This window comes from Sorex fumeus, unplaced genomic scaffold (genome assembly GCF_029834395.1).
Source record: "Sorex fumeus unplaced genomic scaffold, SorFum_2.1 ptg000080l, whole genome shotgun sequence".
Classification (NCBI taxonomy): Eukaryota; Metazoa; Chordata; class Mammalia; order Eulipotyphla; family Soricidae; genus Sorex; species Sorex fumeus.
The window spans coordinates 2,689,973-2,762,061 of NW_026606137.1; positions in this window are offsets into that span (position 1 = coordinate 2,689,973).

Here is a 72,089-nt window from a genome sequence, read left to right on the forward strand (position 1 = left end):
TTTTTATGATATACACCACCCATGTATCTTATTTTCCTTTTCATTACTTTTCACTATCTCCCATATTCTGGAGGATCGCTTTGACCTATCCTCTGGTTCTCTAATTCTCTCTTCAATTCTGTCTGATATCTGATCAAATGCATTTTGAGTTTTAAATAATTTTTTAAATTTTTTTATTCTTTTACATATTTATATTTTTTTCGAAAGCTGTTTCTTCCAGCAGCTATGATTAGCTATGATAAACTTAAAATAAGCTTAAAATCTTAAACATCAATAACTGGACAAAAAATGCAGGGTATTAAACGGGGACAACTCCATCACCCTTGATAACAAAATATTGAATGGGCAGAGAGGGAAAGAAATCGAGGAAGATAGCAAGAAGAATCAGATGAAATATTGAGGGACAGAAATCAAGAGTCTCAAGTACATTGGTGGTGGAGAAGGGTGGAGTAACTATATATCCACACGGCAGAATCAGCAACACTAAAAACATGAGATCCAAACTACAAAGGAAACTCAAAATTGCAAAACACAGTACTCAAAAGAAGAGAGAGAGAACAAGGGGGAATACCCTGCCACAGAGGCAGGATGGGACGGGGGGATGGGCGGTGGGGGGGGATGCTGCGACCCGTGGTGATGGATGACGGGCACTGGTGGAGGGATGGGCACTTGATCATTGTATAACTAAAACCCAAGCACAAAATTTGTAAGCCTAAAACTGTACCTCATGGTGTTTCACTAATAAAATAAATAAATAAATAAATAAAATTTAAAAAAAATTGCAACTGCTGAGTCTAGCTGGGACGGTCATTTTCTGGGGATAGGAGGGAACATGGGGGTGCTATTGGGGGAAAGTTGGCACTGTAGGTGGCACTGGTGCTGGGGCATAGTGGGCCGAAAACTCAGCTATGAATAACTTTGTAAGTCACGGTCACTGTCACTGTCACTGTCCTCCCGTTGTTCATCGATTTGCTGGGGCGGGCCCAGTAATGTCTCCTCTGTGAGACTTGTTGTTCTGTGTTTGGCAGATCGAATACGTCACAGGTAGCTTTCCAGGCTTTGCCGTGCTTGCGAGATACCCTTGCTGGGTTCTCTGAGAGAGGCGGAGGAATCGAACCTGGGTCGACCCCCTTGGCCACATGCAAGGCAAACGCCCTACCTGCTGTGCTATCGCTCCAGCCCAAGTCACAGTACCTTAAAAAAAATGAATATATATTTAAAAATTACAGCTGTTTATCATGTCTTCTGATCCCAATAATTCATTCCAATCATTGAATTTTAAGATCTTTGGTGATTTTTTAAATGATTATTTTTTATTTTTATGATTCTTTTAATGATCTTTATGGGATTTTGTTTCTATTTCCTCTTACTGCTGTATCCCTGTTCTTGCTGTTTTACTAGTGCTTTGAAATGTATACTATGCATGTTTCATTTAAAAATATTATTCATAAGATATTTTTGTGCTAAAGTTAAGAGATATTATACCAGGGAGGGGTTCTATTAACAATTGTATGGTTCCTAATAAACTAATTTTAGGACATGAGATGTTCCTTAAAAATTATTGTGGGGTATGCATGAGTTTTGAATGGAAACTTGTTCTACCATTCTGTGTCTTTCCCTCTCTTTCTAACTTGACTGATTATAATGCATGCCAGATCCATCCAGATCATTGATTTTGCCTTTTCTTGTAGCCAAGTAGTATTACTTTGTGTGTGTACCATATCCAGTCATCTGTTCTTGGACATTTGGGTTGTTCCCAGATTTTGGCTATTGTGAATAGTGCTGCAGTGAACATAGGAAAATAAATAATTTTTTTTCACCAAAAAGTTTTTGAATCCTTAATAATATTAAACCCTATGATTTAACCTGAACACCTAAGTTATTTATTTATTTATTTATTTAGCTTTTATAATCAATTTAGGTAGCAGTTAATGGATAAACACCAAAATATGCAGAACAAATGGACACCTATTGGTTGCATAAGCTAAGTAACTTATTTATTGTCAGTCACTGATTGGTGAGATTGGAGAGATTCAGATGGTCTTGAAAAAAGTGTATGAGAACGTCTTCCTAAACTCATTTTTTTCCTCTGGAGTGTGTGGTTTTCCAGTTGGTTCTTCATAAATTCTGTTAAGAAATAAAATGTATCTATTTGTGGGTTGGAAAGCTTCAGGATGATATTTACAAATTGTCAACTGATTAATAAGAAATGTGGAGGCCGATGGCCACTCAATACCTCTTTTGCAAACCACACTGCGCCAAAGGAGAGAGAGAACAAAAGGGAATGTCCTGCCATAGAGGTAGGATGGGATGGGGGGATGGGGGTGGGGGGGATACTCGGACCCGTGGTGATGAAAAATGGGCACTGGTGGAGGGATGGGTACTTGGAGCATTGTATGATTGAAATGCAAGCATGAAAGTTTATAATTTTGTAACTGTACCTAACGGTGATTCACTAATAAAAAATTAAAAAGAAAAAGAAAAGAAATGTGGAGGTAACAACAAGGGATGTGAGAGGCTCCCTCTTCTGAAACTTTAAGGGTGTTTACTTCAGTGTTGTTTCAAATAGAAGATGCATTTATGCATGGACTATGCTTAGACCTTACTGAATACAAAGCAAAGTTGAAAGAAAATGGATCTTTTCAGCACATAATGAAGTTGAGTCCAAGTACTGATACTCCTGGAGGTGGTAACCCATTGGCATATGAGCAGAGAACAGTTTCAGGGATGGAGGGCATTGAATGCCTGAGGGGTGGGAGTGTGAGAAAGGAGTTTAGGACAAATTGACTGAGGTGCTGCTTTTAGCCTAATTCAAATTTAGCCCAGGGCTATTGCTTTTTTTTTTCTTTTTCCACTGCTCTGCCCCTCAGCTGCTCAGACCTACTTCTCTTTTTAGAGGCCAATGAGTATACAGACTGATTTTTCTGTCAACCAAGGAATATATTAAGTAAAGCTGAACAAGAGTTGTTATTGTGTCACAAAGGGTGGGGGGGACTGATTGAATCCGATTCTCAAGCATATTCCTACATTGCATAAGAATGACATTATCATTTAATTATTTAGACATTAGCTGCATTCGCATATGTAGTTTGGGACCATTTAGAAAAAAAAATACCTGGAAAGAACAATATTCTGTTTTTATTGTAGAGAACCCCACTGTTAAATATCTCATAGGCTAATGTTTAATCGCATTCTTCGTCTTGCACAGTTCTTGATAATAATTAACCTGAAGTAACTACTTCCATGCGTGAGTTGGGGACACATTTGCTTTTGCTGGTTCAATTTCCTTTCGCAGGAAGTTAAATGGTTAAAACTTGAAGATCTAATTTGTCTGTGACTAGCTCTAGGAGAAGAAACACCCAGAAATACGGAGATGAAGAAGCAGGTATATATTTGCTAATAGAAATCCTAGAAATCCTAACATTTATTATGCACTTAAAGATAATATTTAAATGACTGTTCCCCCCCACCTCGCCCGATATTGAGTGACTAGAATGTTAGCAAGTTAAAATGTCTCAGATTCCACTCCGGAGAGGTTTTTTTTCACTTTATTTCTCTTTTGGTGGCTGATATTGGGGGAATCTAATTACCAAGCCTCTGATTAAATGTAACCCAGGACAGCTTGTACCTCTCATAAAACCAAGGCTAGGTATTTGTTTCTTATAATCTTTTATTTATTCTCTTTTGTTACCTTTATCATACTATAAGCACAGTTTGTTCTCTTATCTATGAGCTGATCTATTGATTTTTCAATGGACTGTGACAAAAAATGAGCATGTTTGAGAATCTAAAAAAAAAAGGATGGAAAAGTATTGACATGTTTATTGGGGTCGACTGCATTTGCATTATTTCTCTCCCTTATTTTTTAAAATTTTTATTAGTGAAACACCATGAGGTAGAGTTATAGACTTACAAATCTTTGTGCTTGGGTTTCAATTATACAATGATCAAACACCCATCCCTCCACCAGTGCCCATTTTCCACCACCAAGGATCCCAGTATCCCTCCCACCCCCCATGCCCCCCATCCCACCCTGCCTCTGTGGCAGGGCATTCCCTTTTGTTCTCTCTCTCTTATTGGGTGTTGTGGTTTGCAAAAGAAGCAATGGGTGACAATCATGTTTGGTCTATAATCTACTTTCAGCATACTTTTCCCATCCTGGGAGGATCCTCCCAACACCTTTATTTTGTGTTCCCTTCTCTATCTGAGCTCCCTTTTCCCCTAGCATGTGTGGTTGGCCTCCAAGCCATGGAGTAAAGTTCCTGGTACTAATCTCGGCCATTCTTGGGTGTTAGTCTCCTATTTTGTTATTTTGTGTTTCCCTTAACTTTTGGAGAGCTAAATTCATTCCCATAAAATGTTTTATTGTCAGAGTTGAGCATCCTTAATCATTGTTGCTTGGGCAGATAATTTGCTGAGTCAATGGAATATGAGAGAGGTAGAGTACAAATACAAGAAGTTTTATGATCCATCTCTATGTTTCTGCCACCTAGAGTGTTTTCTTAACTTTTTACACTCCTGTGTGGCATATCCTCCCAAGTCATACTTTTTTAACCAGAAGGTGAAAACAGGTGACGTAAAGCCGTCATAGGCCAGCATCAATACTCTGACAAAAGTCTAAGTCACTGAAATTAGACTTTGTTTCTTAATGCAACAAAGCTTAGATATGTATTATAATGAATTTTGGTGTTTACAATTCTGAAGTCACATTATATTACTGTGATACATGGCACTACCTACCAGTAATACATATAATTATAATTTGAAATACTGGCCTTGGCATAAATAAGATAAAATTAAAATAAAAAGAAATACTGGCCTTGGGGGCTAGAGCGATAGCACAGCGGTAGGGCGTTTGCCTTGCACGCAGCCAGCCCAGCGAAGCCGAGTTCGATTCCTTCCCCCCTCTCGGAGAGCCCAGCAAGTTACAGAGAGTATCTCACCCGCGGAAAAGCCTGGCAAGCTCCCCGTGACATATTCGATATGCCAAACACAGTAACAAGAAGTCTCACAATGGAGACGTTACTGGGCCCACTCGAGTGAATCGATGAACAACGGGAGGACTGTGACCATGTGACCGTGACTGGCCTTGGAAAGCAGACTAATAAAAATTAGGTCATTTTTTTAATAATACCTAGATTAAAATGAAATTAATGATCCTCGGGTATTTCAAGGCAAATTTTATCAGTTCATTAAGCCAAAATCACACAGACTGGGTACAGAATGCAAAAATTTATGTTGTATGTGATTTTGTATACATACATATATATACAAAATATATAAAATATATAAATACAAAATATATGCATAAAATAGATATACTATATATATAAGTATATAGTATATATATTTGAGGCCACACCTGACAATGCTCAGAGCTTACTCCTGGCTCTTCACTCAGGAATTTCTATTGGCAGTACTTGGGGACCATATTGGTGCCCAGGATCTTAACCAGCTTGACCTCATGCAAGGCAAACATCCTATCTGTTCTATGACTCTCACCTCAATTTTATATATAAGTATATTCTCATTTGTACATTTGCCATTTCCTCAAATGGTATGAAAGAGTATGCATACTTTTTAAGTTAGGGTTTATTATTATTATTATTATTGTGCTTTTTATTTTAATTTTTCCTCCCATTGAAACTCTGTCTCTGTGATACTATTTTTAGATGGTTTTCTCAGAAAAAAATATACAATGATGTCTGTATAGATACCTGTAACTCAAAGCAAGGTAGTGGTTTATTATTGATGCTTGAATGCAATCTCTGCAGATTCTGTTCCCAAATATTTCTTAGTAAACAATTTTGATTTCTCCTGTAATTAAAATACTGTCAACTTTACCACCTCAAAACCTTTCTGATGGTAAATCAGCACCAGATCCTTCCTGAATCACATGTCTGTGTTGTCCACTGGCACCCATTAAATTGAGAGTCCTTTAAATGGGGGGACCCTCACAACACTTGCATTTTTAGGGCTGTCACAGAAGAACATGTACACTGATGAATAAGCTAGATCTTGTGAGATTCCGTATTTATTAGCAAGATTTTCTTTACTCCCTTTACGTCTTATCCTAATTGTAATAAACTTCTTGAGAGTGGCCATTATGTAATGCCATTGCATTTACTACAACAATCAGCATATATAGCAATCCAGTCAACTCTCATTGAATGTAACTGAATTGATTTAGATGCATAAGAAATAGAAAACTTGTTTAAATCTGACTTAATACATGTAATATTGGCTGAAGCCATTGAAATTTTGGTTGAAGGCCACATCTGGCTGGACTCAGGGTTTACTACTGGCTAAATGCTCAGGGGTCACTTCAGAAGACTTCAGGGGCCATACTGAATACCAGAGATTGAACCCAAGTCAGCTGTATGCAAGACAAGCACCCTACCTGCTGTACTATGTTTCTGGTCCCTGAAACCATTTTTTTTTTTTTGCTTTGTGAATAAGCTTTAAAAAAGTTGAAAACACAGAGGAAATCCAGATATTTTTGTTATTTTTTCATGGCAACACCGTGAAATGACTAAACCTGCCTGTTGGTGTTGGGCACTGGTGATCATTACTACTCCATATAGATGTAGCAGAGATGTTTTCTGTCTTTACTCATGATACCTGAATAGCACTGTGGCACTGTCCTTCTGTTTTTCATCGATTTGCTCAAGTGGGCACCATTAATGTCTCACAACAAATTGTGAGACTTTTTACTATTTTGGGCATATCGAATACATCACGGGTAGCTTGCCAGGCTTTGCTGTGAGGGCAAGATACTCTCGGTAGCTTGCCGGGCTCTCTGAGAGGGGCAGAAGAATCGAACCCAGGTCAGCAATGTGCAAGGCAAATGCCCTACCTGCTGTGCTATCGCTCCAGCCTGAGGTGTTTTTATGTGTATTTCCAGCAACTACTGAATACTAACTGTTTTTTTTAATTGAATCACCTTGAGATACACAGTTACAAAGTTATTCATGGTTGGGTTTCAGTCATATCATGTTCCAATACCCATCCCTTCATCAGTCTACGTTTCCTATAACCTAGGTTCCAAGTCTCCCTCCCGCCATCTCCATAGTGCCTGCCTCTATGGGAGGTCTCTCTCTCTCTCTCTCTCTCTCTCTCTCTCTCTCTCTCATACTCTCTCTCCCTCTCTCTCTCTCTCTCTTTCTCTCTCTCTCTCTCTCTCTCTCCTTTTGGGCATTAGGGTTTACAATATACAGGTACGGAGAGGTTATCATGTTTGTCCCATTACTTAGTTTCAGCACTCAGTTCTTGTTCAGAGTGGTCATTTCGACATAGTGGTCCCTTCTCTATCCTGCCTGCCCTTCCCCTTACACCGCCACAACCTGTGGCAAGCTTCCAACCATGGACCAGTCCTCCTGACCTTTGTTTCCATAGTCCTTGAGTATTAATCTCATGCTATGTATTTTTTTATATCCCACAAATAAGACCAATCACTCTATGTCTGCCCCTCTTCCACTGACTCATTTCACTCAGAATGATACTCTCCCTGTCCATCCATTTATAAGTAAGTGTCATGTTATCATTTTTCCTAACAGTTGTTTAGTATTCCAGAAACTTCTTTTTTTTTTTTAATTTTTATTAGTGAGACACCATGAGGTACAGTTGTAGACTTACAAATCTTTGTGCTTGGGTTTCAATTATACAATGATCAAATACCCATCCCTCCACCAGTGCCCATTTCCCACCACCACGGATCCAGTATCCCTCCCACCCCCCAGCCCCCCCATCCCACCCCATCCCTGTGGCAGGGCATTCCCTTTTGTTCTCTCTCTCCTTTTGGGTATTGTGGTTTGCAAAAGAGGCATTGAGTGGCAATCATGTTTGGTCTATAGTCTACTTTCAGCATGCTTCTCCCATCCTGGGAGGATTCTCCCAATCCAGAAACTTCTTAGTTTAATATAGTTTCATTTCTTTGTATTTGCTTCTACTTGTTTGGTCAGTGGTATTTCATCTTTGAAGATGCCTTTAGCCTCAATGTCATGGAGGATTTTGCCTGAATTTCCCTCCATGGACCTTATGGATTCAGGTCTGATGTTGAGGTCTATAATCCATTTCGATCTGACTTCTGTGCAGGATGACTAACTGGTTTTCGATGTGATTGGGGCAGAGCGTGGTAATTTTTTCCCATTTAGACATTCATTTGCATCGCTATAATAATTATACCATTAGTCGAGTATCTTTTATAAATATTCCAACTTTTGGAATCTCCATTCCTTATATCTCATATGGGAGTAATTTTCTACTGTATGTGCTTCTGGGAGTATTAGAGATAACATGTGGAGTGTTAGAGATAAAGTGACTAAACTTTAGGGGCCATATTGTATAGTATACATTGGTCTCTGTTAAAATTATGTCTTCAGTGTGGGAGGAAGTAAATCTAGCACAATATCTGGTATGTGCTATGTAAAATTTAAATTAAGTTTGTAGTGAATTAAGCTTGTTAACAAATTTCTGTTCCTAAGACGGAAAAGCAAGCACGATTAAACCAAGGAGATATTTATTGTGAGTTTTTATTGATTTCATGAGGTAGAAAATTTAGAATGAAGCAATAAAATGAATTTGTCAATAATTTATCTATGATATTAGTACTGAGAGCATTTTTAACATACCACAGAGGTTTTAAAACACATTAGAGAGAAAAACGTCACTGGCTGTAGACAAAGAATTTACTTTTTCTAGTGTGGCATTAGATAGTTAACCAGCTTCAAGATGTGAAGTATCTTTGTATCTGCCGTACTATCTCTCAAAATTTATTTTATAAATTTTTGTTAGCTCCTAGAAGTATTCCATGCAAATATTTTCTCCAATTCTGTAGGTTATTTTTTATTTTACTTAGAGTTTATTTTTCCCTGCAAAAACTCCAAAGTGTTATGAATCCCATTTGTTTGATTTTGCTTTTGTTGTACTTGCCTCTGGAGTCAAATCATTGACGATCCCTTTAAGATCTGCTTCCTAGAGAGTTTTACTTGTGTATTCTTTAATACATTTTATGGGCTCTGATCTAATATCAAGGTCTTTTTTGCTTTTGAGGTCATATCCAGCAGTACTCAGGGCTTACTCCTGATTCTGAGCTCAGGGATCACTCCTGGCAGGGCTCTAGGGGACATTATGGGGTGTCAGTGAGAGAACTTTGTATCTGCTGTACTATCTCTCAAGGCCCTAATCTCAATGTTTTTAATCAACTTTGAGTTAACTTTTGCGAATGGTGTGAAATATGATTTCAGCAGCTGCTCCTCCTCCTCTTCCTCCATCTCTTCCTCCCTCTCCTCCTCTTCTTTCTCATCTCCCTTATTTTTTCTTTCCTTTTTTAACATGTGGCTATGCAGTTTTCCCATCACTATTTCTTGAAAAGATTTTTCCTATCTCTGTTTCATGTACTTAGATTAACTGCCCATAAATTTTAGAGAGTGTTTCAGAACACTTGATTCTGTTCCATTGGTCTGCATTGCTGGTATCCAAGATTTAAAAAACAATTTCAAAGATCAACAACAAAAAACTTCAGTGACTTCATCCAAACGTGGGGAGTGGAGTTGAACAAACACTTCCTCAAAAAAGACACACACACAGGGCTAATAAGCACATGGAAAAAGTGCTCATCATCACCCGTGATTAATGAAACTCAAATCAAAACAATAATTACACATAACCTCACACCAATGAATATGAGATGTATCAAAAACGTTGAAAGCAACCAGTGATGAAGGGGATGTGGTGAGAAAGAACCCTCATGTTTGTGGGAACATCATAGAGTTCCAAGTAGTATGGAGATTTCTCAAAAACATAAGAATAGACTAACTCACATATGATGCAGCAATTCTGCTTCTCAGCATCTATTCCCCAAACACAAAAGCATTGGTTTTTAAGGACATATGTACAACCTGTTCATGCAGTGCTAAGTATACAGTAACTATGGCATGAAAAGAACCCAGATATTCAACTATAGATCAATGAATCAAGAATTAGTGGTACATAAACACAGTGGAATACTATGCAGCTGAAAGATAATATATACTCATGTCAGTGCTGACACAAGGATGGAATTGGGGGGTTAAGCATTGAGTTAAGCAAAATTAGAGGGATGACAACTACAGGGTGTTCTCATTCAACCGTAGAATATAGAGTGTAAAAATGAGAACGTAGGCAATACTGAATAATGACAAACCTTTGATATTGGAATATAGAACCAATCATCAAATAGAAGAAGGGGGATGGTGAACAAAAACAGACTAGGACAGACTAAAGACAGAGGTAGAGGGTTGTGGACACTTTGGCAAACTTACTGATAAGTTCGCTTATCAGTACCACAATCTTAACACTATTATACATTCCTAAATTATGAGAAATTAAATTAAAATAATAAAATATATAAAAGTGAAGTATCTGTGATCATGGGTTCTGAAATTCTACTATTACAAAACGTCTATTTTTATTGTTAATTAAATATTTATCATGAAACTATCAAGTGTTTATAGCTTTAGAGTTAATAAAATACTGTCCTATTTTATTATATTTATACCAACCCAATGAAAAGAAATTATTATCCTTATAACAGAGTTGATGATAAAGTTTGAATTTTTAAAGTAAGTAAGCCTCACTACTACTTTAGAGCTCTTTCCTCTTTGGGTTTTCTGTTTCCTTCTTACTGGAAAGATCTAGAAAGATGTAACTTCTTATTGTGAGAACTAAGAGTCAAGGCCAGTCACTTCATAAGGTCATAGATTCTGGGAAAGGAAAAGAATATCTAAGGCAGGCTATTTAACCTTTGAACATTATGGTTTTGACCGAATATAGATATTAACTATATATATTTAACTATATACAGTTATCTATTTAATTTGGTGATAGGAACTGTCTTGTTTACTATGAGATATTTAGCAATATTCTTTGTCCTTACCCGTTAGGTAGTAATGACACCCCCTCTGTTGAGAAAGCTGAAAATATCACAAGACACTTTAAAATATGCTTTGCAGAGAGAAGGCAAAATCACCCTAATTGGGAGACAGTGCTGCAGAGAAAAGATGAACAACAGACCACTTATTTTTTTTAGTTTTCATCAGGGCCAGATATGAACAGAAGTCAAAGTCCCCGATCCATTGCACTTATATTTTTCTCCAATGCAGATACATACCTACTTCTTAGAAATAGTTTACTTTGTAGTAAAAGCTACAGATAACAGTGACAGTGAAAAGACTTGTTCTCTAGGAAGAGATATTAATTGGTTTCACACTCAGAAATGTGCTAGCTGCTAAAAGTAGTCGATAGACCAAACATGATTGCCACTCAAAGCCTCTCTTGCAAAACACAGTACCCAAAAGAAGAGAGAGAGAACAAGGGGGAATGCCCTGCCACAGAGGCAAGGTGGGATGGGGGGGATGGGGGGTGGGAGGGATGCTGGGACCCGTTGTGGGGGAGGATGGTCACTGGTGGAGGGATGAGTACTTGATCATTGTATAACTGAAACCCAAGCACAAAACTTTATAAGTCTATAACTGTACCTCATGGTGTTTCACTAATTAAAAAAATCTTAAAAAAAAAAGAAATGTGCTAGCATTGTACAGCAAAGTAAGGTTGTTCATTGAATTGTAAAAATGAAGTAGAAAGGAGAATGGTCTATATGAAATGTATATGGTATGTACTGACATTTTTTTCTTTCATACAATGTTATATAAAACCTATGGTTGGTAGTAGTCTCAGTTTTGAATAGAAAATAACTTGGAGCCTTTCTTGCCATAAAAACCACTCTGCTTTAAACTCAAAAGAATGAAGTAGGGGAGCATATGAGGTTTTGAGTCTAGTCCAGACTAGTACTTAACCCGTCTAATTTTTCATACTTGTCAGGCAGTAGTCACTACCATGCAACCTTAGGCAAAGTTTTTAGACTCCCTGGAGTAGGTTTCTATATTTGAAAATGGTATTAATTCAATGACTCCAGGCTTTAAAAATTGTCGGGGTTTCCTACTTTTACAATCAAAACGAAATCACTACTGTTACTGCCAGTACTAAGAATGCGCGATTATACTGCCTTTCATAGCACCAGAATATGGTAATATTGGTGGTATCATTCTTGTAAAGTGAAAAAAAAAAGTTCTAATGAAGCAGATTAAGGCTACTTACAATATATGCATCCTTGGGCTCAGGAAGACTAGGGAGAAAATGATCTACTTGGATACGAGAAATGAAGTACCCAGGGCATTGAAATCCATAACTCACCATGGTTAATGAATCTTCCTCTCCCTAGCCCAATACCCCAGGCAAAAGATAGGCATTGGTACCTATTAAATAAGAGCTAGGATAAAAGGAATTACAGTCAAAACCCTCTTAAGACATTTTCAAAGGAGCAGCCATTAAAACTTCTAAACCAGGAAATCATCCTTGGAGAGAAATGGAAAAGCACAGGTAAGGTGTCATGCAAATGTGGCCATTTATTAAATACTATTGGATGAGGGATATGATAAGAATAAATGCATGCTGGAGGGTAAAATGTGAAGCAGGAACCTTTTAAGGGGAAGCTAAACTTTTTTTTTTTTTTGCAAACTATGAGTTTGTACTGGTAGAAATGTCATAGGACCTGAATATGGCAACCCCGTATGGACTTATTTCTCTCACTACAAATTTGGACTTTGATGTTCATTGTAGGTATAGAGATCTAAGTGGCACAGTGTGGAGGCAAACATGGATTTCATAGTCAGATGCAGTTCCTGAAATGGAAAGGCCTGAACGTCTCTTTCCTCATCTATCGCAGTCAGTTTCCTTGACACTTAAAGAGTGGCCTTAAATGTACCTCTACTTCCCTCTTTGACAAGAGCAAGGAAGGTATACAGATATGAAACGAATTATTGATTTTCTAATAAGATGTCAGTACAGATGGGGCTATAGGGAGAGAAATAGTTCTAAACGATTGAACTAACTGGTAGAGGGATGGGTATTCGATCATTGTATAACTGAAACCCAAGCACAAAAATTTGTAAGTCTACAACTGTACCACATGGTGTTTCACTAATAAAAATTAAAAAAAAAATATCGAACTATTCTTAAAGCCATGTATCTAAAGAATTTGGGAGTTGGTGAAATATTTTTTTTGAGGGGAAACCCTTGTTTCTCACACAGAAAAGCACAACTAATAAACAATCATGGCATTCTTTGACATATCTTACCTTTCTGGTTGCCAGGAATCTATTTTTTCCTTCTAACTCAAAGTCTAAATTTTCACTACATTCATCTTCCTATCCAAACCTTCAAGTGATACTCAGGCAACCAATCAGGATATAACAATCTAATAATGATAGTATTCACAACTCATTTCCATTTTAAAGTAATATGGAGAACAAGTTAATTTGTCAGAGTCTGGTTCCCCAGAAGTATACTCTGAAAAAGAGGCTATCACTAATCAAGGATTGTTTTGACAAACTAATGGTGAAAAAGAAGGAAAGTTATCATCCTTAACATGGTTCTCAGCCAAATTTATGCTGAAGCAAAGGTGACCCTTAAGAATTGATCCCATGGAACCATCTGAAATATGATGGTGGGAAGGTTTGTAATGGTGGTGGGATTCGTGTTCCAATATTAAAGATAATCAAATATTTTGATCAACTTTATAAAAACAAAATGGAAAAAAAAAGAATTGATCCCAAGCAGGAACAGAGCCTTTATATACTAATTACTAGACTTGGAAGGATCTAGAAAGGTCATGACTTAGAAAAATGTGGGAGGTAGTATGCTTCAGCTGAAAAAATTATTAAATGGGCTATCTGAGAGGTATCCTGAGGACTCCCAATATCTTCCTGTCCTATAGAGAGATGCTGGAAGTGCTTCACAGTGACAAGCACAAACTGCCATTCAGAAATGAAGGCACAGAAGTCAGTAGACAGTAAACAAGCCTTTGAAACCTGTATACAAGCATTTTGGGGGGGTCACACCTGGCTTTGCACAGGGGTTACTCCTGGCTCTGCACTCAGGAATCATTCCTGGCGGTGCTCGGGGTGACCATATGGGATGCTGGGAATCGAACCTGGGTCAGCCACGTGCAAGGCAAATGCTCTACCCGCTGTGCTATGGCTCCAGTCCTACAAGCATCTTTTTAAGAAGTTATTTGATGAGATCTCAGAGTAGTGATCTCTGGGAGGAACTTCTTCCCATTTTTATCCATGCTTCTATCCTTTGGGTAGTTTTCCTTTGCTGATTATGTTCCACGTGATAATCTGAAGTTCTCGGGCGGTGTGGAGATTTGTTTTCTTGGGGCTGAGCACATTTTGAGTCCTCCTCGTTTCTGAAATCTTCGTATATTCGTTGTAGGGCTGGGGTGGTGGGGCCCCCAATCTTGAGCATGAACACATTTTCAAATCTAGATTAATGGTTTCTGTGTCAGTGCAGTTCCTTAAAAGAACGTAGGATAAATATGATCTATCTCTTTTCAATGAAATCTATGTGACAGAAATCATACCCAAGGGTATGGTGCCGCCAGCAGGTCAATCTGTGCCCATGAGGCGAGTTCATCAGCAGCTTGATGGCACCTTCAGACTTCCCAAAATTGCTGCTGTTCCTTTGGCCAGAACCCCAAAACGTGGGACAAAGTTTCCCAAGAAAGTAAACGGCCAAAAGTTAGGTATGTGGGAGACACACCCATAGACCATTTCCAGCCCAGCTATATAATTGGAGGCAAGGCCTTTCTGGTTCCTGATCGAACTGCTTAATGGCCATGATCCCAGAGACTCAGAGACAAATCTCAGAACCCAGCGGCTTTTAGCAGAGATGCATCTGGTCCTACCAGCAATGGGCTACCAGTGCTGGACCACCCCAAGGGGGAAAGGGTGTTGTCCCTTCACCTGCTCCCCCTTGGTGGTTCAGGAGTTGCCATCTTCTAGAAGCTATTGGACAGTCAGGTTTGGGCCTGCAGTGACAAGACACTCATGGTATGGGGTGGAGCTGGCTCTTTCCTCCCCGCTCCAACGAGACCCCCAGTGGCCACGAATGGCCTCTCTGGCTCCTGATCAAGCTGCTTAACAGCCATGAACCCAGAGACTCAGGAACAAATCTCGGAACCAGCAGGTTTTGGCAGAAATCCCTCCATATTTAATTGTTAAAATTTCAGAATTCCAAAATCATACGTTATTTATAACCAGCAATAGAAAACAAATTGTCTACTGTTGCCTTTTTGGCAGATCTGAGTGTTGGGGTAAAATCCTAAATAATAATGATGTGTCTGGTGTCGAAATATTGAATGTAATCAAAGTAGAGAGTAATGTGGAAATCATCTGTCCCACAGGTAGGGGGAGGGTGTGGGATGGGGACAGATGATTTCCACATGTGGGTCTTTTGGTGGTGGAAAATGGACACTGGTGAAGGAACGGGTATTTCATTGTATGACTGAGACTTAAACCCAAAGTTGTAACTGCTCTCATGGTGATTCAATAAATAAAATTATAAAAAAGGAAAAAAAAAGAAATCATACCCATTTTTCTTTTCTAGGTATCATTTAAATAACTTTAATTGTTTCTTTAGTCCCGTGTTTCCCTCTTTTCTCACAATTTTAGTTGAATTACTTTGAAGATACCTGATTTTTGTTGGAAAACAAAACTTTTGTTCCAACTAAATATTAAGGAATCTTTGTCAAAAGTTTGGTCAAACTTATTTTTCTAATTCTTGGGCCTCCCCGAAAGTTGGTTTCCCTAAAGTATGAGAATCTTGAATTCAGTTCTCTATTTTGTTTCACTTTTACTTATTAGAAAGAGAATTTCTCAGTATATTTTTACTTTCTTAATCTACATGCCAAATCAGCCAACAGTAGCAAGTATACACCATCTATATGTTTCCTTTCAACTGCATCCCTTAACACTTACTAATTCAAAAGCACTTCATCAATGAGTCAGAAAGAGAGGGGCAGACATAGAATGACTACACTCAGTTGTGGAATATAAAATAACATAATATGAGACTGACACCCAGGGACAGTAGACACAAGGGCCAGGAAGATTGCTTGATTGTTGGAAGCCTGCCTCATGAGTTGGAGGAGAGGGCAGCTGGAATAGAGATGGGATTACTAAATCAGTGATGGTTAGAGGGATCGTTCCAGATTGGAGATGTGTGTTGAAAGTAGATAAAGGACCAACTGTGATAGCTTCTCAGTATCTATACTACAAACCATAATGCCCCAACGGGGAGAGAGAGAGAGAGAGAGAGAGAGAGAGAGAGAGAGAGAGAGAGAGAGAGAGAGAGAGAGAGAGAGAGAGAGAGAATAAGAGGGAAATTATCTGCCATAGAGGCAGGGGGAGGGATGGGATGGTGGTGGGGGGGGGCATACTGGGGACATTGGTGGTAGAAAATGTACACTGGTGGAGAGATGGGTGTTCGATCATTGTATGACTGAAACTCACACATGAAAGCTTTGTAACTGTATCTCACAGTAATTAAGTAATTAAAAAAAACACTTCACCTCTTTTTCATATTATTTCAGTCAACTTTTTACTAAGTAGTGTAGCAATGTTTAATATAGAGCAACCTCCACTATATGCTTCTTTACAGTATTTTTTATTACTTAAGATTTTTTTTGCAGCATCTTACTTCAAGGCATTCATTTTTGTGTTGTCCTAGTAGGTTAACCACTACAGCAAACAACTCCAAATCTTATTAACTTAACACTATAACATCCATGTCATATCCAGTGCATATCAGGTACACGGAATTAGATATTTTTTCAGATATTTTCAATCAAGCACCTGTTTTCTTGCACCACCATTTTAATATATAGATTCTAAGATTTTCTTTCTTTTTTGGGGGGGGGTCACACCCGGCGATGCATAGGGGTTAATCCTGCCTCATGCACTCAGGAATTACTCCTGGTGGTGCTCGGAGGACCATATGGGATGCTAGGAATCAAACCCAGGTCGGCCGTGTGCAAGGCAAAACACCCTACCCTCTGTGTTATCGCTCCAGCCCTAAGAATTCTAAGATTTTCTAAGGAAAAGAAACAATGATCTACACTGAAAATAATTTCTTTATATTGAGTTTATGTACCACTGGGATAATTCAGGTAATATTGGCTGGCTTGAAGGAAACAAGAGGAGTTCAGGAAATTTGGGAAAGTGGTCTTAAGTTGAAAATATTGGCTCTTATTCTACCCACAAACCATTGTCAATGACTCAACCAAATGCTTCATTGAACATAGTTTACTGTATATGCAGAATGAGGATCATTAATGGAGTATTGATGAGTAAAACAATACTTAAATGGGTTGGGGCAACATTTAAAAACCAAATTGTGAAGGGCCTTGTATTTATTACCCCCTCTGGAAAATGAATAAGAACAACATTAACATAATTTAAGGCAGTGGCTAAAAGAAAGGGAAAATAAAGGTAGGTAATGATATAAAAGAGAGGAAATCTAACTATGCTAGATAGAATATTCAGAGAAGTAGTGAAGCATCTGAGGAAATTATGTCCTACAGGCCAAGGAAGGAGAGTTTTTCTAGAAGTCTAAAATGGCAGAAGCTACAAAATGAGGAAAAATGATGTAACAGCCACAGGGGAACCCTCCCTACACACACAGACCTATCCTTGCCCCCTCCCCCCACACCCACTTTCCCACCCCACACACTCTTACACACCCAACTGTTAGAAAGGTTGCAAAATACCTTGGATTTGATTATACACACTTTGCAAAACTACCTACTAGAGCTGAAAAAGAAATGCTATGTATATATATATATATATATATATACATATATAATATATATACATATGACATATGATCCAAAAGACATGCTTTGATGATAATCACAATATTATTTGTGAGACGCAGAACAGGAAATGACTCATATGTTCTTCAAAATAAGCATTATGAATAATAATAACAATACTGAAAAAAGAAGCTATATAAAGCATGTCCTACCTTTTATTCTATTTACATGAAATTTAAACCAAGTATATCTGTTCTATGATACTAGAAATCAAGATCATGTTTATTCCTGTAGGTAGACATGTCTAGAAAGGGTCTTCTAATGTTCTGTTTGAGATCTAGGTAGTGGTTACAAGGTCTGTGAGGCAGAGTAATGATTCCCTACAGATTCCTATTTCTAATTCCTGGCATCTGTGCATATGTTACCTACATAGCAAAGAAAATTTTGTGAATCTGACTTACTTAAACATTTTGCATTGGAATATTAATCACTTAATCACTTAATCCCCGTTATTCATCGATTTATTCGAGCGGGTGCCAGTAACGTCTCCATTCATCCCGGTTGCGTGCTAGCGTAGCCCAATGGTATCTGTTCGTTTTAGGAACATGTAGAGCCTCAAACCGATCATTTAGGGTCTTGACGAAGAAGTCTGACCATCTTATAGGTGGGCGTCCACGTGATCTTTTGATGTCTCGTGGAATCCAATCAGTAATGGCTCTAGTCCAGCGGTTGTCTGTAAACCTCATTACATGTCCAGCCCATCTGATTTTTGATGTCTTGGCAAATGAGACAGCGTCTCTGATTCTTGAGCGTTGACGAAGATCAGAACTCCGGATTCTATCTCTCATTTGAGTGAATCGTGATATTCCAAGCATAGTTCTTTCGATTCCTCTTTGAGAGACCCGAATAGTGTTCTCATCCTGTTTTCGTAGGGTCCAGGTCTCTGAGGCATATGTTAATGCAGGAAGAATAGTGGAATCAAAGAGATGTGCTCGGAGCTGGAGGTTCTTTGTCCTTTTAGTTATTTCTTCAATGCTCTTGAAGGCATTCCAAGCTAATAATTGGAATATTAGTCCTGGTTATATATATGATGGATTTCTTATCAATAGGGAAATATACTCATGTTTATTTATTTGATTTTTGTCATTTCTTTTCACTGACTACAACTCACTGGAATCTGCTGGCATAAGATGGCCCTTTGAAGGAATGATATGTGTCCCTTCTATGCTCATTTTTATCCTAGCTTAAACTTACTTCATGGTGGAGCAGGGATTCAAGAGAACAAACAGTATAGCAAAGGTAAAGTGGTTGCCTTCCTTGGGACCAACCTGGGTTGGGTCTGATCTCTATGGTGTTAAATACTGGCAGAAGTGATCCCTGAGCACAGTCAGGTGTAGTCTAATCCTCAGTGCCCCAACAGGAAGAGATGAAGCAGATATATAATATAATATCTTGAAGTCAAGCTTAAAATGGGATGCTGTCAATTCCATCTTATCCTTTTGGCCGAGGCAAGACACAAGATAACCCCAAATTGAAGCAAGGAGAAACAGATTTAACTTTGTGATGGGAAGAACTACAACATTATATTGCAGAAGACATGGATGGAAGAAAAAAATAATTCAGACCATTTTTTAAAAATTTTTATTAGTGAATCACCATGAGGTACAGTTGTAGATTTACAAATTTTTGTGCTTGGATTTTGATTATATAATGATCAAGTACCCATCCTTCCACCAGTGCCCATTTTCCACCACCTGAATCCCAGTATCCCTCCCACACCCATCCCCCCCATCCCACCCTGCCTCTGTGGCAGGGCATTCCCTTTTGTTCTCTCTCTCCTTTTGGGTGTTGCGGAATTCAGACATTTTTGAAGCAAATTTATTAAAAACTTCTTTTCATGTCTTGGGCTAATGGCCAAAGATAGCCTCTGAGAGATATGGTTCCATGTGTATTTAACTCTAGTTTTGTTGTTACTCTGACAGTATCTTTTTAGGCATTAGTGCATAGAGTAGACTCTTTTGTCCCCTAAAACGTCAAAATTTGGACTAATAATGGTACTGAATTTGGTTTTCCTTAACTGTCCAAAAACTATTTAACCAGTATTCTTAAGATCATATTTGTATACTTCTCTAAGTTTTAGGAGAAGAAAATTTTGTTCATTAGTAGCAGAGGTATGTTTAAAACATAATATTTAACCTTAGATTTATCAGAAGACATATTCAAATTATCTTTCTTAACAGATTCCGGATCTACTTAAATTCATTGAAAATCTGGATCAAATATTAGCTTTTCTATTACAGGGAGATCAAATTTCGGATATGGTTCATTCTTATTCAATTTCTTGGCACATACTAAAAACAGCACCACAGTGATCTGGTGCAAATGAATGTGGAGTATATTACAGACCATGCTTTGGGTCAAAATGTCCCCACCTTCCTTCTCTTCTTTAGCTTCTCATGCTGTTTTTCCCCTGAATAGAATATACCCCATATTGATATTCAATACAGATACTGAGCATGCAATTTATTATGTCAAACTGAAAAATGCCTGTGGTAATACAGGTTTTTATAGCTGTGGTTTTCTCCAGCTCAGATTGCTCTGAGTATCTGTGTGTCGGCAGAAAGTTTGAAGTCGGATGCATGCAGAAACCATGAGTGGACAAAAGACACCTTTAGAAACTACAGACCAGCAACCAGAAAGCCTTTTAGCTGTAAGTCAGCAGACTTTTATGTCAAGCTTGGCTGACTAATTATTGCTTATAATTTGCATTAGGATTAATTAACTAATTAGAGAAGAATGTCTAAAGGCAAAGTTATGGCTCTGCTTGTCAAGCTGAGGACTTTAATTATTCTGATATTTTTAATTATAATCAGCTGCTGAATGAGTATTACATTGTCAGCTACTATCACTGAAACTTGACTGGGCGAAAAAGCAGAGGCATTATGGGTCACCACTGTTCCTCATCCTAGCTATGGGAGGATGGGACTCAGTAACCACGGGATAATACCGTTTAATACGCAAGCAATATTTCAAACTGCTTATAGAGCTGCAGTTGGAGTAATTGATCAGAGGTTAGCGGTACAAAGGTTTCATGTGCAAGAACCCAGGTTTGATGAGCAGCACTGCATAATCTCCTCAAGTACCAACTGATGTAACCTCAGAGACTTCTCAGGCCATCAGGCCTGAGAAGGACAGTATCACTGTCAGGAACATTGCATTGTCTGACCCTATTGGCCCAGCATCACGGAGAGAGGCCCGTGGGCCCTGTGAGCACTCCTCGAGAGCCCTCTTCCCCCAAAGAACCTCATATAATTAGATAAACCAAAGCAAGTCACATCGTTTGCCAATTAACAACAGAAGTGGGAACTTCTTAGCAGCGAAAGAAAATCAGGTTTGTGACCTAGTCTGGTTGGAAGTGGCAAAGGGCTTTGTGAAGTGATCCTACAAATGTACCAGGCTTAGCCTACTTGATGGATCATAGTATGAACTGTGATTTCCAGGAACTCTGCAATTTGTCTGATGAAAATTGTGTTTATATGACTTCCTTTTTTTTTCTTCTGAATGGCACACTAAAAGATTTAGTTAGGACGTTTGATTTGAATTATTGAAGTAAATTTTAAAAGATAGTTTTAAAAATGAACTTGCCTAGCACATAATATCTGTTTTGACAATGCACTAAATGTATTGTGACTTATTTGTGTATAATGCGTAAGAGCTAATAATTATAGCCATGTTGGCCTACTAGCTGATTTCATTAGATATCTTTGTAGTTTCTGCTAGAATTGAAAAATCACAATCAGACTATTTATTCTAGACATCATAGTTAAATAATAATCATAAATGCAATGATAAAATATGCCTTCAAATGATTCATCAGAAGCTGAAACATGATAACTTTTCCACGGTGGTTGAAGAGCTCAAAACGGATCTGTTTCCCTCAGATAATTACAACAAAGAAACTCTAAGCTTAAGTGATGTTAAAGGTTCCGAATGACTTACAAACTGGCAAGGGCCTGCAGATTTAATGTCAAGGCCGAGCACAAATGTTGTGCTGATTTCTTTTCTTTTTTAAAAGATGCCCAGGAGTGAATTCACAGATTCTCCATCACACAGACAATCTCTGGGAATCAGCAGTGTTTTCTTTGAGAATGTAGTTTGAGAACAAGAGCAGACATTTAGCACTTTGTTGGAAAAGTGTTGTGCATTCAGATCTCTGTCTTCCACTACTGTGCAGATTGGAGGAAAATAACCTTTCAGAGAAATCCTAGCTGCTAAGACCTGGAAGAGAGATTTGAGAGGTTGCAACCTATATGGCCTTTGAAAGCTTGGTGCTACTGAGGAAACACTTGCACGGTTTTTAAACTGGTACTAAGCATTGTTTGAAGAGCACTCCAATGATCTCTTAAGAAAACCCTCTATTACTGAGGAACAGAAATTGAGGAACGGAACAAAAGATAACACAGCCAGCATGTGGTGGGACTGGGGACCCAGATTTGGGTTAAGAGGCTACGCTTGTTGTGGCTAACACACACAGCCTGGGTTTTGTGTGATTTGAATTCTAGCATTACTTAATCTTCTGTCAGTGGGGGAAAATAATAATTGTACTTCCATCATTATATTACATGAAAGTTTAATATAATATTAGAGTTGCCAGCATTCAGTGAGGTTCCACAGAGGATTTGTCAAGGATCTGAAACATAATACATTTTTTACATTTGTGCTGTTTCGGTAACAATTAGACCCAAATTACCGATTTTGCACCAGTGGAACTTAGGAACAAAGGTTAAGTGACTTGCCCTAAGTCAGCAGATCTGTTGGAATCAGATTTCTTTGAACTAAAAGAATTCTTTCAAGTCAGCTTTTAATCCAGAATCTTTTTAATGATGACAACATACTTCTCAGAGTTAATGATTTGTTTTCTCATTTGTTTGGGCATTTTGCAGTTTTAGGATCAACAAATTTGTGTCTCAAGAGAACCCTTCAACCCTCAGGTTGATCAACCTCATTTTCAAATTTTCATGCAATGTCACTCTGCAGTGTACAAATATGGTTTTAAACACATACCTGAAACACATACACCAGGTTCAGCATCATGATGACTTTTAAATGACTGCTACTGCTTTATGTCTGAAAAATACTGCAGAGCCATATTTATATTTGACTTTCTTAATTTTTTCTATGTACAATTAGTTTCCTTAATACAGGTGAGGAGAAAGAGGCTTACGCAGCTCTGACTTGCTTCAAAGTATGGAAGTGGGTCTCTTACACAAAGTCTAATGTACTTCTTGCTGTCATATGTTAGCACAGATAGGCTTTTATAATTAAGAACAATTCTTTCCACTCATGTCAGACAGGAGAGTAGTAAGTTATTCACTATGCTATAAATTTAAGGAATAACTAAAAAAAAAAAAAAACCAAACCAACCCAGCATTCTAGATGAATAGTGTTTTTAATAATTATCATAATCTAATAATTTTATAATGCAATATTTGAAGAATAAATATATAGATGTAAAAGAGCATGATAAAAAAATGAACTGTTGGTAAAAGAAAGAACTGAACATTCACACAGAAAGATATTATATCGATCACAAAAAATTAAGTTAAAGTAGATCACAAATTTAAATGTAAAATTCAGAACTATAAAATTCCTAGGATTATCTGTAGCACCGTAGCACTGTCTTCCCATTGTTCATTGATTTGCTCAAGCGGACCCAGTAACGTCTCCATTTTGAGACTTGTTACTATGTTTGGCATATTGAATATCTCATGGGTAGCTTGCCAGGCTTTGCTGTGCAGGTGAGATACTCTCGGTTGCTTGCCGGGCACTCCAAGAGGGGCAGAGGAATTGAAACTGGCTCGGCCAGGTTGGCTGCGTGCAAGGCAAATGCCCTACCGCTGTGCTATCGCTCCAGCCCTAGGAATATCAGTAATCTTATTTATGGTGATTTCTTTCTAGTTGCAACAGAAAAACATGGTTCATAAGATAAGCTTCTTTAACATTAGAAACTTCTCTATAAAAGACAATTATCAAGAGAATTATGGGATAAGCCACAGATGAATTAAAAATATTTTCAGAATATGCATCTGATATATTGTCATCCCAAATATACAAACTCTTAAAACTTCACGTTTAGAAAATTACAAATATTTTTTAAGTGGTAGAGAGATATTTCACCAAAGAGATACACTGATGCAAATATGCATCTAAAATGGTGCTTCATGAATGTCCATATGTCATTAGGGAAGTGTGAATTAGAACTATAGTGAGATACCACAGTATACCCAGTAGAACACCCGAAACCTTGAATATTGAGCGTACTCAATCTGATATGTATATGGAATAAGGGAAATACTCATACATAACTGGTGAAAATACATAATGTTATAGTCACTTTGAACAACAGTTTGGCAGTTTCTCACAAAGATATATTCCTATCATATACCCCATAAATCATGATTCTTGGTATATATGTCAGGTTGTTGGAGATTTATGCTCACAAAATGTCTTGAACATGCATATTTGATATAATTATATCTATCACTGGAAGCTGTCAAGATGAAATTCAGTAAGTGAATAGTTAGACTCTATTATATCCAGACACTGGAATGTTATTCAGTGGCTAAAAAAAAAAAATGAACAAGCCATGAAATAGGTATGCAGGAAATTTAAATACACATTACTAAGCAGATAGAGCCAATCCAAAGAGGATACACGCTACATGATTCTATCTATATGGTATTCAAGGATAGGTAAGACTACAGAGACAGTAGAAAGGTTGGAGTTGTTGGAGAAAGCTTGGGGAAGAAGTGAGCAGGCAGAATACAGGGGATCTTTAAATCAGTGAAAATAATGTATCCAAATTAATGATGGATGGGTGTCATTATACAGTTTTCCATAGAGACTACAATGTGGAAAATGAACTTTAAGGTCAACCAGTATTTAGATGTTCACCATGTTTAAGTCTCAGCAAAACAAAGAAAAAGAAACTTTCTGGTGACTGATAGTGATAATGGGTGAGACTGTGCTTTTATGGGTGCACAGGACTATAAGGGGACATATCTGTTTTCTTAATTTTCTTAAAAACAAAATTAAGTTCTTAAAAATATTAATAAAATTTAAAAAATAGCAAAACCAAACATACTCTAACGTTTTAGTTGCACTGTCTTACTTTGTTCTCTTCATCCAGATTGTGCAGATTGTGGTCTTGTATGTGTGTGTGTGTGTGTGTGTGTATTTATATATATGTATATATATATATACATATATATATATGGCTGAAGCAATAGCACAGCGGGTAGGGTGTTTGGTAGGTAGGATATATATATATATTAGCTGTTTTATATATATATATAACAGCGGGTAGTATATATATATATACACACACACATATATATCCCTTGATGAAGGAGAATCAACTCACTGGGATAATAATTCGATTAATTTCATTTCTTCTAGGGCCCATAAGTCTATCTGCCTCATTCTTCTTTATTTTTTTTAACTTCTAATTCATTCCTTCTCAAAGCACTTTCCTTGCATGAGTACTTTTATTATAATTCTTATGAGAACCCATTTATTTCTGAATCACAGGTGGGTAGAATTCGTGGACTAGAACCTTTCAGGAATCTGTGGACTGTCCTAATTCACTCCCCCCTCCTGCCCCCACCACCCCACCATGCTTACCCAGTTCATGAAGTCTGGGTGAGCGCCCCTGGTGACCACTAATACAGGTGCAACAGATCAGGTACCGTAGTGGCAGCTGAGATTTCCAGAGGCATGAAATGTGGAATGCATGGCAAAGACAGCCCCTAGTGGGCCAGGGGTTGGAGGGATTGGGAGGGTCATCAGGAAGGTGGTGTCAGCGGCTGACTCCCAGGGCTGCAGGTTCTTTCAGATGTTTATGATTTGGGACCAGCCTTACAAAGAACCCTTCTGCTCCCAAAGGAAGTAGTGTACTCACCAGCAGGGACTGGCCAACTGTTCTTTATTAGAGAACATCTGTGGTGAGTATTTGAAGGAAACTTCTCTGGAAAAAGTGTACATGTTTATGCTCTGGTATGCCATTTGCATCACACTGGCTCTTCAGCAAAATATGCCTTTTTTTAAGAAAAAAAAAACCCTCAAGCTGACTGCTTTATTTCTTCCTCACCAGTCAGCATTCTTTTGCTTGAAAGGGCTTTCATCTACAGGACGGCCTATTTCTACTCAATTCCCCCACCCCTCAGGAATCAAAAGCCACTTCGTCAAGCTCAGGCATCAAAATGAACAAAACATAATGAGATTGTCAATGTTCAATGACTAATGTGGGTTTATTGCCCATAATGCAGATACGGGAGACAAGTGTGGACATACCTGTAATTTTTTTTAATAACAGTAGGCAGATTAGCATTGGCTTTTTGATTGTATGATTAATGAAAATGGAATAGAGAGGAAAACAGGGGTAGAAAAACTTAAGAGGTATTTTTACCTGGGAGGAAAAACAGGTCCTTAATTCCCAGAGTTTCCAAAAAATGAAGGGGTGGGAAGAATGTGGATATATTTTTTTATAGAGGGGACAAGAAGTAAAAACGTATGGTGGGTTCACACACACACACACACACACACACACACACACCCCTGACATAAAGCGCATTAAACAAGGACAGTGACTTTCTAAACTTAGAAAAAGATCTTACTGTCCCTTTGAATTCTTATTGCATTTGTAATAGAACTCCATATCATCTCAGGATCATCGGTATTATCGTTGTTAAAGGGACTTCTCCATATGAATAAATATTATATTTATTCTCCATATAAATAAATACAATAAATATTGAATACACTTGTAGGGAATGGGTATTTTTAAGGTCACCAGCAACATACTGATCCTTCAGTCACTTTGCATGTTTGACCACCTCATGAGATTCTATAGTTATAATCAGTGACTGTCCTATTCTTTCACCCAGGGGGGCCTTCAGGGTCGATTTGTATGTACAGAGTTATTTCCATTCATGCTAAGTGGCCTCAGACTCTGCTTTTGCATCCAGTGCCTTGTCAATTTCAGTCACTTTTATATTCCCTTTGTTGACAGTTATGACTGTTGTCACCCTTGCTGCCACTGTATTTGCCTCCACACATTTTTTTCCTATTGTCCCAAATTCTCTTCTGGTTCTTTTCATAAACCATGGGCTGGCACATCAGGCAGCCAAGTCTTTCATATTTCTGTCCAAAATGAGAACCCACGATGAGGGCGATGTTTAAGTAAAGTGCAGACGCTTCAGGTCATAAGTTTCAGCTCGGAAAGGCTTTTCTCCCTTGATATCTACTTCCCTGTTTGGAGCCTTGGAACTGCTAGAGACCTAAGTTTCAAATACGTGAGTTGTCTTGATTTGCAGTTCTCCCCAAGGTCATGGTAAACTCCAGTGTGGCAGTGATTCTTACCTTACCAGTTTCCAAATTTCTCTCACTATCCAGTATGAAATCTTACATGTAACTATCACTGTCACTATCACTGTCCTCCCATTGTTCATTGATTTGCCCAAGCGGGCCCAGTAACATTGTGAGACTTGTTGTTACTGTGTTTGGCATATCGAGTACGTCACGGGGAGCTTGCCAGGCTCTGCCGTGCGAGCAAGATACTCTCGGTAGCTTGCCGGGCTCTCCGAGAGGGGCGGAGGAATCGAACTCGGGTTGGGCAGGTTGGCCGCATGCAAGGCAAACACCCTACTCGCTGTGCTATAAGTTACTGAAATGTGTTTGGTGGATTTCCAAACCTTAGTGTCCTCCTGTATAGTGCAATGGGTTTGATATTCATGAACATTTCTCTGGTAAATGGAAACTGATAAAAATAAAGGCTGCATATATTATAGTATACGTTGCTGCTCATAGTGAATTTCTTTTGTTGTTTCCTAGGTTATATCTGTCCTTGTTCTTAGTGTTAAAATAACTTTTCCTTTAGGAAATTGTAGGATAATACTGTTTTGTCCTTCCTGCATAGCCTCAGATAGTTTAGGTTTATTGGGTTGCTCCCATCACAGTGCTCCCGTTCCTCTGTGTTTATTTGTAACTTTCTTTGTGCTCTGTTGACTTGTGAATATTGTTTTTCTCTTCTCCCCAAGTCCTTTGCATAGTTTAGTCAGAGCAATGCCCTTTTTGGATGGACACAAGAAGACAGTATGCTTTTGTAATGTGACTCTCAGTGATATTTCCCTCCTGGGCATCTGTTCTCTCACCTGAGCCTCAGCTGCCTTTACTTCCTACTGGCCCCCAAAACAGGGTCCTGATGAGGGACTGGATGGAACCAGGGCAAGCTGTAAGCTATGTGCTACCCTGGCATGGAGATGGGCCTGGCCAAAGTGCCATAATGCTTAACTCTAAGTTAAGAGCTTGGGCATGGACAAATGCTGTCATGATCCAAACGTAATAACTAGATTTGGACCCTGCTAGGATTAGGAAAGATTAATCTGGCCTGAGCACTGTAGTCTGAGTCTGTGGCCAGATGTTCCTAGGAGAGCTGCCCTACAAGTCTCAATGTTATCTCTTACTGTGTCCATACAAAAATAGCTAGTATTGATATGTTGATAGTTATTGGACTAAGGGAAAGGGAAAAACACCTTAAGAGGTATTTTGCCTGGGGCAGTCAGGGCTTTCTTATGTTGATTTTGCTGCCTGACTGGGTGCAGTGTCAGTCCAGAGTGCAGAGAGTTGAGGAGACATGAGTGAATGCAGAAAGGATTGGAATAAATTGTAACCAAGACCAATCAGCCTGGCCCTCGCTTCTTTTTTTATCTGCCTTGGCCAACAGGCGTCCTGATCCAGGCCACACACAGCGGTTCTAGGGCACCAAAAGCAGGTGGTGAGATAGAGCCGTCCAGAGACCCGCGAACACACAACCTTCAGCGTGCACAGGGCATTTGCCTTGCACGCAGCCAACATTCCGACCCGAGTTCGATTCCTCCGCCCCTCTCAGAGAGCCCGGCAAGCTACCGAGAGTATCTCGCCCGCACGGCAGAGCCTGGCAAGCTCCCCGTGACGTATTCGAGATGCCAGACACAGTAACAACAAAGTATCCAATGGAGACGTTACTGGGCCCGCTCGAGCAAATCGATGAACAACGGGAGGACTGTGACTGTGACTGTGACAGGAAATGATAAAAAAGATGATTCTAAAAGTGCCTTTATATTTTAAAACAATACGTTGGCAACCCACTGTCAGTATCTCAAATGAAATAGCAATCCTATTTGTTCATAAAAATCTGTTATTTAATAAAAATTCAATTATAACACTATACAAATGTATAAATCTGTTTTTTAAACAAATTGAACCACCTCAACCTCAATGATACAGTGTAGATTGAGTATATTAATGTTTTAAGAAGGATTAGTTAAATTCCCATAGGCACAATCAATCATCACTGCATATTTAAAGGCAGAGATTTTCTAGGTGGACAGTCTTTATTTTCTTCAGTTGATGTAAGAAAGATCACCTATACCTGTCCGGCTTTCTCTTAGTTTTTCAGCATGTCTGAACATGGGTCCCAGCTATCAGCTTTGTTATCTTGAAGGACAGCATTTAAGTTTTTCTAAACAATTTTTTCTCTCACGTTTCACCTCTCTCCCCCCATGTCCATTTCACCTTCCTTCATCCCAGGTCCAGCTGCTGGTACAGAGGAAATGTGAAGAAAAGGGTTAGAGAAGAACAAGGTAAAGATATAAAGAGGGAATGGAACAAATCATTATTTTAGCCTTTGGATGTCTATATAATCCTTAAATAAAACCTTAGTCCAGGCAATTTTCATGTTACCCAAATACTCTAAATTTATAACTCAGCTCTCATATATATATATATATATATATATATATATATATACATACATATATATCAGTGATAGATGACACATGTCACATAAGAAGCTCTTCGATTTGGAAGGGGAAGGCCACAGCCAGCTCTGTGCTAGGGAGCAAGTTCCCTTTTTTTATTCATTTTTTAAATTAATTGTATTGAATCACCGTGAGATAGTTATAAGCTTTCATGTTTGGGTTACAATCACACAATGATCAAGCACCCATCCCTCCACCAATGCACATTCCCCACCACCAATACCCTGGTATAACCCTCTTTCCCATCCTCCCTCTGCCTCCATGGCAGACAATATTCCCCCTAATCTCACTCTACTTTTGGGCATTATGGTTTGCAATACAGACCCTGAGGGGTTATCATGTTTGGTCCTTTATCTACTTTCTGCACACATCTCCCATCCCGATCGATTCCTCCAGCCATCATTTTCTTAGCGATCCCATCTCTATTCCAGCTGCCTTCTCCCCTTTGCTCGTGAGGCAGGCTCCCAGCTATGGAGCAATCTATCTGTCCCGTGTTTCTACTGTCCTAAGAGTCAGCCTTGTGTTATGTTGTTTTATACTCCACAAATGAGTGCAGTCCTTCTATGACTGTCCCTCTCTTTCTGACTCATTTCACTTAGCATGATACTCTCCATGTCTATTCATTTATAAACAAAGTTCATGACTTCATCTCTCCTGACAGCTGCATAGTATTCCATTGTGTAGATGAACCAAAGTTTCTTTAACCAGTCATCTGTTCTAGGGCAAATGGGTTGTTTCCAGACTCTGGCTATTGTGAACAGGGCTGCAGTGAACATATAGGTACAGTTGTCATTTCTACTGTGTATTTTGTCATCCTCAGGATATATTCCCAGAAGTGGTATTGCACGGTCAGATGGAAGCTCAATTTCTAGGTTTTGAAGGATTTCCCATATTGTATTCCAGAAAGGCTGGACTAGTGGGCATTCCCATCAACATTTATCCCCACATCCACGCCAGCACTGGTTGCTTTTGTTCTTTTGAATGTGTGCCAGTCTCTGTGGTGTGAGATGATATCTCATTGTTGTTTTGATTTGAATCTCCCTGATGGCTAGCGATTTTTTTTTCAGGAGCGAGTTCTCTTGACAGTGCTTAGAAAGGAATCATGTGTTGCTAGGGATTGAACCTAGGCCTTTGGCATACAAAGCATGTACTCAGCCTGGGACAGCTATACTCAGAGCTAGGGCAGAAATGTTCAATAAAGGTGATTCCTTTCTTCTCAGTCTTTTCTTCTATCTTGGTAAGAAGAAGAACCCTGAGCGTTTATGAGTTGCTGGAACCAAAACATTTCACCCCCTTCTTTCTTCTCGGCTTTATTGGCAGCAGTTTACTTAGAATTGCTCACCTGAAACCAGCGGTTTCTATGACCACTTGCCAAACAGGTTTCTGCCCTCTTTTCAGGTGAGAAGAGATGGGTCTTGAACCTGAATAGCAGGGTAACTAGAGCTACTCACTGCAGTCAGAGTTCTTGCTGTGGAGGGCACTTCTGGGTGGTGGCTGGGATATGTTCCCACTCCACAGAAATTTAGGACTTCGTGACCAGAAAGCGTATGGAATTCTTTGGAGGAAGTATCATGTCACGGTTAGGAAACACCTCACTAGGCTGATTTTTCTTTCCTGACTTTTTCTACCTCTCATTAAGAGAACCACCCAGTCATGACATTCACTTGTCTACCCATTTCCTATTATATTTATCCAGGAGGAATATGTGCTGAGACCGTGTTAGTATTAGAGATTTGACTCTAAAAAGATCAGCTTGTGAGGGGTTTTGTAAGTCTGGTTGTAGTTAGACGGATGAAAACACAGGAGCACCACAAGAAGCTAAAGGAAAATAAAGATTTCCACCTTGGGTTATATCTAAGGGTAGGTGTATATCAGTAGGGGTTGAGTAACTCCATTGGGGACAGTCAATAAGCAAACAGGGAAGACCTCCTCAGGGATTTGACCATGGAACTGGGTCTTCCAAAAATAGAGGAATCTGTGCTGTGTAATGAAAGATAGGAAGGAGGTTGGATACCAAAGAAAAATATGTACAGAACTATGGGCACATTGGCAACCCCGAGTAGACAGGTATGACTGGGATACTGAATAAGGGTTTTCTGAGTTGGAGAAGATGAAGATGGGAAGGGATGTTTAAGGACCTACAGAGTTGTAGAGGTTCTCCTGCCCCCAAAGGAGAGACAGTACATACAACCCATTTCACCTGCATTTTCTTGTGCTTCATCTGAGATACAATATAGATAATATATAACTGTCGTCCCGTTGTTCATCGATTTGCTCGAGCGGGCCCAGTAACTTCTCCATTGTGAGGCTTCTTGTTACTGTGTCAGGCATATCGAATACTCTCGGTAGCTTGCCAGGCTCTCCGAGAGGGGCGGAGGAATCGAACCTGGCTCAGCCAGGCTGGCTGCCCGCAAGGCAAACGCCCTACCGCTGTGCTATCATAAACTGAGATACAAAGACATTGAAAAATGGGGTGGGGGGGAGAGGAGAAGAAGGGGAAGGAGGAAACTAATGAATTAAAAATAAGTTATATATGGTAAGCTATATATAAGACTCTGCGCCAGGCTGTTTTCAGTCGGGGTGCCCCAGAGGAGGGCGGGTGAGACCCCTCCCCACCCCAAGGGACCCAGCCTCTCTCTCTCTATATATATATAAATATATATATACATATATCACTTAATCACTTAATCACTTAATCCCCGTTATTCATCGATTTATTCGAGCGGGTGCCAGTAACGTCTCCATTCATCCCGGTTGCGTGCTAGCATAGCCCAATGGTATCTGTTCGTTCTAGGAACATGCAGAGCCTCAAACCGATCATTTAGGGTCTTGACGAAGAAGTCTGACCATCTTATAGGTGGGCGTCCACGTGATCTTTTGATGTCCCGTGGAATCCAATCAGTAATGGCTCTAGTCCAGCGGTTGTCTGTAAACCTCATTACGTGTCCAGCCCATCTGATTTTTGATGTCTTGGCAAATGAGACAGCGTCCCTGATTCTTGAGCATTGACGAAGATCAGAACTCCGGATTCTATCTCTCATTTGAGTGAATCGTGATATTCCAAGCATAGTTCTTTCGATTCCTCTTTGAGAGACCCGAATAGCGTTCTCATCCTGTTTTCGTAGGGTCCAGGTCTCTGAGGCATATGTTAATGCAGGAAGAATAGTGGAATCAAAGAGATGTGCTCATATATATATATATATATATATATATATATATATATATGAGAGCCCAGAAAGCTATCGAGAGTATCCTGCCCGCAGGGGCAGAGCCTGGCTGGCTCCCCGCGGCATATTCGATATGCCCAAACCAGTAACTATAACAGGTCTCATTTCCCTGACCCTGAAAGAGCCTCCCAATCGTTGGGAAAGACGAGTAAGGAGAGGCTGCTAAAATCTCATGTCTATGGGACAAATAGAGATGTTACTGGCGCCTGCTCGAGTGAATCGACGAACAAGGGGATGACAGTGATAGAGTGATACAGTGATATGGTAACTTAATTGTTGAATCTGCTCCTTTGCATTTTTATCTGCGTTCACCATAAACCGAAGAATTATTAAATTACTAAATTGGACAGATGTGAAAACCGGATCGTGACCAAAGAAAAGCATGCAATGGTTTTAGAATTCTACTCATCTCTGCGGGCTGGAGCGATAGCACAGCGGTAGGGCGTTTGCCTTGCACACAGCCAACATGGCCAACCCGAGTTCGATTCCTCTGCCCCTCTCGGAGAGCCCGGCAAGCTACCGAGAGTATTGGATATGCCAGACACAGTAACAACAAAGTCTCCAATGGAGACGTTACTGGGCCCGCTCGAGCAAATCGATGATCAACAGGAGGGCCATTACTCATCTCTGCATGGACTTCAATAATTTGTAGATTGTGCTTTTGAGGGAGCCTTTAAAAAAAAATACATGACCCACTTAATAGGAATATTAAAATTAGGTTAATTTTGTGAACTACGTGGAGAATGGGGGCCCACGGAGAGCAAAATGCCATTCAACCCCACAGGGCTAAGAAGCCAGGAAGCTCCAACGGGAGCAGCTAGAGCAGCCATGGGCTGTCTGATGGCGGCTAGCAGAAGCAGAATCCTGTCAAGCAGGAGAGAACCGAGCAGCAGATAGCCAGTTGCGAGCCCTGGAGAAGCATTCCAAAATCAGGGGATTTGCATAGTAAAATTGAAAGCATATTTGCATGCAGGAATCAAACGCATGCATTACCACTGTCCTGGAAATAGGCTGACTCAGACCATACGACTAAATAAAAGAATAATGTTTACTCAGAACTGATGTACTTGTTTAAAAAGTTAATGTTTTAAGCTTTCTGCCTTCTAGCAAAACATTGCTAATCTAATTAGAGCTTTCCAACCCCACTTGGCCTGCAAGCAGGCCTGCAGTGCATTGACTGCTCACCAGACAGGATGGACCCCGGGCCCTTCTCCTCACCCCCTCAGCTTAAAAAGTTCAGCCTTTCCCTCCCTTCCCATCAACAAATGTTTCCTTCTCATTTCCAAGCCCGCCACCAGGCACATTCCAGCAGTTTGTGCTCCCTAGGATCCCAGAAAGCAAGTTTATTTGGGTGATAGGTCTTCCCTCAAAGACATTCTTCGAACACTGCGGAGCCAACAGCACATCTAATTGCAAAGAGAAGGAGATTTTAGCAGTAGAGGAGTTTTATAACGTGAAGGCTGCTTACGGTGGGAAATCTTTAACATTTCTCTACCTCAGACTTCAGCAAATTCATTGAAACTTTTGTTTGCATTTTCAAGTTGGACTTGATTCTTACTGATCAGAGAATTAAAGGATGGTGGGTTGGAAACTAAAGAAAGACAGGAAGCCCGGGGTGGAATTACTTATTGTAATTAACGATGGGAAGCTTAGCTTATTCTTAATCATTCAAGATCCAGAAAGCAGTGGATACCAAGGGTGATATTAAAAATCATAAAATAGAAATGCAAGTCTGAAGAGGGTGCGTGCGTGCGTGCGTGTGTGAGTGTGTGTGTGTGTGTGTGTGTGTGCGATTTACAGAGTGGTAAATAATCTGAGTATACAGGAGCCTTGGGGATTCTGGTCAAAGACCCAGTGGGGAGTGTGGTGTGGCATTCAGAACATTATTTCTTCAGAATTCCCACAGTTGCTGCATATGGAAATGGTGAAGGTATAGCAGAGTATTGGTACTGGGGATATTAATAATGGAGTTTTGCACTAAAAGACTCTATCTCCTATCAATTCCTTACTTCGTATTTATACAATCCTTGAGGATAGTTAGTGCAAGCATGATTTTTTTTGGGTCAGAGGGGAGTTGCTTCAAGCATTGAAATTTGGTTAAGAAATTTGCATAGCATTGCACTGATATGTCACAGTGAAGTAGGATTAAAAAAAGGGAGCACTGAATGATTAGATAACTAAGTAAAAGGGTTTTCTAAGGTTCCTCCTGTCTCAGATGAGCTCTTAGAACTGAATGATGCGGGGACACTGTAGGAGCCTTCTCTTCCTCTCAATCTCCTTCTCCAACTTTGAAAGAGTGCAGTGTAATGTATTTTGTACCTTCAGGTCAAGGAGCCATGGGACTTGAACAAGCAACTTTTCACCTCTGAATCTTAAGCCTCAGTTCTCAAAGCTTTGAGGTTTTTGAAGATCTGGATAGCCTTATCTCTTGCCCATAGCCACGGAGTCACGTGATACTTGCATTTGCAAAATCCAGAGGGTATCTTTGAGTCTGACAAGATTATTTTCTTTTGCATCTATTCAGTATCTGAATCTGACATCTTGTGCTACTGGGCAAAGTTTTAAAACTGTGGTGTGAAAAGTGTGATTTAACAGTGAAATGAGTAGTTTATGAAAACACAAGCCAAGCAAAGACATAAAACCAATTGGTTTGTTGTTTGAAATGATATGGTAAAAAGAAACCTGTTTATTTTCTAAAGCATTTCCTTAAATCTGTGACTTGAGTGATTTGGGGGACCCTCTCCTCCTCCGTGCTTGTCTTAATAGTTTACATGAGTCATATAATGTTGTGTTTTCCATTGGGGGGGTGGGGGAAGCACTGATCCTATTTCCTACCTGACATTAATTACACTTCACCTGAACACAGTGGTTACATTGCTATTATCTCATAGATCACATGCCACGTTGCACAATGCTTTTAATATAATTCAGAATGCAGCCATCACCCAGTTGCAGTATAAGGGAGATTATATCAAAAGTAGTGTTTACAGTGTACTAACAGCCTCATAAAGATAAACATCGGGAATTCATTTGAAAAGCTAAATCATTGTGTCAATTCTTAAGTTTCCATAAGCAGCTTCCTTATGTATTTGTCAATGCTTTGGTACACACACATTAACCAAGAATTTCAGCAGCCCCTTTCTCTGACACAGTTATTAAGAGCTTGGGCGTGGTCCATGGGCACAGAAGAACAGTTGATTTCTACAGGTTACCCCCTGCGTCCTTTTGGTTCCTTGGCCAGGCATACAGAGAAAGGAGATCCTTCCAATTTTTCAGGTAAGTGGATTGTTCAAACATATTCCCTCATGAAACATCTAAAGAGTCTTGTCCTGCCTGTACTTATCCTACACAGGAATGGAGTTTGCGAGGCAAGTTTCTGACTCACTCTCTGGGCTTCCATTTCTGAACCAGGAGAACAAGAAAGTAGATGCAGGACACGTAATGTGATTTTTACCTAAGGGAGGTGTTCAGAGTACCGGTTTTAAAGTCAGATAAACTTCAGAGCAAGCAAAGATTTCCTTCACTTCCTGTGAATAACCTTGGAGAAGTTACTTGACTTCTTTGAGTTTTAGTTGCCTAATGTTACAAAGGGGGATGGGAATATAATTATCTCATAGGATATTTATGGAGATGAAATAAACGCACATAAAAAAGCAATGTTTGGTACCAAGAAAATGATCAATAGGGGATAATTAGTAGGATTATAATTGCCACCCCAGAGGACCACCAACAGGGTTGTTACAAAGAACGAATAGGAAAATGCCAGCAAAAGCTTTAAGCACAGTCTTTGGTCTGTGTCTCTAAATTTTCTGGTATGACAAGAGAGAAAAATTCATTATATTCAATTTGTGGATTTTAATTAGTGAGTAAAACAAACCTGCATTTCTGTCAGGATGCAGGTGCAATATTCTCTTTTAAATATCCTTCTCAGTTCTAGTTGCCATTCCTTTGTTCTGACACATGCTGGTTAGATGGGCGCGTTTCCAAAGCTGAAACGTCTGCGTTTGGTCAAGAGTCAAAACGTCAGGAGCTTATCTTCTGATCACTCAGGTTATCCCAGGAGACTAGAGACCACCCCGAGACTTCAGTTTTGGCGCGCAGAGTAAACTAGCATCTTCTCTAGATGAGCACCCAAGTACCAGGAATATAGGTGTATTGATGCATAAATATATAAACAGGCAGAAAGCCAGGACTCTTAGCCGGTGGTGAGTCTCTCTGAGCCAAGAGGACGGGGAGGCACTTCTACAGAGCCCAGAGGCCACTAGAATGAACTATGAAAGGATTTGAGGTCTGAGCACTCTCTAACAGATATTAAGACCAGCTAAAGTTTCTACAGCTACATGTTCTTTTCAAAGAGATTCCATATAAATGTAATCACAGTCACTCTGTGATACTGGCAATAAAAACACTCCATCCTTACTTTCCCTTTAGACGGAGATGTAGGTCAGAGACGTTAAGTAGTTCTAGGTAGAAACTGAGTCAGTGGCAGTCTGGAACATGGAAGCACTACTATGGGGGAATATTTTAAGGAAAGAGTGTCGAGGAAAATTTGCCTGCTGAAATGGCTAGTCACCCAAAACTGTTAGCCTATCCTTATGGTTTTGGCTGTGCTTCCCTGAAATTTGAATTACCTCTCTGGGCCCCTGGTTCCTACAAGTTATACTGAATCTAAATATTCTAAGCTCTTGGATCTCCTCAGGGAGTTTGTGCTTCCTATTTTGACATGAGAAGTCAGTCCTATGTGTAAATATAATTTATTCACTATTGCCAGCCATCTCCATGAAAATTTCGAAATGAAAATTTTTGCATGTTCTAGACTTATCTGTCATATTTGTTTTAAAAAGTGAACTATAAACTAAATTTTAAAACCATAATTTAAGACACTCTATGCGTGTGTGTGTGTGTGTGTGTGTGTGTGTGTGTGTGTGTGGTGTTGTGGATTTAGTGGTTTACTGGAGATGCCTTCAGTAAATGCTTCTTTTCCATCTCTACATTCTGCGGTATATTTTTATGTTGAAATTCCCTAGGACACTTATTTTTGGTGCATGAAAATCTGCAAGTCCTCCAGATAAGACAGATTTCCTCCTTCATTCTCCAGAACTATTATAAAATCTTAACACACCACTAAGTAATTTCATTCAGTTCCAACTACATACTTAGGACTCATGTACTTCAAACTAGTGCCTGTAAATCATAAATGGTGTAATCGGGCAGAAAGAAAATGACTGACAACCTTGATTAACTTCATCTCATTGTCTTTTCTAAAATGAAAAAAAAATAGTACAATGTATGTTTTCCTTTCTAGGAAGAAAATTACATAATTACATGTTTCTAGCATATATTGAAGCTACTTAAATCATAAGAATCATTGAACACCTATTATGTTCCCAGATCTATTCAAGTGAATAAAATAAATTCCTGAATCTTCTGGAACATGAACAAAATTCCAAATATATGACTCTGAAAATTTCATGGAATTGGAGGATATTATATATAACTGGAGAAAAATCAATAAAGAGACATACTGGTACAAGATGAGATTTTTTTTTTAGACATAGATAGTTTGTACTTAATTTAGAGCTTAATAGTTTAAGCCCTATTAAACATAAAGTAGACGGGTTTATTTAGATTCCTGTTTCAAAAAGATATTTCTGTAAGCTATGTGAGAAAGTTGGGGGTGTGAAGATAGAGATGAGAGATTGGGTGATAAAAATAATTTTTCTTTTAAATTTCTTGAAAGAACTCTGTAGAGTTCCCTTTGAGCCTTCCTTCCCTCTTTGCCCTCATAAGCAAAAATCTATTCATTAGAACTGTATAAATCTGGGTTTGGTGTGATAGTATAGTGGGTACAGTGTGTAGCCGACCCAGGTTCAATCCCCACCATCCCATATGGTCCCCCAGTACTGCCAGGAGTAATTCCTGAGTGCAGAGCCAGGAGTAAACCCTGGACATTGCTGAGTGTGATCCAAAGAAACAACAAAAAAACTATAGGAATAAAAGTCTTTCAATCTTTGAGCAAATAACGTTGTAAATCACGACACCTTAATGAAAAAAAATTTAATCTTTAAGCCAAATATTGAGAATCTTATCAATATAGAATTAGGTAAAATATCTGAGAAACAATCTAATTTTAAAAAGCTTCTATTTGTATAACAACGATTACAAGACAGCTGGTTTCCTTTGGCCATTAGACTGAAGCCCTAGATTTTAGATTAATAAAATTTCCACCAGCATTATCCACTATGATTTTATTTTTTGCAGAGGTGGAAATATTCTGTAGTTGTGCCCTCCAACATGGTGGCAAATTCTCCACTGTGACTTTGAGCACTTGAAATATGGTTAGTAAGGTTGAAAAGATGACTGTAAAAATTAAATTTTCTTTCATTTAAAGAGCTCTCTCTGAGTAATGGCTACCATTCAGTACAATATGAGATGCTCTATGACCATACAACTGAACTTTCTAAAACCTATATTTTGGATAGTAATACTTATAGAGAAAAGAGGATAAAATGATAAATAAAAATCTTGTTGTCTGTATGTTCACAGGAACACGGGGAACTGGATTCAGTGGTACATTGGGGAAGGATGAATGGGCTCATGAAAACTGATTGTACATATCTCATTAGAATCTGAGTTTACTGACATCACACTTGGTCATGATGGAAATTTCTAGATCATAAAAGTTAGTGACCACTATAAGTCAGGCTCCCAAGACTATGCTCATCTCAAAGATCTAGTTGATTTTATTTTTTACCAAATCACTGATAGCCAGGAGAATCCATGAATTCTGGAGGGTGTCCGATGAGGAGATTATCTGGTGTTGCAAGGGTGTGGCTTGTGGGTCTGATCCCCGAGTCACTAGAGACTGGGGGAAGCAGGCAGAGGACCTCTGTTCCCAGGTCCTGTTGAGTACAGAGTCCAAGGTCACAAAGTTCTGCATTATCTGGGTTCCATGGGACTTCATTCATGTGTGAGGCTCAGCCTGAGCATCTGGAAAGTGGCCTGGAGTGTTGCAGTTGTTGGGTAATGGAGGTCAGCTGCCAGGTCTGGGTCCCTAGGGGTGAGGAGGGCTCTCACCCGCCCCATAGCCTGGTGCAGAGTCTGGTGGCATGGTTCAGAACTCACAGATGCTCCTCCCAGACGGGAGTATAAAATGAGGCTCCTAGAACCATGCTGCGTGACACATTATAAGACAATTCCTACCCATTTTCCACAGTTACTACACCAAATCTGATGGGGTTTATACAGTAGGCAGCAAATCATAGGGAGAAATTATAAATATATGCCTTCAGAGAGCACGGCAACCTACCGAGAGTATCCTGCCCACACTGCAGAGCCTGGCAGGCTCCCGGTGGTGTATTTGATATGCCAAATACAGTAACGACAATAGGTCTCATTCTCCTGACCCTGGAAGAGCCTCCAATCATTGGGAAAAAACGAGTAAGAAGCTGCTAAAATCTCAGGGCTGGGAGGAATAGAAACATTGTTGGTGCTTGCTTGAGTAATTCGACGATCAATGGGATGACAGTGATGTGATCACTGATAGGACGAATGTGCAAATTATATTTATTTATAATCATTAGAATTATCAGGGAGCCAAATTTTGTTTATTTGTTTGGGGGCCATATCTGGTGATGTTCAGAGCTTACTACTCCTGTCTCTGTGCTTGGGGTCATTCCTGGAGAAGCTCAGGGAGTCAAACATGAGTTGGTTGTATGCAAGACAAGTGCCTTTCCCACTGTATTATCTCATTATCTCTCTAGATCCTCAGAGATTTAATTCTTTTTTTTCTTTTTGGATTGCACCCAGTGATGCTCAGGGGTTACTTCTGGCTCTGTGCTCAGGAATTACTCCTAGCGGTACTTGGGGGACCATATGAGATGCCAGGGGATGAACCCAGGTCAGCCATGTGCAAGGCCCTCCCCACTGTACTATCACTCCGGCCTGATTTAATTCTTTATTGGCCCCCTTTCCTCTTTATTATTCCTTAGTCTTGTTTTGTTATTCTAGTCCTTTCTTTAACTGTCACTCACAGCCATCTTTGCTTCTCTTCCTGTTGCTGGAGTGAAGCTCTTGCCCCCTCAAACACCGTGTATCTTCATTCTCATTTCTTCTGTCCTTTATGCAAACTATATTTTCAGTCAAATGGTTATTCATTACAGTTTGCTTATTGTCTCCTATGAAGAAAGCAACCATCTGCCTATACAATTTAGTCACAATGGTATTTTTAGGGAGAAAAGAACAACCAAACAGTTTCTTTGTGTCTCTGTCTCTCCACACCCTTATTTGGGGGAGATGCTCTCTTCGCAGTTTGATGATTTTGCATTCACCAGTAAAATATATTTTTTAATGTTGAATATTATACTTTTTACTTGCCCTTATCTCCACACTTCCAGTAAAATTTTAAGAGTATTTTGCTGTAAAAAAGAAAGATCATAGTCTTCTATCCCAGGTGGATTTGTTTTCTCAGAAATACGGTTTTCAAGATAACAACTTTAAAAGTTGACGTTCCTTCATGTTGAGTGAGATCAGCTAGAAGAAAATGCATAGATACAGGATGATCTCTCTCATATGTGGAACTTAAAGACATGTAGCAAGGTAACAGCAAAGGGCCAAAGGCAACAAAATTGGAGAGGCGATCCACACATTGAGTTGTAAGTCACAGAATCTCAATAAGAAATAAAAAAATTACAAATGTAAATTTTAAATGATTTTGAATGAAAACCTTTTTTCTTCAAACTGTTCAAAGCCCTTTTATTTTATTTTATTTTTTTATTTTTTTAAATTTATTTTTTTTTGCTTTTTGGGTCACACGCAGCAATGCTCAGGGGTTACTCCTGGCTCATACACTCAGGAATCACTCCTGGCGGTGCTTGGGGGACCATATGAGATGCTGGGAATCGAACCTGTGTCAGCCATGTTGGCTGCGTGCAAGGCAAATGCCCTACCCGCTGTGCTATCGCTCCAGCCCCTCAAAGCCCTTTTGACTTGTAAACTCTCATCTCTTACCAACAGATTAACCCTGATTAACTTCTCAAATATGATTCTCATTTGTGTGAGTTTTAGGAAATTCACCTCACTGGTTTTATTTTTTTCTTAAAGCAGCAGAATCCATTTTTAAAATATATTCATGGAAATCAAGTGTATGAAATGATCAAAACCTGAATTTTTCTGGTTTAGGCGTGGGCAAAGAATTTCTCAATAAAGCTGAGTTTCAAATAGAACTGTCTGAAAAATCTTGATGATTTTTTTTCTGCAGGCTGTTATTCAGTTATTAATATATACCTCCATTAGGTTGATGGGAGGTTTTATAAACTATGCTATATTCATTGCTTTTAAAAATCTCTAAATTTTAGTTTCCTAGTAATGATCCAGAGATCAAACAGACTTTAGGGATTTATTTTTCTTTCATAGATAGCTTCAAAATCTGAAATCTTGTAGTAAAATACCAAAAAAACCCAACAAAATGATATTGTGCCATTATGATAGCACAGCGGGTAGGGCGTTCGCCTTACAAGCGGCCAACATGGCCGACCCGAGTTCGATTCCTCCGCCCCTCTCGGAGAGCCCGGCAAGCTACCGAGAGTATTGGATATGCCAGACACAGTAACAACAAAGTCTCCAATAGAGACGTTACTGGGCCCGCTCGAGCAAATCGACGATCAACGGGAGGGCCTTTACCTTTACCTTTACCTTTGTCCTGTAGTTTAAACATCAAAATCAGTTGTAGATTAAGTGTGAGTTTAATATGAATGCTCAATTACAGTTACAAATACAAACCCCATATTTTAAGGGTCATCAGGATAATCCAGTAGGAAAAAGAATTAGTAATTTCTAATGGAATGAAATTTAATCATTGAAGTTTGTAACATATTTTGGACTCTCTGGATTCATATGTTATCTTATTTCTCTTTCCAAACATTTATATTTTAGTGTTATAGCCATAAATGGGGCTGGAGTGATAGCACAGCGGGTAGGGCGTTTGCCTTGCACACAGCCAACATGACTGACCCGAGTTCGATTCTTTCACTCCTCTCAGAGAGCTTGGCAAGCTACCGAGAGTATCTCGCCTGCACGGCAAAGCCTGGCAAGCTCCCCATGACATATTCGAGATGCCAAGCACAGTAACAATTGTCACAATGGAGACATTACTGGGACCTCTGGAGCAAATCGATGAACAACAGGAGGACAGTAACAATGACAGCCATAAATGAGATGTGGCCTCAATAGACCATGAAATAGTCTATGAAACCTAATTATTATCTTAAAAGTTATTAATATCAAGAATTTAAACCAAGAATATTTAATATGCTGCCATCCACTATATTTTCTCAATTTTGTTTGTATCTAATATGCCAATTGTACAAGCAATATATCTGTTCACTTAGCTAGGACTATTTGATCAAATTGACTACTTTTTTACAGGGACTTGCTAAGGAGTTTGAAACCCGAAAAGAAAATAGAAATAATTTCCTCAAAATAGAAACTTAAAATTATTAAACAAAAGTCAAAGAAGAAAAGAAAAACAACCTGCTAAGTAAAAGCGGGTTACTGTAGGATCATGCCACTCAAAGCCAATATTCATTACCTGGTTTAATGTCACCTTTCCAAAGATATATGTCAATGCCAGAATCTTTAACACAAAATCACAAGGGCCAAGAGATAGCTCAAAGGACAGAGAGCATCCTTCCTTCCTTCCTATGTGGGAGGTTCTCTCCTGGAGCTGCAAGTTTCCCTGAACACTGCCAGAACAACACCTGAGCACAGAGCTTATGGTCTAAACATGGACAATTGTCTTTCCTGAGCACAGTACCAAGAATAGACTCTGAACATAACTTAATATTCCCCCAAACCCCAAAATAAAATAAAATAAAATAAAATAAAACTTCATCTGTACTTGGCAACTATTGTGCCCTGGCAGGTCTATTAGTCAAAGGTATTGATCAAAATAACAATTGTTCGGATATTAGCAGGGTCAAAGTTAGTTTAGAAATACTTACGAGTAAAGAATAGCTTATGTCTAGTAAACAATTTATTCAAATTAGTAATTGAGTGTTTTGGAGAATAATCTTACTTTTCGAAGTGGCATACCTGTGACCAAACAAGTAGGCAGAAATATCATCAGAAAACAGTTTTATTCTTTATTACTGAATTTCTGCAATAAGTTAACTACTCATCGGCTTACTCTCACTGTTCAAATTTCATCTGCTTCTCAGTTCATATCATAAATGGCCAATGTAAAGAATATTGGTGAATATTATGGGAGAAACCATACTTCATATATCCTTCCAAATAGTTTCTGATCTGAAATCTGAGAAACTGGTTAGCAACTGATGGATAGGATTTAAGAAATCTGCCAACTGACTAAAATGACATTAACAAATATTTGGATATGTGTAAACATGGTGTTTTCTAAGAACTATTTTGAAATCTCCTTAACTTTCAATCTTATTACAATTTTAATAACTTTCACAATCTTCTCAGAGGAATCCATGTGTAAAAATAAAGAAAGGAAGCTTTCAATAGATTCTCCCCCTTGAATCAAGCCAGATTATCAAAGATTATGCTTTTGATCACATTAAGCCTTCCTTTACTCTCAGTCTCCATATCTCATAAAAATAAATCAAGCTGAACTGTTTCATTTTTTTAAACTCAATTTTTGAAAAATAGACTTATGGAATCTTTATACTCTATTTGTTTGGAAAGTTGTTGAGGATATTATTTTTCATTTTGTTAAGAAACTTTACTCAGAAGTAAACCAGAAGAAGGAAGACAAAGACAGGATGATCTCACTTACCTGTGGCATATAGAATACTGAATAAGAAAATGTATTTTATTGGAGGATCCTCCCAGGAGGGGAGATGCAGGTTGAAAGTAGACTGGACTGAACATGTTTGCCACTCAGTGCCTCTTTTGCTGATCACAACACCCAAAAGGAGAGAGAAAACAAAAGGAAATGCCCTGCCACGGTGTCAGGGGGGGATGGGGGGAATGGGGGGGGGAGGGATATTATCCTTGGTGGTGGAAAATGGGCACTGGTGGAGGGATGGGTATTTGATCATGGTATGACCGAAATCCAAGCACAAAAATTTGTAAGTCAACAACTGTACCTCATGGTGTTTCACTAATAAAAATTAAAAAAAAATGTATTTTAGTAAAAGGGAATGCCTAGATTACCTGTTTTTTATTTTGTAGTTCAAAAATTTAAAATTTTTTCATTAATGGTCATGATCTACAAAGTTATTTACTCAAAGATTTTTAATTCCTATAGTTCTTTGGGGGTGGGGGATCACACTTGGCATGTTGAGGAGTTACTCCTGGTTCTGCAATTACTCAGTAATTACACCTGGTGGTACTTTGGGAACCATATGATCCATATGGGATGCCCAGGATCGAACCCAGTCAGCCACATGCAGGGCAAATTTCCTCCCCACTTCATTATGGCTTTGACCCTACATAGATCACCCTTGATCACCCCAGTGTTTAGAGAAAAGAAAGAGAGAGAAGGAAAGAAATCTATTGGGAAGAAGAGAACAGGAAGTAATGGGTGAACAGGTGTGAGGTCTTCAGTTATACTGGTGATATGGGTGAGTGGCATAGCCTCATATCTAAAACACAGACTCAACACAACTGAAAACATGAGATCTAAGCTGCAACCACTGAAACTTTGTAATGTGTCTGTTAAATTGACAGATGGGGATAGAGAAGAGGTTGGAATAGGGCGAAAATGTGGTGGAATTAATGTGACACTGGTGATAGGATTGGTGATGAAATACCATATGCCTAAAATCATCTATCAATAACTTTTAAAATCACAGTTATTTAACTGTCTTCCCATTGTGCATCGATTTGCTTAAGCGGGCCCAGTAACATCTCCATTGTGAGACTTCTTGTTACTGTGTTTGGCATATTGAATACTCTCGGTAGCTTGCCAGGCTCTCTGAGAGTTATTTAATTAAAAATGAAAAATAAAAAAATTTTACTCAGAGTCTCATTAAAGAAGTTCTGTTAGAGATAATCTTACTATTTTTCAGTGTTTAGGTTCAATGCAGGGTTTCGTACACAAGGCCTACACTACATCATTGCTAAAGCCTATTACCCAATTATATGAGAGGAGATGAAGAGGACAGTACTGTGGACAGGAAGCTTGCCTTGCACATGGTCAATGCTAGTTTCATCCCTCGGACCACATATCACCCCTCAAGTGCTTCCAGGAGCGATCCTGTAGTAACGAGCCAGGTTTAATCCCTGAGCACTGCAAGGCGTGGTCCCCAAACAAAAATAAAATAGAAAATTAAAGTCATCGGAGGGGTTATACTGCCAGCAAGGTTGTACCCACTCTTTTTGTGGTTGTATCTACCACTTGGTCCAGATTATCACTATTTACTCTTATTGATTGGTTTTCTCCTCCTCCTCCTCCTCCTTTTTTCCTCCTCTTTCTTCTATTCCTTTTCCTCCTTCGTTTTCTTCCTCTTCCTTCTTCCTCCTCTGCCTACTATCTTCTCTTTTTCTCCCCCTCCTCTTCTCCTTCTTCTACTTTTCTCTTCTCCTTCATCATTCTTATTATTTACTAAGTTTGCACTCATCTTTAGTATAAACCATCTCACAGCAGATTTAAGTGGAAAAGTAGATGATCACCCAAGTTTTATCACTTGGAGGCCTTTGGTTATTCCAAAGTTATAGACTTCATAATAGGTAAGTTTTAAAACCTAGGCCTCTCCCATACCAAACTTGTACTTTTGATATTTTTCTATATACAGATATGAATATTATATATTGGGAAGAAAAGCAGCTTCAATACAGATCTACAGGAAATTCCTCTTCACTCTCTTTGCCCAAGTTATGAAATAGCATCCCATTTAGCCAGAAAATATCACCCTCCTACTACATAAAATTTAGAACTCTGAAATTTATCTTTTATATTTACAGTGCCTGCCCCCACACCTGGCTGTCCTCATTGGGGCTCCTTGGAGGAGGGTGGATTGAGTTTCCCTCTCCACCCTGAGCAGAGCCCCGATAGCTGAAGACCTCTGGGACCCAGCCAAAGTCATGCTGAGACCACTCTCCACACGCTTGGACGAGGAACTGGCAGAGGACCCGGAGCTGAGATCTCCAAGCCTGCTCAGTTCGGGACTGGGCCTCCTCCACCCAGCTCCCCCACCTTCCAGTAGCTAGACAGTTACACCCACCAACTGCCGTGTAACCCCATCAACGGCCGTCCAGAGACTCTAAAACCAAGCTCCCGGAAGACCTTGGAAGACCTCTTACTGTCTAGTTCTCACTCTCAGAGAACCCAGCAGGCTACTGAGAGTATCATACCCGCCTATATGCCTGACTAGAAACACCTGTAAAGGTGATTAGAGGCTGCCCCAAAAGCTTCCATCCCTGTCAGAGAGCCTGGCAAGCTACCGCGAGTATCCCACTCGCAGGGCAGAGCCTGACAAGCTAACCGTGGCATACTCAATATGTCAAAAACAGTAACAATGAATGGTCCTCAATCCCCTGATCCTGAAGGAGCACCCAATATGTCATCGGGCTACACTAGCACATGACAGATGGAGATGTTACTGGCCCCGCTCGAGCGAATTGATGAACAACGGGGTGATAGTGATATTTACAGTAGTATTACAGAGTATTTTGAGAGTTGTGTGAAGACTTTGAGACAAAAGTCTGCAAAGAAGCTTAGGGTACATGTTTTTCTCCTCTCTCTGCATGTGACCGCTCTGGCAAAGATGAATATCACAGTGGTAAACTCTGTGGACCAGGGAGATGGAATCATGGTCTGGAGCACATGCTGAGCATGCAGGGGGCCTGGGCTTGATCCCTGGTACCACATGGTTTTCCAAGACCTGCTAAAGTAACGCTATGCACTATTATTCCTTCCCCTCCAATCTTCTGTGTGTGATTCCTGAACCAAACAAAAGAACCGAAAAAACGTAAACTCCAGAGCAAAATGAATGTGATAAGTCTGCACTTATTGTCTATGTAACTTAGACAAAGTTACTCAACCTATTTGTGGACACTGAGCATAACTTTAGTTATACCATAAGCATATATATAAAATATGAAAGTGTTTATATGTGTATAAAGTGCTTAGAAGAGTTCTTAGCATATAATATGAGCTCGGTCAGCATTTTAATTATAATTCCTGCCAGAGTCATGAAGATCTATTACATCAACATATTCATTTGTGAAAAGAACCTCCTTGGAGGACATAGAATTTCTTGATTTTCTTCCTACAAAATAGATTTAGTATTACGCTGTATTTTATGTAAGGAAAATATCATAGATGTATTATTTTTTTAAAATCTGATTTTTTTGCACACAAATCAAGACCATGGACTGATTTCACACTACTCCTCTGGAACCAGCCAGAAAATCCATTTCAGGTAAAAGTAGAAAGGATAGATTGTACCAGAAACGACAGAAACCCGTGTCTGGTAAAAAAAGAAGGGATAGGTAAGGGAAGAGAGGGCTTGGGAGAAAGTAGTTGAAATTGCATGCACAAGGTTGTTGTTCAAACTTTGGAGGTTGGAGTGAAGCCATCTCAAAGATTTAGCCTTCTCTGTTTCTGATCCGAGGAAATTTCCCCAGCATTAAAGTTGTGCTTCAGGGAACAGAAGAAGTAATGATTTTTGTATCTGTAAATAAGGCCGTTGCTATGTGTGAGTGGCAACGTTCCATAGACATTAGCTATTTTCACTTTCTTGTGGTCCACCCATGAATTACAAAGCGCAAAAGGGTGTTTCCTTTCCAATTGAAAATAGCTTTTGGCAGCATTTTCTGACACAGTTCTTCAATACACCATGGGACCTGTCACCTCAATCATTTTGCTTTCCCTTTCATCCTCCCACAAAAGTGATTTTAAGGAGGGAGGGTAACTGATCAGATGAAGCCGAGGGATCTATGAGCATGTTAATAACAACCTGTCAAAACCTGGAATAGCCTGATGCAAGCATGTTAGATTAGGGGTGAGGTGGGCTCCTAAAATGTGCATATCCTCACTTACCTTAAACTTGGTACAGATGTCCCTGTTCCTTCTTCCCTCCTAAGAGTGACACATTTCTTTCATTTTCATCAACAATATCCTAAAAATCAATAACAAACTTTTGAAAGGATGCACAGGCCTATGACTGGTAAAAATTCACCAAGCCTCCTTAGTTTCTTAAAGAATAAAGTTATTTTTCAGACTATTCTTTACCGAAAGATACATAACCATTCAAGATATGATACATAATCCATTCAATATTTCGTAAGCGCTTCCAGCTTGTTAATTTCAAACCCTCAACTGAGTCTTACTCTAAATAAGGGGAAGTCTTACTGAAAATAAGTGGAAGGCTTAAGATATGAATTTGAAATGGGACAATTGACCCAAGTGTTGTTTCAACTGTCTTACTGATACTAATAAACTTAAGTCTCTAGTTACAACTTCACGATGTAGGTACTGTGATGATTACTGTTTTACAGAGAAACCTAGAAATGGTAGAATTAAGGATCTTGCTTGTGAATTCTTTCACTAATTAATTGAAAAGTAGGATTCACATCCCGTTGTCTCCAGGATGTTCTTCCCATTCCATAAAATGTCATATCTTGTGATAAACACAATGAATCAGATGTTGATGAGTTCTTTTGGTGTGTGGCCGCGATACAGGGAGAGGCACTGAACCATTACCTTTTCATAGGTCACAGGAGAAGAAAAGAGAGCTAGAGTGGTAAGGTGCGTTGGAGTTAAGTTAGAACCAGAATCATCTAGGAGCTAATTAATAGGAAAGGACTTGAAATCTGGACTTCCTTTCTCCTTGTTTAATACTCATTCTCTTCTGTTACAGATTATGCATGGCAGTAGATTTCTTTGGGAAATATTCCCATAAATCTTTGGGTAACTCCTTTGCTGCTTGTGATTTCATTTCCAGTGCCTCCTCTTTGGGAAGGTCAAGGTCATGGTCCTCCCGTTATTCATCGATTTGCTGGAGTGGGTCTAGTAACGTCTCCATCGTGAGACTTGTTACTGTGTTTGGATACGTCACAGGTAGTTTGCCAGGCTTTGCTGTGTGGGCGAGATACTCTCAGTAGCTTGCCGGGCTCTCCGAGAGGGGCGGAGGAATCGAACCCGGCTCGGCCAGGCCAGCTGCATGCAAGGAAAACACCCTACCCCTGTGCTATCGCTCTAGCCCTAACAGTATGGGCAGGTGGTCAAAATACCAGGATGTCTGTCCTGATTCTATGATATTTTTTCTGGCTGTGTGAAACAAGCCTCATATTTTACCACTTGTATCTTCCTCCTAAATATAATATAGTTGTGAATATAAACAGTAATCAGTACATAAATAGATGTTCATCATTACTAGTCACGAGGGAAAAGAAAATCCAACAAGATAGCACAGGATACTTGTTAGAATGAATATTATGAGTGAGTCAAGAAATAAAAGTGTTGATGAAGATGTAGGAAAAAAGGAACCCTCACACCATATTTCTGGGACTGAAAATTGATGCAGTCGCTATGAAAAATAGTGTGGAGGTTTCCCTCCCAAATTAAAATAGATCTACTAAATGGTCCAACGATTCCACTTCTGGGACTTTATCCAAAGAAAATAGAACAACTCAAATAGATAGCTGTAATTCCATGTTATTAACTATTTATAATAGACAAGATATGTAAGTGACCTAACCGGTCACTTATACTAACTTAACCTACTGGGGAATGATGAATAAAATGTGGTGCATTTATACGATGGAATATTATTCAATCACAAAAAAGAAGGAATTCCTACCATTTGTGGAAACATTGATGGAACTTGCTGGCATTATGCTAAGTAAAAAAAGTTATACAGGGTCAAAAACAAAGTATCACATGATCTTAAAAGTGTGTGTGCAATAATCTCAAACCCATACTATGCGGTTGGGACTGGACAAATGGGTGAGAGAAATATTTTATAACTTGTACAAGTCTCCTGGGATGTAAATTATATCGTGGTGTCAATATTTCATAACTATAAATTATATGTTTGCGAGTAAGAGAGCTGATATTAAAATGTGATCAATTGATACTATACACAAATATCAAATCATGCTGTACACATGATACTAATATGATTTTATATTACAGTTGTATATTTTTATTTTATTTTTGTTTTTGCCAAACCCAGCACTGCTCAGAGCTTACTCGTGGCTCTTTATTCAGAGATCACTCCTAGCGGGACTCGGGGGATTATGTTGGGTACAAGCGATCATACCCTAGTTGGCTGCATGCAAGACAAATACTCTACCTGCTGTTGTATCTCTCAAGCCACTATAACTCATTTAAAAAAGAATCAACATTTGAAGATTGCTAGATCTTTGCCACTGACGTGTGATTCTTACTCAGGAGCTAGTGAACACCGCATAGAAATAAAATTTCTCCATCCCAACTTCAGGTCTACCGAATTAGAATCTTCATTTCAATGAACTCTGCTGGGTTTTGTGGGTTTGTTAAAGTTTGAGAAGCATTAGGATGGAGAAACACTGACATTCTGAAACCCAGCATGAAGAGAATGGACTTTTATGGCTGCTCATACCGGTACTTTCTTTCCCTAATGCTCCTGAAAGGATAATTCAGGTCACCAGTCCATTGATTTTGCCATCAGTTTTGAAATTCAGCATACTTCACTTTTGATGTGGTGGGATAGGATTGGGTTATATCCAGTGATGCTCAAGCAATCACCCCTGAGTGGCCATATTGGGTGCTGGGGATTGAACCCAGGTCATCTGCATGCAAGGAAAGTGTCCTACCTGTGGTTTCTCCAGCCCCATAGTTTACATTTTTAAAAGCTGATGTGCCATATTATGGAGCACTCCCAATGGAGTCTGGCACTGAGTCCTTAAGTAAAATATAGCAATATCACATTGGATGGAATGAAGTCTATTTTTTTTAATTTTTATTAGTGAAACACCATGAGGTACAGTTGTAGACTTACAATTTTTTGTGCTTGGGTTTCGATTATACAATGATCAAATACCCATCCCTCCACCAGTGCCCATTTTCCACCACCATGGATAATATCCCTCCCACCCCCATCCCCCCTATCCCACCCTGCCTCTGTGGCAGGACATTCCCTTTTGTTCTCTCTCTCCTTTTGGGTGTTGTGGTCTGCAAAACAGGCATTGAGTGGCAAACATGTTCAGTCCATAGTCTACTTTCGACATGCATCTCCCCTCCTGGGAGGATGCTCCAAACACCCTTTATTTAGTGCTCCCTTCTCTATCTGAGCTGCCCTTTCCCCTAGAATGCCCGGCTGGCCTCTAAGCTGTGGAGTAATCCTCCTGGTACTGATCTCGGCTATTCTTGGGTATTAATCTCCTATTTTGTTACTTTATATCCCCCAGATGAATGCAATCTTTCTATGTCTATCCCTCTCTTTCTGACTCATTTCACTTAGCATGATACTTTCCATGTTGTACCACTTGTATGTAAATTGGAATGAAGTCTATTTTAAAGATAATACATCATTGATTCTTTCCAATACATTGGTCATAAACTTTTGCAGTATTATTTTTAGGTTTCAGAACTCTTGGTTCTTTGGCATGTTGATGAGCAGTGGAGAGATAACTTCCCCACCACATCCTGAGGGTGCCAAAGAAGTGAGACCCACTCCAAGCAGATTTGCTCTGGACTGAACCTAGGTTGCTATGACTGGACCAGGGTGGGAAGTTGGGAATCTCAGGAACAGAAGTCTCTGTAGGCTGTGTCCTTGTTCAAGGACACAATAGAGATTTTTCTGAGACACTATTTAAGGATTTTTTTTATCTGTATAGAGGCTTGGGTTAATGAAGAGAGTTATGTCCTTTTTTCCTTTCTTCTGGAAAATTGCTCTAGTAAAGTAAAGTAAAGGCCCTCCTGTTGTTCATCGATTTGCTCGAGCGGGCCCAGTAACATCTCCATTGGAGACTTTGTTGTTACTGTGTCTGGCATATCGAATATGTCACGGGGAGCTTGCCAGGCCCTGCCGTGCGGGCGAGATACTCTCGGTAGCTTGCCGGGCTCTCCGAGAGGGGCAGAGGAATTGAACTCGGGTCGACCATGTTGGCTGCGTGCAAGGCAAATGCCCTACCACTGTGCTATCGCTCCAGCCCTCTGGAAAATTAAGTCTGTGAATAGTGGAGTGAGCAAGAGGTATAAGCATTTCTCCATGAATGACTGAATATTACCTCAAAAAGAGGGGGACTTGGCTTATTTTTTAATTCTCCAGAAATCAAAAAAAAAATGGTTCACTAAAATAAAACTATCTCTTCTATCTCTTATTAAAGGTACTCATCTGAAGGTTTTTCAGTCATATGTGTTGTTAAAATTTTCTAAAAACTTGAAAGAACTACATTAACTTTTTTTAAGTTTGTTTCATTCTCCGCCCCACCCCACCCCCTTATTTTAAATTGGATCGCAGGGAGATAGACCATCACAAAGCTACTCATGATTGGGCCTCAGTCATACAATGTTTGAACATCCATCTCTCCATCACTGTATATTTCCCACCACTAATGACTTCAGTTTCCCTTCCACCACCCTTATACCACCCCTCATCCCCCCTACACAGACACCTGCCTGTTTGGAAGGCACATTTCTTCTTTCTTCCTCTCTCTCTCCTTTTGTGCATTATGGTTTGCCATACAGGTACTAAAGTCATCATGTTTGTTTAGGGCATTCAATATTTTTATGGGGAAGGTACAGTTGGAATAGCTTTTTTTTTCTTTTTTAATTGGGTGGCAGCTTTTGCGTGTGGATGTAACTGCTGGAGCTTCCAGTGGTACAAGGAGGGGAGAAGAGTTAGCTTATCCCAACCCTGAGAAAGCCCGGAAATGTCAGTCACAAAACCCGCATATCTAAATTTTCAGCAGATTCATATCTTGGTGACATTCACCTCGAGAGGGTGTGCTCTGGTCAGGGGAAATGGTTGGCAATTTTGGATTGTGGGAGCAAGTGGCTGCTGGGGGCTCTGTCTTGGTGGGCACCAGACTGACCCTCCCCCCTGCCTCTCTGATCTACACTGATCTGTTCAGCCTTGCACAGGTTATCTGTGGCTTTTGATGTTTTTCTGTGATTTATTTATGGGTCTCTGACACAAGGTCAATAAATGAGCTTGTATGGCTGAGCTGGAGGTGTTTTGGGGGCGTGGTTCCCACATTATCTAACTTTGGGCATTTTAATTTCTCGGGAAACTTGGTCCTGAATTGCTGGAGTCTGGCCAGAAGTACAGCAGTGAATTGGGGTATCAGGAAGTCTGAAGGCACCATCAGGCTGCTCAGGCACCCGCGCCAAAGATCCAGGTAGACGCACTGGTGGTACCATGCCCCTGGGCCCCAGTGGTGATGGCTGGAGCAGCTGCCCCCATAGGGACCAGGACCCAGGCCAGGGCTGCTGTCATGCATGGTCTGGGCGGTGGGCTGCAGCTACATGTCCAGCAGAAAATGAAATAGGGGGCACACACCCCATTCCTAGGTCTCCAGACTATACTCAGGGAGGTTTTCCTCCATAATATGCGGTGGGTGGTGCAGCCTAGTCTAGGGAAGAAATGGTAGTCCCTGACCCATAGGAGTGGTTCCTGTTTTTAGTCTTGGCATGGCTTCTGGGCCCAGAGTGGGCGCCTTGCTGGCCAAAAGTTTCTGGAGCTTCCCAGCTGTCCAAGCTGGTCACTCACGGTGGAAGTCTGGGCTGACTAAGCAGTTCCAGGAGCCAGGCTTGGCCATGAAAAATGCCTTTTTGAGAAAAAAGAATGGACACTTACATTCATTCCATGAAATTACAGAGAGTTTTTGTGCTATTGGGCCCCACAGTTCAGTGTTCTGAGAGACGCCACCACCATTTTGCTCCCTCTCACTCTCCCTCCTATAGACTACCTTACATCACTCAGTAGATATCTTTTTTTTAAAAAAAACTCTTTCTTTCACCAATCAAGTTACCAAGACTTCCAAGTGTATAATATTGGTAATTGGGTGTCTTGTGTTTCTGCACAGAACCCACCAGTGTTCTCTTAAAGCTCTACCACATTTAATACATCTGCTAGAACATTTGGGCTATTTCAGTAAGATGAATACTTTCTTTATAGCCTTACTCCAAGCAAAGGAAAGTAAAAAAAACCCTATTCGTTTCTCTCCATCACTTATATTTTAAGGGTTCACCCCAAAAGAAAATCACATCAAAGAAGAAGTAAGGTTTAAGAGATGAAAGGAAGTAGGCTTTCTGATTCAAAGATCTTAGTTGGCTTCTGATACTAGTTTTCCTTGCTCAAGTAGTCAGATGTGAATAGAATCTTATTCTTCCCTTTGTATGGGACCAATGATATCTGGTAGTTCAGGTGTTTTGGGAATAGGAACCAGCAAAGGTGTGGTTTTACTTCTAGAAGTATCTACCATCTCATCCTGGAGACTTCAGAGAGACAGTGGGACTAAAATGACCGTTGTCAAATTGAACCAGCTCTGGAGCATATATAGAAACTCATTCCCAGTGATGTTTTAGAGAAGCCCATAGATGTTTCTCATCAGGGCAGAAAATTTCCTTGTATTATTTGATCTGATCTTCATAAGTCTTAGCAGATAACTTCTGCCATTCTCTGGAGCAGGAAACTGAAGCCAGTGAAGTTAAATAAGTTGCTAGTGGTTCCGTAGTTGGAACCCAGGATGAATTCTGAGAATCGTGCTTTCGACTACTATTTAGTCTGCCATTTCAGTAAGGGTCCCTTATTTGCTCTGGGCGCCCGAGGGTTCATGGAGTAGGTGGAGGTGCTCTCTGTGACCAGGCAGGGCAGGCCAGCTAAGTACTGCCCATGGAAAGCCAAGTTCTTGGGGGGAAGGGAGGGGGTGGAGGCATGACTGGGATTCATGAGTCCACAGAAGATGATTTATGGCTCCTTTTCAACCTGCTTTCTATCTTCCTTCCAGGGATATAAGTGAGATAATCATAGGATTATAGTGATGAAATGAAACTCCTAAAGCCAATCTATCCCCCTGCCTTCAGGCAGTGGTTCATTTAAGGAAGACAATTTTCTCCCTTTGTTTAAAGATCTTAAGAGGAGGAATTTCCAAATCACTCAAAGATACCTATGACAGGGGCTCTCAGGTCTTGTAGTGATTAATCTTTTTGGGATAATAAACCCAAATTAATTTCTAAGCATTTATTGAGTTCCTATATCGTGCCACGTGCTAAGAGGTAAAATGTGTGTGTTTTAGATGTTAGAGAGAAACATAGATAACCTATGCTTAGATTTATTACATTTTTTTGAAAAAAAAAAAAACTAGAGTGGTATAATAGTCATCATTAAGATCCACTAAAATCCATTAAAAATACACGCTAAGAAACAGTGATTCACTTTTCATTCGGCCAGAAATGAGCCTTCTGACTATACAAATCACTGACCTTCAGACACTCAACTTTCTCTTCTCTAAATTGAGATGGCAGCCAATCTTACCTTAACCATTGCTTTAGCAGCTTAAGGAATGCAGTGTCTAATGTGTAGTGGGGACGGTAAAAATGATAAATGCTCAGAAGAGGGGGGATCCTGGGAAGAACCGGTTTATTAAGACTTCGAGGTATAGGGAGTTGGAGGGGCACTTTAGTTGGTTTCTGCATCATGATCATTTTTGTTTATGGAATGGAAAAGACACTTAAGGATAATTGTATCCTATGGAAATGAGTGAGGCCTACCAACCAACCAATGCCAAGCCAGCTGAGCGCCTATCTGGGTAAGGAAGACTGAGGTCAGATCCCCCCTCAAATTGCAGCTGGAGATGAGGTGTTTGGGTTAGAGAGAGATCTCAGTGGTCATGTGCAGAAAGATGCTGGTGTCTATACCAGCTTCAGGAAACTTGGCTTGAAGGAAGTCCTCATGAGAAAGTTCTGGTAATCTTTAGTCAAGGGAGATCACTGAAACTGTGAGCAAGTGGGTACTCTGAAATGGAGAGAAAAGAAAACAGCACTTGCATGAGGGGCATAGACAGGCCGTAAAAACTCTGCGTGGGGAACAGAGTGAATATTCAAGAGAAGCAAACTAGGAAAGCCGATTCTTTGCAAATGAAGGGGCAAATGGGTTGCAGAAAAGTGAACTGGGGAGATGGGGAGGTTGTAGCATCTGGGCCTGTTCATATCAGAAAGCTTAAGCATAACAGAGAAGTCCGTTAGAATGCATAGAGACCAACCCAGATTGTTGGCACTGTTTCAAAATCTTGTTTTATTCTTCGAATAATAAAACGACGATTCTCAGGTTTTCTGCCAGAGGAGACCTATGTCGCAGAACTGATTTTCACAAATTCAAACTCAAAGCAATACATAATTTTTCTTGAGGGTTGTTTTTTCTTTGGAGGGTGGGGGTGCTAATTGCTGAAATTGTCACCGAGATCTTGGGAGTCCTCACAGACTCACTTGATAATCATTTCAGTTCATCGGGTGACCTAAGCCCTGTGCTTGGCAGGGCCCTGCAGAGTCTCCGTATTCACCCATAAGCCGTGGTATCAATAGCTCAGGGAGACAAAGGGGAGGGAAGGAGAGAAAAAGGGGTGTACCTGGAAAACAGAGGTCAGCTTGCGATTGCCCCAGCTTTGGCTCACCTTCTGCTTCTCCAATCAGTCAAGAGGCTGTGGAGAAACTACTGTTCCCTTCTAAACATTGGGATCCTCCGTTGCATAAACAAGCCTGAACCGAATGTCAGCTTTGGCCCAGGAAGCCATTTCCCCCAAGGCAGATTGGCAGGGAGCTCAGGGGGTTGCCCCTTTCCCCACCCCGCAGAGATCATCTGTTGGGATCAGGTGGGTGTCACCCCAGCAATCAATATCCTGAGCTGGCTGCCTGGACAGCAAAGGGCTGCAAAGGGGCTGGCAGGTTCTTTACTTCTTTGATTAGTTCTTCCACCTTTCAAACAGAGTGCCTGCCTGCTTCGCAGAGGTAAATCCAGTGTGCTTGGAATTAGTATAGGCTTAATTATAAATGATGCACATCCCACTGAAACTCATTTCGCTGACAAGCAGTTTTGAAAAAAAAAATCCCATAAACTTGGTGGCAGACATTCTTGTCCCCTCTCCCGGCTCTAATACCACTTAGACAGGCAGGAGCTTTCCACCTAGGTATGTTTTCACACACGCAGTTAAGTCTGAGTGGAGGAAATGAGGAGCCTTTAAAAATATTAATCATCTTCTATTTTTTTTTTTGTCTGTAGTCGGATGAAAATTTCCTGCACTTTTTTTTTTGTTCGCATTCAACGCAAAAATTATCCTCCTGCAAGTTGAGGTGGTGGCAGTTTCTGAACACAGTTATATTTTGCAGATAACAGGATTAGCTCGGGTGTGGGTAATAAGTTGGTGAATCTCCCCCCGGCCATTTCTCAACACTGTGAGAGCACTAATCCTTTATGCTTTGATGTCTTCTAGTTTTCCATCAGGTGCGCCACGGACTATTTTTCCTGGGGCAGTCAGCTCTCTTATAAGATCTCATAGTGTCCTCATTAGCTGTGCCTATTTACCCAGTCAGCCTGTTGAACTCAATTTATAGTTTATGTGATTAATTCCCAAAGTACAGTAAACCCTAGCTCTCAGGCTCTTTATTATATGACTGCATCTCCTTTAAGGGCAAACACCAGCCTCGGTTCTTTTGCTCTCCGACTGCATCCTATATAGTACGCTAATAATTTTACCCTCGACGACACATTAAACATCTTTCTATACACTTTATAGCGCACAGCCCATAAAGGAAAGAATGTTCCACATTGGACTGTAAAGCGCTAACTATATGAGGGAGTCATTTAGATTTTTTTTTTTGCTTTAACAATGATTTTGGCTGAAAGTATGGCACAGCAATATCACCAGGTTCGAACGTTGAATTGGCAAACCATGTTACCGCACAACTCTTTATCTATTAAATTATAAGTTGGAAAGGGCTTAAGAGGGAAGCCTTGACAGCACAAACCCATGGGCTCCTTTTCCTCTCTAACATGCAGGCTTGGAAGATAAAAGGTTTAAGTATGTGCATGTGTGTGGTGTTACTAAGATAGAGAGACAAAGACAGCCAGCAAAATAAAGACAACTGCACTCAAGGCGACCCCTGTCACCTTTGCTGGGATTTTTCTCTTACAGCAGAGAGAATCATGAAAAAGTCATATTTATCAGTGGGACAGAAGAAAAAGTAATAGCCACACCAGTGATTTTCAACTTGAGGCTTCTCCCTGGGACATTTGACATTGTCTTGTGATAATTTGGTTATCACAACTTGGGGCATTCTACTGGCATCTAGTGGGTAGAAGCCAGGAATACTGCAGAAATCCTCCGATTTGCTGCTACTAAAAAAATTATTTTTTTAAGTAAATGCTTTTTTAAAAAAAATCATTGACTGCATGACTCCAATAATGTCAGTGTTGAGAAATTGTTACTGAGAAATGGATATTGAAGAAAAACTCATCTCAAACTCTTTCATTTCTAGTCTGTTTATATTATTTTTAGTTTGCACTGTAATGAGAATGGACCATTATAGATATTTGCTGATACGGTGTCCTAACAATTCCATAACTCATCTTTGAGCACTTTTCTAATGATTATGGGCTTCATTTGCATACAAGTAAACTCAGGTTGTGATGGTAAAAGAACAACACAGGAAGCAATGGTGAATAACTATAATAGTATGAAGGGAAGTTCTTAGAATAACAACTATCATTGCTGTATGGATCCAGAACCTTTGTATCGAATTCCAGAAAAATTTGCAAAAACTGTAAACTTACTGGAGATAACCAAGTACTCCCTGGACTAATTTTATTTTTTATACAGTTTAGGGCTGGAGTGATAGCACAGCGGGTAGGGCGTTCGCCTTACAAGCGGCCAACATGGCCGACCCGAGTTCGATTCCTCCGCCCCTCTTGGAGAGCCCGGCAAGCTACCGAGAGTATTCGATATGCCAGACACAGTAACAACAAAGTCTCCCATGGAGACGTTACTGGGCCCGCTCGAGCAAATCGATGATCAACGGGAGGGCCTTTACCTTTTACCTTTATACAGTTTAGAGAATACAACTTTGAGAATATTTGTTCTCAAGTTCTTGTTCTATGGGCCTGTCCATGAAATTTCCATCATTCGTGCTCTAAACAAAAAAGGCTTTGAGTTTATTTATTAGTAGTATTTATTTTGGCGTGCCAGGCTTTCTCAGCTACTCTCAGTTTCTAGGGCTGCATTCAGCGATGCTAGAGGACTGAATTGTTGTCAGCCACATTTTTAACTATATGCTCTCAACAAGTGTATGGTATGACTAAAGATATATCTATATTCTTCCAACTCCTATCTCTACATTCCTTAAGGAGGTGGAATATCCAATCATTTATGTTCCCTAATAACCTAAGTGGGCCATGATGCTTAATCGTAGAATATAGAGCCCAGTTAACAGAAAGTGGTTACACAGAAACTTGATGATCTTTCCCTTAAATGATGGAGTATAAAAATTATTGAGAATAATTGACCTGTGTAGTGGTTTTGATCCACAAACTCGAGATAGTAATATCCTCTTGCTTGGAAATAAGAGCATTCAGAAAATCTAACAGATATTTTTCCAGAGACATTAGTAGCTTGGCTTTGTGTCATTTAAAATATTTTGGCCCTCAGTTTGTTATCCTTTGAAATAAGGGGAGTAATACTAGACTCTTATAAGGTGTAAGAAGGAATCATTCAGAAAGTGTACTTTAAAGATTTTAGGAAATTACAAAGCACTGTAATAAATTTGATATCGATACTTCCAGTTTTAAAATTCTCTGACTTTACAATGCTAAACAAGAAATTATCACAATCTGTAGACATTCATTTAATAGTAGAATGACCCAAGGCATATTGTTATTCTGAGAAACTGATGTTGCATATTTTGTCTTGTTTTTCAAAATATAGTCAGCTTTTGATTTTCTTCATAAATAAAAATTAAATAATCCAGGAACATGAGATTCAAAAATTTTTTCCAATGAGTGACATAAATATTTTTATATTAAAATATGCTTACAGTGTCAGAGTATGCAATAATGACAGATTATACTAAAGTACCTATGTCCAAAAATTGTGCTAATCATCATATATATACGTACTTAAATCCCTATAGTAATATTATGAGGCAAACTCTTAGTATTGTCACCAATTTAGAGAGAAGTACACCTATAATTGTTATATAGCTTACTTAAACATGCATATAGTAAGAACATGCATATAAGACTTAAACTAGAGTCTTTAGCTCCAGAATCAGAGACGTTAATCACAGCATTACAAAAAATATTTCCTGGAATCCAATTCAAAGGATTTTCATTTGGATTTATATTCATGTTTTTGTCCTATCTATTTTCATCAAGTACTTTGGACTTAAATCTTTTGCATTTAGCAATTCAAATATGTTTTTAATTCACAATTGGAAATCGACTGTAGTAAAAGTGGAGTAGTTCCTGAGAATTGGGTAGAAAACAGAACAGTTTTTTGCATTCACTTATGCTATTGTGGAAATTTGTGGAATGGAAATGCCCTAAAACATTCAAAATTATGGGGCTTCAAAAATTTGCACAGAAAATTTTTCATTTGTCTGCCTAGAGGATTTAAGAATGTCAGATAAATTGGCCAACCATCAGTGCAGAGTGCAACAGCATTGAAAAGACATTGAGTGATCTGGAATAAAGAATGTTATCAATAATAATAACAGAATAAGGTTTTCATTTATTTTCTGATTCACACTCTCATCCCTCTTCAGAAAAAAAAGCCCACACTAGAATCCATAATACTGACATAATTTTAATGAAATTTTGCATTCTCTATAAAGCAACCTAGTTATGATGGGGTAGGAAGGGTTTAGCATGCTCTGGATTTAGAAAGACAGAGACAGAAACATAAAACAATGACAGCGTTATAAGGCATCTGCTATCGGCCACCAAAATGGTAGGTGAGGGAAAACCAGCTGCTGAGGTCAGTTGAACTCTCATAATGTTGAACTCCGAAGGGACTTGGATTCCCCAGACATCTGGTGGGTTAAAGACCCATGAAGGATCAAAGGAGTTACTGAATTGGAGAACTCTAACTTTCTGTTACCAACCGTAGCTAATGTAATTGAAGGAAAAATTGTGTTAGATCTCCTGCTTATAGACAGGTAAGATTTTATTGCAAGTAGAAAAACAAGAGATAGGTTTAATACCATTGCCCATGCGGTGACGTCGAATAGAAATGAGAAAACCGACTACGACAGTGAAGGAGAATTAAACTCAGCTAAAGCATCTGAAGAAATTAAGTAAGTGGAAGAGAAAATAATCAAAATTGACTGGGGAGGGGCAAACCAGTGTTGGGGACAGTCATAAACACAGCTTTCTAGACTGCTGATGCTCTTGAAGAGATAGGCAGGAAAACAAAATAATAAACCATTACTGAGGCTCTGTTTATGCTTGAAGTGTCTGATGTCAAAGCTTTCCAGGAAGTGCGGTATACTACCACATCAGTTAAATCTGTCAGGGCAGCAGAGATAAGGACAGCTAGATATCTAGAATCAATTAATGATAACAAGAGGGTTACAGTGGAAAGGTTTTTTTTTTTTTTACAGAGTTATGATAGGCAAATGGAAGAGATCAAAGAGAAAGTTTGTTGGAGTATTTTACTGAAGCAAGAGAGAGTTAAGAAGTCATGAATTCAGATAGTAATCCCAGTTCTTTGTGAGATATGAAGGCAATGAATTGATTCATTGCATCTGGAATTTCCCTTATTTCCCTTTCAGTGAATGTGAGAGGAGCCAGTTTTCAAGTAACTAAGCAGAACAGTAACAAATACTGAGAATTCAGGGGGCTCCAAATGTCACCTCCTTACATGTCATTGAAACTATTAATATTTGCCTTTATTTTATAACAAAATTAAATATGACTAGCAAGTATAACACGTGATGTCAAGAAAACACATTCTTACCTTAGAATTGACTTTTAATTGGACCTTGTTAATTCAAATATGGAAATCAGCAGTGAGATGGAAGAAATGGACCAAAGTGGATAACTGAAAAGTTTAGGTTATAGGCTTCCCCCATCTCATAACTCTTGTCTTGGGACAAGTACAAAAGGATTATAATCATCACTATATCAGAGCCCACCACTGTAGGGATGAGACACTTTTAGAGCAGCTAATAGCAAGGGAGAACAGTATACTGGAGGATGGTATTTCTTATCTTCCCCCTACATGCATAGTGATTGTTAAAAGCAATAATTACTGGTTGTGGAAGAGTGGGAATGATTGATCAATTTAAATTCCCTTTCTGCCTTGAGGATACATTCCGAGCTGAAGAGTAAAAAAAGACCTTCCCTCTCCTGACTGTAAAGGAAAATACAGTACACACTTTTAGAACTGTAAAAGATGGGAAAGAGGTGGCAGGAGTAAACTAAGTCCTATCTTCCTTTTGTGGATATGATACAATTGAGGGTCAGTAAAAATATTTGACCCAGTCAACTAATTATTGGTGTAAAATTCTGGTGACTTGACATCAAAGAGACACCATTGGCAGTAAAGTGATATATGTAATAAACAAACATTTTTCTACCCCAAGCACTTCTAGCAACTCAAATATCTCCTTTCCCAACCTTTTCCTCTCAACTCTACCTTTTCCTCTGGTATTTTGGGAAAGTAGATGGATAACATTCACCCACATACAATCCCTGCAGGGGAAACACTCAATATTTTTAGACCAAATATGTATGAAAGTGCTCTATTTCTTAATAAATTAAAACACAAAAATTAAAACTAAGTCTAATCAGTGGCTGAATAAATAGCAGTACTTCTACATTAAAAAAAGCAAAAAATTAAAACTAAGTCTCATTTGGCATTTCTTTATGACATTATGACTCTTCATCATCATTTCTAGTGACAGTAAGTGCTGGCCCATGGGTCAGTATGCAGGACAGATATTGGTTCATACTGTAAAATGGGTAGGGCGTTTGCCTTGCACACAGCCAGCCCAGCTGAGCCGGGTTCGATTCCTCTGCCCCTCTTGGAGAGCTGGCAAGCTATCGAGAGTATCTCGCCCACACGGCAGAGCCTGGCAAGCCACCCGTGATGTATTCAATATGCCAAACACAGTAACAACAAAGTCTCCAAAGGAGACGTTACTGGGCCCGCTCGAGCAAATCGACGATCAACGGGAGGTCCTTTACCTTTACCTTTTACTGTAAAATGGTTAAAGAACAGGTATAGAGAAACTTTCTTTTACACAGACACACATACACACTTGAATCCATGAAAATATGTGGCATATATTCCTCTCAGTTTGCTTGTGGTATTTAATTATATTTTGATTAATTAATTAATATATTTTTTATTTTTATTTTTTGCCATATCCGTTGATGCTCAGGGTTTATTCCTGGCTCTGTGCTCAGGGATCACTCCTAGTGACACTTGGGAGACCACATGAGGCGCTGGGAATTGATCCCAGGTTGATCTTATGCAAGGCAGCACCATACCTGCCCTACTATCTCTTGAACCCTTAACCATATTTTATTTTATTTTTTATTGAGTCACCATGAGATACAGAGTTCCAAAGCTGTTCATGGTCAAGTTTCAGTCAGATGGTGTTCTAACACCAATTCTTCCACCAGTGTACATTTCCCACGACCAGTGTCCTCAGTTTCCCTCCTGTTACCCTCCCCACTGCCTGTCTCTATGGCAGGAATTTTCCTTTTCTCTTGCTCATTCTCTCCTTTGCTCTCTCCTTCTGGGCATTACGTCAACCATGTTTGAACATAAATGTTTAATATCAATGTTTGATTTTGTTTTAGTGTTTGGTCTAGGCAAACATTAGGATACTTTTTTGATACTGTATAGTTTGTTATTACATAAGTATATTATTTATATTGATGTTTTTTTAATGGTAGGCATACAGTTTATTTTTTTTTAATTTTAGATAATAATGGTTAAACTCAAGCTCATTTGTGTACTGTTGAGCTTGTATTTCAAAAAAAAATTATTTTCTGTATTATAGGAAATGCATAACTTTAAGATACTTCAAAGTATCTTAAATATAAAAATTGACCTTCAAAAGAGCTATCTTTATTTTCACTGCCATAAGCAGAATATGAAAATATTATTTTACGTCTCCAACACGTCATCAAATTTATTTGTAACATATCACACATTCAACAATACACAATGAAATTTGATCCTTGCTCAGAGACCACATCTGTATATACATTGTTAAATATATATGATATAAATGTTATATATTATATAATATGCATAAATTAGCATCGAAATGTTTATATGTTTAAGGGCATAATAGTATCCAATATTAGAGTCTAATATTAGAGTCTAAACATTAATATACTTAAGGGTACAATATTAACCAAGATTTTCATAGTGCGGACACCACCAAAATGCCAATTAGCTCAGTAATAAGGTGCCTGAGACTGAAATTTGACCCCTCAAACCATAAAACAATAATTGAAAAAATAAAGGTCCCAATATCCCTCCACCACAGTCCCCAGGACTCTCTTTTCCACCTCCACTTCTACCTTGCACTTAGACGACATCACTTCTGTTCTCAGAGACTAAGGCAAACTCAAACGTAAGTTCCCAAATTTGACTGGGCTGCTGTGTTGCTTTCAGAAAAAAAAAAAAATTACTCAAGAGCTCCTGGAAATCAACCCCTCGGGAATGTACCTCTTTAGAAAAAGTCCCTTTTCTAATGCACCCCAGTCTACTACTGCCCTGCTAGATCATTTTGGTGGTCCTCAGGGTGCAGTATCACGGACTTTGGGAAAGACTCCTGAAGAGTTCGTTTCCAACTGACATTACTTATTTGCTTGATGTGCTTCCTAGACGGGAGCATGTGACTCTGAACTCAGGGATCACTCCAGCGGAGGCTCGGGAACCATATGTGGTGCCTGAGATAAATTGAACCAGTGGTATTGTCTGCGTGCAGGGCAATTCCCCTATCCACTATACTATTGCTGTAGACTCATTTTTTTCTTAACATCAATGTCAATAGTTTCAATGTTACATTGTTAGGAAATACTAGTTGCATAATTTTGATTGATGTTCCTCCAAGGTAGTAAAGTCCTTGTTTATTAATTTCTTTAGTTTTTTTTTTTTTTGGTATTTTTTGGTTCAGACAGTTCTGCTTTTTCAAGGCTTCCAGTGTCTTAATAAATACATTAAGACTATGAATTTACTAATAAGGATATTTCTTCAGCTGCATTGTATATGCCTTCAACTATACTGTATGTTGTACCTCCATAGTAATTCACTTCCTTTTTAAAATCACTTTTAAACTTTAAGGTTCATAGATTATTTGGATGTCTTTCTTTTTGTAATCAAATGGTTACAAACCAGACTCTAGGTTATATCAGATTTTATTTATGATTAATGTTTTTGATAATTTTTGCATTATAATCAGTTATGGTAGACTTATTTTTCTCTTTATGATTTATATGTGTTCAAGTATATAGACTATTTTTCTAATTGAAATTTCTCTCTGGTGAAAAATGATTACACACCTATTTAGTAATTGAGCAATTTGTTTATGATTAAGTAATATAAATATAAGAATATATTTTTAGTTTCATTTCACATAAAGTGATATTATAATAATAACAACACCAACAATAGTAAATAAGGAATATTGGCAAATATCTGAAGAAATTATAATCTTCAAACATTATTGGATACAGACATGAAATGGTGTAGTCATTTTACCAAACAGGTCATTTTTCAAAATGTTAAATACAGAATTAGTATATAGACCAACAGTTAAACTCTTAAGTACATTTCAAGAGAACAAAAGCATATACTCACAAAAACAATGCAAGAATGTAATAAGCAAAGTTATTTATAATATCCACTAAACAGAAGCAACCTAAATGACCATTGGATAAAAATATGATGCACCTATCTTGCGGAATATTATTTAGCACTATAAAAGACAGAAATACCCAGGCATGCAAATGAATAAACCTAGAAAACATTATGTTAAATGTAATCAAACAATTAACAACTCTTACAAATAGCCTTATACCATTTACATGCAATTCACACGATGGGAACATTGACAAACAGAAAGTACAGTATTAATTGACTAAGACTGAGGACATATGGAATGGAAACTACTTATGGGCTTAGCGTGTGAAAGTCACTTGGAATGACTAATGGTGATAGTTGTACAACCCCTGAATATATTAAAACCCAAATATGTTAAAACCCACTGAGTTGGATGATTTAAACTGCTAAATTTGATGTTATGTGAGTTGCACATGAATTAAAAAAAATTCCTTAAATATAAGTTAGGAAATTTCTTTAGCTCTAACAGACTGCAAAGTGACTAACCACCTGGAAAGAACATTTTAATCTATATTGTTTGTTCTAGCCACGTTAATAAACCCAGAGAACACACAAATGACTTCTATTCAAGAGAAGAGAGAAATTATGCAGTTCACGACAGCATGGGTAAACTGGAGAGTGTTATGTTTTAGAAGTAAGTTAGAAGGAGAAGGACAAATAACAAACAATCTCACTCATTTGTGGACGAGAAAGACAAAAGAAGGGTATCAGTCGTGTTGAAGAACAAAGAACTGTTGGTCAAAGAGATTACATCAAGCAGTGAGCATAGCAGGGGTGGGGAGTGAAGAGTTAACAAGAGGTGACATAGGAACAGTGGTGGAGCTACTGTAAACATGTTACTTAAAATTTAAAAAAACTAAAATAAAGCTGTCAAATGGTTGTGTGTATGTGAGTGTGTGTGTGTGTGTGTGTGTGTGTGTGTGTGTGTGTGTAGTTGAAGGGTAAGAACATGGACTTGCATTTCATTAGAATGCAGTTAATGAGTTGTAGAGATGGTGTAGTTAAGTAGACACTTGCCTACATATGGATGACTGAGCTTTGATCCACAGCATACAGTCTTCCTATTGTCACCATCTTCACCAGGAGAGATCCCTGAGTATAGGAGCAAGTTATGAGCACAGTGGGGTATGCCCAAAACACACCTCTCTCAGAGAATAAAATAAGTAAATAAAATTTGTTAATTAAAAACTTCTCTCACTAATTCCTTGCTCCTTTTAACAAGTACAAATTGTTGATGGGAACAACTGAATTCTGAAACTAGATGTTAAAATATGTACAGAAACATTTTTTCAGATTGTCCTAAGAGAGAAGATATCCTTGGACCTAAACATTACTAAACTAATATTCTATGTATGCCTTTCTTAGGCTTTCTCATGCATTCCGAAAACTGACTATTTTAATAAACTCATAGAGAAAACTTGTATAATTTTTAAAAATAGCTTCTTAGTATAAATGGTACTCCCTTTGAAAGTGTAGTGTCTAGTCATCTCTTTAAAATGGTTGTGGTGCTCAATGCCTCTTTCGCAAACCACAACACCCAGAAGGAGAGAGAGAACAAAGGGGAATGCCCTGCCACAGAGACAGGTAGGATGAAGGGCATGGGGATGAGAGGGATACTGGGATTCGTGATGGTGGAGAATGGGCACTGGTGGAGGGATGGGTATTCCATCATTGTATAATTGAAACTCAAGCACAAAATTTGTAAGTCTACAACTGTACCTCATGATGTCTTACTAATAAACAAAATGGTTGTGGTGTGGGCTTGTTCTTTAAGTCCATGTTGTACCTTGAATATGTACCTCTCTTACTAGTAATCTCTGTGTCTCTGCTCGCTTTTTTCACTCTGGAGAATTCTTGTTCTCTCTTGAATGTGTTTTTCTCTTTATCTTCCTGTCACATCTTTCTAAGTTTAATAAAAACTATCTTCGCTGAAAGAATAAAATAAAACGGCTTAGATATGGCCTTTTCTTGAGGCAAAGATGAAGTTTTCTTTTTTTTTTTCCTTTTTGGGGTCACATTTGGTGTTGCACAGGAATTGCTTCTTTTGCACCCAGGAATTACTCCTTGCGGTGCTCAGGGGACCTTATGGGATACTGGTACTCGAACCCTGGCTCGGCCACATTCAAGGCAAACACCCTACTCACTGTACTATCACTCCAGCCACAAAGATGAAGTTTTCGATGGGTCTTTCTATGAGTTATTCTGCCAAATGTCAGTCCTCTGAATCGATGAGGTTTTCTTCCCCAATTTTCTCTGATACTAGTTATCATAATAATTTAAGTGGGGGAGTTTATTAGTTTAGTATCATATTTTGTTGTATATGTTTTGTGTTTTTTCTTTGACCTTAAGTGTTTTTCAATCATTTTACTGTCATTTATTAAAAATCATACATTACAATTTGAACACCAGTATAACTGTTTCTGATGTATATGTGGGGTTTGTTTGTTTATTTTGGGACATGCCTAGTTATGTTCAGGACTTACTCCTGACTATGCTTTGGATCACTTCTGGCAGTACTTGTAAGATTAAGTGGAGTGCTGAGAATCAAACTTGGGGTTAACGATGTACGAGGCAAGTGCCTTCCAACTGTGCTATCTCTTGGTCCCCAAGCCTTGATATAATTTAAGAAAAAAAACTGTTATAAATTCATTCATATTTCTGTCTTTTTTTAATTTATAAAGTACCGAATTCCCTCCCTTTGCATTGGCTTCTGTTGAGAGCAAGTGTTAAAAAAATAGGGCATTATAGCTCTGGATGATCCATAAGATCTTGATGATCTTATGACTTTAGTTATGGAAAAGAAATATATAAAGTCACACATCTTCATAAGCGCAATAAAAATGGCACAGGCAAGGTGATCTTAAATATAGAGGTGGAAGATATTAAACTGATTCTGAAGAAGGAAGAGTTGGAGTCTAGTCAATGAAGACTTGACAGCCATGAAGTAGCTGACTTCCTGATGGGCAGTAGGTGAAATGAGAGAATGTTCTAAAAATATTGGTTTAGCAAATCTTTGGCATAGTATAAAAGCTTCACAACTAAACCAAATTCTTTTAATGAGTCTCTGCTGTGTATGCATGTTAACAAACAGACTCTGTGATAAGTTGTACATAAAACTGTGGGATCACATAATAGTGAGACAAGGATTCAAATCCTTTTATAGCTCATTCCATGCTTGCCTTTGATGGCACGTCTAATCTCTACTCCATCTTACAGTTTGTTTATGGAACCGTAATTTTGAAATTCTACTTTTGAAATTCCACTGTATCAAAAGTCAGCTTAGATGATCTCCTTTCACTGATCACCTAAAGATAAATCAGTATGTTCTCAACGGTGTTTACTCTTTAAAACTAAATTAGCACTTAAGAATTGTTATTAAAAAAGAAGTAGACTAAAAGAAGTAAAAGAAAGAAAAAAAAGAATTGTTATTTTGACAAATGTAACTGATATATTTTGATTGTTTCCATAACACGGAAACAATCAAAAATAAATAATGAAATACACGTTTTTAATTTCAACTAGTAAATTCAAGGAAAGTGTTGTATAATAATTTGCTGATTGTTAAAGAATATTAGATTATCAACAGGTTAATCCTGCTGCAATATGTGTGTCTTCCTCATAAACTACATCAAATGCAATAAAGTACATCAAGTATTTTCCCTATTTTTGATGAAAATTTGCTTTTTGTTTCTTCAACATTCTATGTTAGACTCTTTGTATTGTAAAACTTCCCTGTGTTTGCACAGTAGTTTGCTATTCTTTTTGGAGTCTTTCATCTCAAACACCTGTGAGTAGGATGAGCCATGACATTGTTTTGAGTACTGAACAGTTACAAAAATTTCCAAACTTTCTTGGCATAGGTAAATACCAGATGTGTTTTCCATTAAAAAAAAAACAGATAAGCTTAGAAGTATTTCCAGGTAAAATTCATCCATATGTTATTGATTTGTTGATTGATCTTATCAAAACGATTTCACCGTGAGCTTATGAAGAAAGGACTCTTTATTAACGCTCTGTAAAAGGATTGGTGTATGTCTTGGGTTTTAGATATCAGAACATTTCAGCTTCGGAGTTTTATTTTCTCACATTTAAACTTCGGTGCTGAGATTCTCTGGAACTCTGAGGTTCAGATATGAGAGGAGTCGGATTATTGCCACAGGTGAACTTTGAGGATTGCCACAGGCAGCAAGTATAATGCTTGAGTGTGTAGATGTCAGTCAGACTGTATTGGTATAGGATCACAAGTACCAAGTGTATAATGTTGTGCAAATTAAGTAACACTTAATGGCTTTGTTTCATTCTTTCCTGGAAACAATGAAAATAATAGCAGGATTAACTGAAGGTCAAATAAGTTAATATATATGAAATAGGGCAGGCATATGAAATATGCTTAGCCCATATTACCCATCTTTAAGTATCATACCACAAGGACATTATAAACTGCTGACAATTAAACATGTTCCACATATTTCACATTTCTAGAGCCCATTCCCACGAAATCTGAATTCACACCATTTTACATTTTTTTTTTTTTTTGGTATTTCACAGACTTTTTTTTTGGTATTTCACAGACTTTTATTTTTTTATTTTTTTCCCTCTTTTTTTTTTTTATTAGTGAAACACCATGAGGTACAGTTGTAGACTTACAAATTTTTGTGCTTGGGTTTCAGTTATACAATGATAGAATACCCATCCCTCCACCAGTGCCTATTTCCCACCACCAAGGATCCCAGTATCTCTCCCACCCCCCATCCCCCCACATCCCACCCTGCCTCTGTGTCAGGGTATTCCCTTTTGTTCTCTCTCTCTCCTTTTGGGTCCTGTGTTTTGCAAGAGAGGCATTGAGTGGCAATCATGTTTGGTCTATAGACTACTTTTAACATGCTTCTCCCACCCTGGGAGGGTCCTCACAACACCCTTCATTTGGTGCTCTCTTCTCTATCTGAGCTTCCTTTTCACCTAGAACGTGTGGCTGGCCTTCCATTCAATCATCTTCCTCTCTATAGTTTTGAATGTCTGTATGAGCAACAATTCTGGGAACTGATTTGGGGGCAAAACAATCAGATTTTATTTAGAGATCAAGTCTATTAAAGGCGATGTAGATTATGTTTTCCCAGGAAGAATTTTTATTGACAAATGCAAAGATTTACAACTTTGGTCAATGCTGAAGATTTCCCACAGGACTTTTGTCTAAATAATTATAATTTAGGGAAATTTTGACTTGAATGAACACACAAAACACCACACTAAGCGAGATACATTCAATTCAATGTGATCTCTGTGATCAGACGTGGTCATATTACAGATCTTTTTACACCATTCTTTTCCAATAGTCCCCCTCGGTTCAATCTCCACCATAAGAAGTTGTATACATGTGTGTGTCTGTGTGTGTGTGTGTGTGTGTAAGAGAGAGAGAGATGAGGGTGTAGCATAAACAGAGTTGAGCTTATTTGATGAGTTAGAAATAAAGTCAATATTTGGTTTAGAAGGAGAAGGAGG